This window comes from Embiotoca jacksoni, unplaced genomic scaffold (genome assembly GCF_022577435.1).
Source record: "Embiotoca jacksoni isolate LCO1_2020_lvr unplaced genomic scaffold, fEmbJac1.0.p SCAF_1, whole genome shotgun sequence".
Classification (NCBI taxonomy): domain Eukaryota; kingdom Metazoa; phylum Chordata; class Actinopteri; family Embiotocidae; genus Embiotoca; species Embiotoca jacksoni.
Genome location: NW_027185229.1, coordinates 2,624,600 through 2,687,500, shown reverse-complemented (window position 1 = coordinate 2,687,500; position 62,901 = coordinate 2,624,600). Strand labels below are relative to the sequence as shown.

The following is a 62,901-nucleotide window of genomic DNA, read 5'->3' as shown; positions in this document are numbered from 1 at the left end:
TTCCCTTTCAAGTGGCCTTGAATGGAGGTTTTTAATCCTCCAGTGTTTCACCAGCGAACTCGGGTCACGTGGAATTTGAAGCTTTTTTTTTTTTTGTTTAACAACAGTTCTTCTTCTCTGACAGCAATAGAAACGCTACATTCAATAATATGCAAAATAAGATTGAACTATTTTTGGGAAACTTTATTTACTTTTATATTTGAAAAATGACCACAAACACCTGTAAACAACCCTGAAGTGGACTCTTCCAAAGTTTCTTAATTATGTTATAAAAACCTACACAGTGTTTTGTTTTTGTTTTATCTTGAGGGCATGCGTTCGTAATCAGTTTGAGAATTCTTTGCAATCTCATATTGAGGTCCTTCTTGTTCTAGGGAAGTTCCGATAAGCAAAACCTTTGAGAAAAAATTGAAGCTTTCTGCCAAGATAAAGAATTTCTGACCCGTTAAAACCCTTTTCTGGAACTTTTATTTTGAGAAATGAACCACATGAACTCGCTGGAGCAAATCATGTGACTGCTTCACTCTGACGCCGGGTCCACGTTGTGTTCAGTAACACAAGGAAACAAACCTGCATCTCTAAACTGAAAGGACTTTGGGAGCAACGTTATATTAGCTTTATTATTATTATTTGATACGTCTGCACTGAGTTATTTAATCTTTCTTTAATCCATTTAGTTTTTTGTTTTTGGTTTGTAAAACACCCACAAGAAAATGTGTTTGTGTGTGTGTGTGTGTGTGTGTGTGTGTGTGTGTGTGTGTGTGTGTGAGAGAGAGAGAGAGAGAGAGATGTTATTTGGAGTGCTGCTTGACCAAACTAAATTTTCATACTAAATGATGGTTTGTGTCTGAACTGTACATTCCATTCTTGGAGTCTATTTAAATAAATAAGTGTGTAAAAATAATCTGTCGGTAAAAACAGTGTCTGCAGCTGCAAAGCAGTCGAGAGGAGGAGCAGAACGAATGTGACACTAATGGGGAGGAAGATTTGGTATTTCCCCTCGACGCGGCCATTAAGTTTACTTTAATACTTCAGTGTGTTTGAGAAAATGTCGTTTTTTTTTTATTCGGTGGTCGTTGTTCTGGCGTTCTGCAGACAGAGATGGACGAAGTTTGAGAATCACCAGCAGATAAATCTTATCTGTTGCCTTCTACAAATGAGGAAGTGCACTTATCTTGCATGAGGATATACGTTGTGTGTATACAAGTGTTGCATATTTTTATGCCTGCGTGTTCGACAAAAGCCACAGCCGGAGGTGTTATTTGTTCGGGTTGTTCATCGTGTTCTTTTAAATGCTAATATCTCCGAAACGCCATGTAGGAATTTCTTCCAACTTGGCAAGAATATTCACTTGATACCAAGGAGGAACTGATCTAATTTTGGGGGGCAAAGGTCAAAGTTGAAGGTAACTGAGGCCTCAATTAGCCACATTCACATGAACATGGTATCTCAGGAACGCCTGCATTGAATTTATTGAAATTGGACAAAATCGTTCAAAGATGAACTGATTAGAGTTTGGTGGTCAAAGGTCAAAGTTCAAGGTCGCCGTGGCCTCATGTACCTCTCAATCCGTCGTTCACGTGAACGCAAAATCTCAAGAAAACTTAGTACCAACGATGAACTGATAATATTTTGGTGGTCAGAGGTCAAAGGTCAAGGTCGCTGTCCCATCACATTGGACGATGCTGGTGAACGCGACATTTCAGGAACGTCTGGAGGGAATTTAGTAAATTTTGTTACAAATGTTCAACTGGTGGATTTTGGTGGTCAAAGGTCACCGTGAGTTCATATCCCACTACGAACAAGATATTTCAGGAACACCTTGAGCTAAATCTTAAATGTGGCACAAACATGCATGTACATTAACTGCATGTAAACTCCAACCTGCATTTCTTCAACTCTACCAATCCCGACCAACTTCTGAAGAGCAAAGAGAATATGTGAACGTACCGGATCGGCTCGGGCTACCGGTCAAAAACGTTGGAAAATATCGGGATGTCACTCGTTGCACAAAAAATCTAAAATCGTGAATGCAATATTTTTGAAACTTAAAAATACATAAAGTTATGCAAAATCAAGCCTTTTCTTTGTGACAACAGACACTTCTTGGCCTTTAACAGTAAAAGTCAAAAGGTACTTTCCCCAATGATCTACAAGAATGTAAAAACATTTAGCAGTGAACTGAAATAAAGGTGTCATTGTGAGGGCACTCCGAAACTAATGCACTATTTAATTGTGTTAGATGTGCACAGCTGTCTTCAAGGGACTTTCCATTATTGTTGTGGTGATTTCATTACAGCTAAATCACTGTGACCAGTGTCATGATCATTTTGTAATTACCGAGTCCCGTCTCGTTTCTGTTTTATTTACGTCACTCCAGGAATTTCCGGGAACAGACATTAGTTTAAGACGAGGATGCAGTCAAAAGATGTTGGACGTCATCAGCGGGAATGAAGACCCTCATCTATAATATTACTTCTTTAAAACAAGAAATAAATCATTTTCATCAGGTTTATCTAACAATAAGTGTCATGAAACACAAAGATATGAAAACAGCGGCTATTTTCTTTATTGTGTTGTCAAAATGACCTAAGACGTATGGAATTTGTTTTTATTAATATGACAACATATATTACAAAAAATAGCATTTATTAAGAACCTAAATCCAAAATGTGGTCTTCAAAACCATCCACGCATGAGTTAATGATTCAGTTACTGCAGGGATTATGTTTATATTGTATGTTGTTCTTGTAGAAAAAGAACTACTTCATATTTCAACTATAACAATATTTTTATAAGATAATTATAACACTGTGACAAAATATTCGAGGAATGATAACTGCAATGTAAATTTTAATAACAGGCCGTTTTTATATTGCTGTTTATAAATATAACGAATGGACTTGTTGTTTGCATGGTTTTTTTTTTTTGTTGAGTGGGGTGGGGTGGGGGAGTGGGGGGGGGGGGGTTGTTGTTGTCTGTTCAGCTCCGTGCTCTCAGCCTGCAGCAGACAGGTGCAGCCGCCGTGTGCTTGGATGTGTCGGATGATGTGCCCTCGCGCGCGCTCAGCAGGCTCCCCGGGCCATGAGGAGATCAACGTGACAGGCGGCACCGCCTCTCGACAACAAACAAGGACTCCGCACGGTCCTCACCGCACAGGTGCACGTGGTCCTCCCAGCGAGCCCAGGGCTTGATTCTGCACACATGTAGATCATTATTATTATTATTACTATCAACGTCATATTAATTGTATCCTCTTGATATTACGGCTCTGTGTGATGTAAGAAGCTGCTTTGCTCGTGCGCAATTATTGGCACGTTTCATTTGGATTGTGCAGAGCTCGTGATGTCTCTCAAATCTATCTTAACATGTGAAACTGTCTTCAAATCATGAATGTTATCTCTGCTGGATGACACTCCTGCGGGATATTATTTGTGCACGTGACCACGTTTGTCCTCCAGTTGTGTTATTGTACTCGTGTTTTTTTTTTTTCTGCTGGTAGTAGATACCCAGTCAGTCACCCGCCCGCCCGCGGTGCTGCGGGCCCGTTGAACTCCTGCACCGCCTCGCTGCCAGCACGTTCCCCGCGCAGCCTTGTTTCCATACACTTCAGCATGGTGGTACACGGGATCGGCCACGCGCCGCCTCCCGCGCTGACGTCCGCCGCCGTCCGCCCACTGAGGCTCCTTATCTGTAGAAAGTGGGCGGTCCTCCCGGCGAGCATACAGCGCCGTTTAACACGTGAGCCTCATGTGACAGTGGTAGGTCAGGCTGAGCGGAGTCAGAGGGTTTATTTAACTCGTCGTTCCGTCCTCCCCCACTTTCCCAACGCGCCACCAAGAGGGTTTGACTTCTTTCTGCGGCGTGGACATCGCAGGGACTAAAAACAATTTCCAAAATAACATCCACATTTATGAGAATAGGCTGAAAAAAGACAAATTGCTGAACGTTTTTGGCATCTTTTCAAGCATTTTTTTTTTTTTTTGGTGCATTTCACAAACTACTTCACCGCTTTTGCGCTTCATTTAATGCGTATTTGCGACTAAAGTGGAAAAGTACGTGGACTTTGTCAGCATAACTGGACTACAAAGAATGGAGCGGATCCCGAGCGCGCAGCCACCTCCTCTCTCCAAACACCAGGCGGATCTGTCAGACGTGCAGGGGTAAGTTACACTTTGAGAAAATGTGCCCTTCCCAGACTGACTTTTCCTCAAACGCACTGATTTATTATTTATTGTGAATTGTGCGCTGTTTCCAAGTATTACCTCACTCACGCGCTTCTCTTTAATGTCTCTTTAGGATGGAATTCCCCATGTATGTTTATAAACCGAGGCGGGGGATGAAGAGAGGAGAGGAGAGCAAGGTTGGTTGTTGTTGTTGTTGTTGTTTTTTTGCTTATTACCAATTTATTAAAGTAGAACAAAATGATTTGAAAACATGTGAAGTGCAGGTAGGACTGAGTCTTACTGACGGCAGTTCTGTAGTCCCATAAATGGTTGGCTTAATTTCTGCTATGACATAACTCCTGGATTCCTCCCTATCGCTGTAACTGCCGGTGATCGGGACGAGCTGCTCTCGGATCAGTTGGACTCACTCCTTCCTCTCTGTGTGTTCCTGCAGGAAACCTACAAGCTGCCTCACAGACTGATCGAGAAGAAGAGACGCGACCGGATCAACGAATGCATCGCGCAGCTGAAAGATTTATTACCCGAACACCTGAAACTCACGGTGAGTTCCTGCTGGAGCTGGGAGGGCTGACGGGACCCACTGTGTTTGAGGGGCGGGGAGGGGGAGGGGGAGGGGGAAAGGGAGGGGGATTGCACCACCGCGTGGCTGTTAGGTGGTACTGCACGAGTGCGTCAGCAGCTCCCGCTGAATGACACCTCACCCGACAGAGACGGTGTCCTCTGTCGGGTTTCAGTGTGAAAAATGGGGATTTTTGAAAGCTCAGTTCAGTCAAATTCAAACATATAATTGTGATTTTATTAATACATGACACTGGGTTTGATCTAATTTATATAATTGTATAGGTTATTCCGTATATTTCGGATTATTTTTGCCCTGTAGTTGCTTCCTCTTTGTTTCTGATCATAAAAATGTGCGACAGCCTGTGTACACACGTTGTAAAGCCTGGTTTAAATGTGTTATATAAGAGGGGAGTTTGTGCTGACTCGGTGTGTCTCCCTCAGACTCTGGGCCATCTGGAGAAGGCTGTGGTCTTAGAGCTGACGCTGAAGCATGTGAAAGCCCTCTCCTCTCTGCTGGAGCAGCAGCAGCAGAAGATCCTCGCTCTGCAGAACGGCATGCAAATCGGTGAGTTGCACATCCTTCATACGCAAATGGGATTAACATGAATTTGTCGGACAGAATGCAAATCACTCAAGTGACTGCATCATGTCGGGATTATACAGATCCGCATGCAAATAGGTGACCTCAAGTGTAGCTGTTGGAAGTAGATTTAATTCAGCAGCGACTCCGTCTGAAGTGGGTCAAACTGACGCCGCGGTTTGTGTTTGTGTTCACAGAGCAGCTGCCGGTCAGCCAGGAGAAGTCGGAGGAGATGTTCCGCTCCGGCTTCCACATGTGTGCCAAGGAGATCCTTCAGTATTTGGCCAATCACGAGACCGACGGTGACTTGGCGCCATCCCACGTCATCAATCACCTTCACAAAGTAGCAGCGGAGGTGCTGCAGGGTCCCGTCCGACCCGCCAGCCCTCGACCCGAGCAGATCCCCGCCTACCACCAGCACCAAGCTCGCAAGGAGACGCCCGCCAGTTTACCCCCCAAACCCAGCGAGGGCTACGGGAGGAACTGCGTGCCCGTCATCCAGCGGGTGTACGCCTCGGCGAGCAGCGAGCAGAGCGGCAGCGACACAGACACAGACAGCGGCTACGGAGGAGAGCTGGAGAAAACCGAATCGGCGGCGCCGCAGGGACGGGCAGATTATTACGGTCAGGAGAGTCAGGCCAAGCGGCCGCACGGCGACCGGCAGAGCTCCGGCATCAAGCAGGAGAACGACGAGCCGCGCCACAAACGAGTCCGGGCGGAGTCGTCCGAGGACGAGCTGCTGTCGGGCGGAGAGTCGTCGACTTCCTCCTCCTCCAGCGGCTACAGCAGCTACATGAGTGTCTCCCCGAACCACCCGCCTCCTCCGCCGCACCCCCTCTGCATGCCTTTCTACCTCATCCCACCCTCCGCCGCAGCCTACCTGCCAATGCTGGACAAGTGCTGGTACCCCGGCGCCGTGCCCATGATCTACCCCGGCATGGGCGGCTCCTCTCCCGCCATGGCCGGCGAGAGGCCGCCTCCACCTCAGCTCATGTTGTCTCCCCGCGGAGGCTCTCCGGCCCCGGCCGCGTCTCAGACCCCCATGGACTCCCCCGCCCTCCTTCAGGCGCTAAAGCAGGTACCGCCCCTCAACCTGGAAACCAAAGACTGAGAGGAGGAAGAGCAGGTGAAGAGAGACGATCCTGTTCTCCAGAACGAGACTGAGCTGTTCCATGATCCATAATCACTCATCGAACTGATGACGGAGAGAGAGGCGGGAGCAGCGACGCTCTGCTTGAATGTCTAACACTCAGTGGTATCCCTCAGTACACATGTATCATATAAACTGGACCTGTCCTTCTCACACACACACACACACACACACACACACACACACACACACACACACACACACACACACACACACGGTTGAATGTAAAGAAAGAAATGTAGACGCTGCTGTTAAAAAGTGAAAACGACACTGATGCATCTCGGGATGTAGACACGCCATCTTGTACTCTAGAAAACTGTTGCACCAAATCGTAGCGGTAATATTTCACCCAAAGTTCGTCGCCTCTTTCCTTTTTTTTTTTTTTTTTCTCACCATTAAGATGATTGAAAAACGCCCTTTCAGCCAGACACCATGATGACTGGCACCATTAAAATATGAGGATTTCCTCCAGTGTGTACAGATGAGAGGAAGGTTACAGCCGTGCTGGATGAAGGAGCGAGAGGTCTCGTGTTTCATCGACAGACAGACAGTCTAGGTGGAATTTTCTGTAATTATTGTTCATAGACTTCTTGTACATTTCTATTTTTGATACCTGTTCCTGCACTCCGTCCGCCCGGCGAGGCGGACGGAGGGCGGAGTGTTTGTGTACTCAGATACTGTGTACATACTGTAGCACTGTGCTGGACCTGGTCTGTATACATCTGTTTTCTGCTCAAGTCAAACCCGGTGTTTGTTCTTGATGTTGCCTTTTACTTGTGAAAAGCTGATAAATCTCAGATGTTTTATTCTCTGTGTGAATACTGGAGTCGGAGGAGCGACGCGGGGAGATGTGAATGTACAAGTTTTACCAGAAGACTAGTTTTCTATAGAAAGAGGTACTTGAGATTTTATATTTTGGGACCTACTTGGAAGATGTTTGATGTACATATTTTGTCTATAAATGTTGATATACATCACATAAGTGTATTAAATAAAGTATTTTTTTTCCTGTGGACATTTGCTTTTCGACTGTGTTTGAACGTGCAGCTTCACACGTCATGTCACCGAGGGCACTTGCGCAACAGCAGATCTGGAGCCGGGCTTCTCCTGCTGGTGAACCGTCTGCGCCCTCCAACACAGAAACAAGCGAGCGCACTGGAGCGTTGCGGTAAATATCCCCGAGGCGCCTGCGTCTTCCTCCTGCATCCTGACAGGACGGCGTTTCTCATGTTTCTTATTGAACGGACTGCATCCAGCAGCCGCACATCAAAACGTGTTGCAGAATAAATCGCAAGAAATACCACTTGTGTGTTGTGCAGTCACGTTTTTCGAAGTCTCAGGCCCAGTTGTTGTCTGTTGCTATCGGAGCCGAGCTGCTGGAGTTTTGTTTCATTTGCTATCTGCTGTGTTTGTTTCCAATCGGTAGTCTGAGGCCGTGACCTGCCGCCTGAATCTCATTGGTTTCTCTTTGACTCGCATCCCTTGAAGTTAATTTCCATTCATTTGTTTGGGAGGGAAGAGGCATCGTGTTTTATCACAGTCATGTGAATAACATTTGCAAGATGATTTTTAGTTTTAAATTTCACATTTAAAGTTATTTTTTTCCTGTAGTTAAACGATTCCTTTAACATTTATTTTTAGTAGTGCTGGAGGCCCGGTGGTTCAGGCGAACACCATTTAACCACTTTATCTCTGGTTTGTTGCACATCATACTCATCCCCCTCTTTTTTCTCATTATTCCCTGTCTGTTACTATTTCTGTCAATTTATCTCATTTAAGAGCAAAATGCCACCGGACAAGTGTCTTTTAATTTTTTTAGGCATTTAGTTCTAAGTAGTTGTAACACAAAATAGTTCTGAATAATTAAATGTATTTAATCAAATGTGTCAGTTTAGTTTGTATTGTTTTTCTAAATCAAGTTAAAGTTCTCTGAATCAAGCAATAATGAACCTTTTTCATGAACCTTTGCAACTCTGATCCAGCACTTTTAAAAATGAGAAAGTTTTCAGCCTCTTTTTACATTTTTGTATTTTTATAAAGCGGCAAAAATATGTAATGAAGCAGATGTTCTTTGATTTGTACCAGTCTGGATCAGGACTGCCAAGTCTTTTTCTGTGCTTCTACTTCCTTTGGTAGCTTCAGCTTAAACGCGCTGTTTGATCACCGAGCCTTTACTGCCACCTGCTGGGGAGCTTAAAACCTGCATTCATTTTCGACAGAGACACACGGGTGTTAACAGTGTGAGAAGATAACATGCTCTTTACTGGGCTCCAACTTTTTAAATTTTTATTGATGCCAACTAAACATTTCTTCCTGCTTTCCACCTTCCTAACATCAGCAGCCCTGTTTGTGTTCCCCGGTAATCTTTTCTTTATGTCTGCCTGTGCTTTGCCTCCCAGGGAGGAGGAACACCGGCTGCCTGTGGATAAGATGAAAACACTGAATCACGACAGACAGTTGTTCCCGCCACAATATTCGGTCGCAAGCGAAAGACCTCCAGTCTCGGAAGAGGACCCTGCAACGAGGGAAAGACTCGGGTGGAAGTCCTGTGTTGGGTTTCAAAGTGAGTCTGGGGCAGGAAGGAGCTGGAGATGTCAGATCCAGGACCGGTCCTGGACCGAGGTTTCCCCTCTGACCTGCTGTGAGGAGTGCTGAAGGAGAAAGACAGACTCCTCGGCACCACGGTTTCCCTGCTGGCACGAAGAGTCAAACCCAACCGCCGGGCTTTCCTCTGAGGTTCCTTGTGCGCCATTAAAGGTCGTTCACATGCATGACTGTGGCAGGACCTGCGGACGCAGGAGGCGTTCTGGACCTCTGCTCTCATATCACGCTCCCTCTTCGGAGATAAAGACGTCAGCCGCCTCTTACTCTCCTGGTTCTCCTCGTCTGTGTACTGCTTCTGACCAAAGGGTTTATGTCTCATTCTGACCTGCTCTGGAGGTGAGGGCTGTGAGGTGAACCGGAAAGTGAGAGGTGTGGCGGGAATAAGAGTTTGTCTGTTCGGCAGAGGTCTGCCTCTCTTTATGGGAGCTCCTTCCACCAGCAGGTTCACCCCCACATACTGAGGAACTTCAACTGCAGCCTGGAGGGAGGACGGAGTAAAACCATAGATCAGTGGAGCTTCTATTAGTCAGTGGAATTACCAGGGCTCGTGCAGCCTTTGACTCTACAGGTGGTCCAACCTGTTTGTAGATGAGCTGGAAGCCTCCAGTGTAAGCAGTAGGATCGACGCGTCGGTCCAGCACCACCCGCAGCGTGTCCGCCTGCACGGCCGGGCAGAGCCGCGCGGTCACCGAGGTGGAGCAGGCCATCGTGGGACTGGCGTTGACCTCCAGCAGCCACGGCCTCAGATCTCTGCCCAGCATGAAGTCGGCTCCGTAGAGCTCGAAGCTGGCCTTGCGGGGCTCCACCAGGTCCTGGGCCGTCTGCAGGACATGGATCACCGCCTGCTGCATACCCGGGACCACCACCGAGTCCCACTCCGCATCGTGGCCCTGACACCGCAGGAAGTCCCGAAACTGAGAGCAGGACCACATGTTGTCCTCGGGCACTCCGGGGTGGCGGTGAGAAGACGGCCGAAAGTGCTTCTGGATGGAGTTGTTGCAGAGGTGGACCGAGCTGAGAAACAAAGGAGGAATATAAGAGACTGTAGAGATCAAGTCCATGTACAGAATTAGATTTTGTCCTTCATCTGACCTGTCCAGAGTTTTGGTGGAGTAGGGCTGAGTGGAGAACCGCAGGTAGCACTCTTTGTAGAACCAGATAGTCAGAGGGTTCCAGTCGGTGACAAGGAACCACTGACGGAGGTCGAACTTTGTGCCGTGGACCAGCAGGGGGCGCTCCAAGTATTTCTGAACCACCCACTTGCTCTCCTTGGACAGGGATCTGTCGGTGTTCACCAGCGCCAGAATATCATCCAGCCGGTTCATACACATGATGCCTGATGGTGGTGGTGATGGGGGGGTTTGAAAAGAGAGATGACACCAGAAAAAACATTGCAACGGCAGCAAAAATGTCAGTGTATCAAGAAGACCTTTTTTTTTTTTTTTAGCTTTTATTATCAAAAATACAAGATGTGAACTAAAAACTAACGTATTTACTTATTAACGAAATAAATAATACAAACTATTCAATATACGAGACACAAGCAAACACGAGAGCAGGGCATGCAAAAGGTCGTTCATAGCAAATTCCTAAAAACAGAATCATATATTCAATAAATACCATTACAAAAGAAGAGTGAACGGAAATTCAAAAAATAAACAAAGAAAACAAAACCTGTTCAACCAAAAAGTGACCTGATATAAAAGAAAATCAAAGCGTCCACCCCGAAAAACACCCAACCAACTCAAACCCAGCGCCTTTCAACAACATAAAGACAAATCACTCCAAAATAAAAAACAAAACCAGCACCAACAAAAATCCTTCATAATAATACTGAAGCTGTTGACTCAAAGAAATAATTTAGATTTCATCTGCTGCAATCAAGAAATGAAAGAAATGGCAACATAAACGGATTTAGTTTATTTCTGTGAAGCTGAGAGAAAACAAGAAAGACTAAAAAGTTCTCACCTCTCCCTCTTGATTTGGCCCCCGGTTTGATGATCCAGATGTTATTCAGTCCGTCGGTGTCCAGCTGTGGACAAGCCTCCTGCAGTCTGGCCAACATCTTCTGGCAGCTCTCCACAAACACACTGCTGCCGCGGATCAGAGCTCCTTCACTGCACACAAACATCTCATCATTACAATTATGGCTATTTTCTATATATTTTATGAAACTGGGACACTTTAACTTTCCAATGTCTCCTGTTTTAACAAACTTACTGTTAATGTCTTCGTCCTATTTGGCCATTAGATTGTGTTAAAGAGATCTGCAAGTGTTCTGTATATTTGCACTATGTTTTATGCTTTTTTTCACTGCTCTCTGCACTAATAATAACTTTTTATGCCTCCGCAGCAGCAACTAGTGACAGGAGGTAATGTTTGTTCTGGTTGTCCGTCCATGCTCGTGCACGAGATATTTCATAAATGTCTTGTGGGAATATTTTCACATTTAACAAAGCATGAACTGATTAGATTTTGTAGGTTACAGGTGAAGATCACCGTGTCCACAACATGTCTGCAGCCAGAGCCTCTTTGATGTGGCGTCACGCGTTACGCTTTTGCATCAAGTGCCGAAGGAGGAACCAAAATAACCTAAATGATCCAAATAATGATCATAATGAGGACTGAAAATGTTAAATGAAGCATCATTAAAACCATTGAAACAATGTAAAAGAAGAAACCGCAGGATGACGCTCGTGCAACGCTTGCAGGTTTGTATAAATAAGTTCATTCTTATAAAACTATAAATTCATAACATTACTAGTGGGGCACGTGCTAATGTTAGCAAGCTGGTGTTTTCATAATCCATTACAATCGTGTAAAGTTGTGTAGTGAGCAGAAGGAATACTGTAAACACAGCAAAACGTTGTGGGTAATACAAATCCTTCCAGCTAACAGGGAACTACGTTTGAATTTATTGTAAAGTCGACATCTGCTGGTGAAATACAGTCATAACTGCCATTTATTAATACGTTAGAAGACTATTTAAATGTTGTCTTTTCATAACAATTATTATATATGCATTTTAATTGGATCTGTCATATATTATAGTGTTTTATTTAGATCGAGAATTATAAGGTCTAGATTAAGTTTTAGCCTATTGATTGTGTTTTTATTGTTGTTATGTGAATTGTGACGCATATCTGGTCTGAATAAAAAAACATTTTATTATTATTAATGAGATTTGCTCTTTTTTTTCCAAAAGACCAGTTTTAATTCCTGAAGTTTGAGTATCTTGAAAACATTTTAAATTCTGTATGTACAGTATTTGCTAATTCATCCCCTTCTGTCTCTAAATCAATGCAGAATCAATAGTAAAATCTGAGCGAAGAGGATCCCGGGACCAGAAAGAAGAAACCAACCATCCAGCTTCAGTTCAGGTACACGAAGAAGATACACAGCAAACAGTCATTATTTCTGAAGGCAGAATTGCATCAGCACTTATTATTATTCAGAGTCCATCAGCAGGGGAGGCCGTCGAGACCACACGTGCTCTTGAACATCTCATATTTTAGACTCTGCTGTTGTAGAAATATAGTTCTTTGGGTTATTTTATCAATCACACGCTAATCATGTCAAAATGTCTCTCAAATGTCTAAAATAATCAGGATTCCTTCCGATTTTTCTCGACGTGTTTGAGTCAGTACAAACATGGATAAACCGCAAATGGACACGATAATTCCAGTTTTAATTAGAGGTGCACTTTAGTGTTTTTAATGGCCAATATTTGATTTGATAAACTCACTTGAACTGTCAGTTCTGTCAGCAGAAAAATGAGTGTGAAACTCGAAGGGTCACTTTAACAAACCCTGACAACATACTCACTGCACAACCATGTAGTAGTCCTTCAGAAACTCCAGCCACTGCCGCTCCTCCACGGCGGCGGGTGTTTCTGTAGGTGCGTCGATGTCGCCGTGATTTAAAACACTGAGGAACTCCTGACACACGTGTAAAGCTTTCTGAATGACGTCTGGAGCGACAGACTGATGTTCATCCAGGTCTGTTGACAGAAACGGGATTTATGTTATGGAGGTGTGTTCTTCTTCTTCTTCTTCTTCTTCATTTCAGGGGATATCTTGTATTTTCATTTCAGAAACAACTTTTACCTTCAGAGAAGCAGTTATTGAATCTTAGTTCTTCGCCCTCTACGTCATCCCTTCTCCATCCAGTTGTCTCCACCACATGCTGCAGCAGGCTGGTACACGCCGTCCTCCTGAAATCCTCTTCAGTGTCGTCCGAAACAGAAAAAAGCTCAAAGGTCAACTTAACAAAACTTTCATTGACACTTGAAGTTTCATTCATTTCTTATCTGAACGGGGTTTCCTTTATTTCTTCCTTTATAGAAAGTCTTTTTGGCCGTGTGTAAATGGGGCTATAATTCAGTCAACCTATGAATGCATGCTTCTCATCCTCCGCTCCGAGCCTGTAGCATCTTGGGAAGAAGGTGTCGGGGTCCGCTGTATCAAACCACCGGAGATTGCGCAGATTCACACAGAGGCCCACCTGAAACAAACCGTTATATGTAGACGACAAGGAGCCGTTTTCACCCGTCAGTCATCAGAAACTCTGGTGACACTTTACTTTAAGGGTACATGAATTAATGCATGAAAACCTGCATTACTTCATTAATACTTCATGAAGTCAAATGTAATATTCATAATCTCGTGCCTGAACAGCACATGAATTAAAGCATTAACTAAGGTGATTACATCATCAATAATTATGATTTTTATGAAACATGATCCTGATGAGTTCTCTGAGAACTTTTGCACCACTGAACCAAACTCTCATGTTTGTGGCCTCCGTAGTGAAGTGGTGAACATTTGATTGTGTGTAAGTATTTGCTAGAACAATGTTTTTTAATTATTATGATGTCTGAGTGATTATATTTGTGTGTTTTTCATAGTCACAAACGTTAACCAATCACAGCTCATGAATGCTGTTGAAATCCAAATGATGATTTTAGAAGCTCTCTGCTGCAGTTTGGTTCAGTGGTCCAGAACGTTTTGCAAAATATTCATCATGATCATGTCTAATGAATCATAATCTTTCACGATGTTCTCACCTGTTGTTCACACATGAGATCATGAAGGAAAGAATTTGAACTTATGTTGCTTCCTGATGACTTTATGATGCATTAATGATTCACCCTTTTAGGAAAGTGTTACCAAAACTTTTTGCAGACCTTGGTGGTAAAGGTTCCAGCGTTTCCATAGTGATTGGTCATTTGGTCGTTCCGTATGCAGCGACAGTCAATGTCATCCCTTCGTGTCGTCCAGTAGAAATATACGGTTTCGTTTCGGGCCAGTCGAGACTAGAAAGAGTTCAGAAGGATATACAAAAAAAACAAAAAACACAGATGAGGAAATGGTCGGTTTGTTTTCCCACTGTGGAGGACATCAGTGTCAAACTGGTCGATGTTATCTTACCACGAGGTCGTACATGTCATCGGGGTTCTCCTCTTTCTCACCTTCATTCACTCTCTCTGTAAAGAGATAAGAGGTGTGTGTTTGACTGCGTGTGTGTGTGTGTGTGTGTGTGTGTGTGTGTGTGTGTGTGTGTGTGTGTGTGTGTGTGTGTGTGCTTACAGGTGTGTGTATAAAGGGTAGGGGTCTCTGGTACTTGATGTATCATTGATCAAGTGGAGGTGTATCCATCCACAGCTCCAGTTACATAAACGCTAACCACACCTTCACTGTTTCAGCAGCTACACGGCTGATCAGTCAGACAACATTTAAACACAAAATGTGTTCTGAGTTCAAAGAAATCTGCGGCTCTCAAGAGGGTGTTCATTTAAAAAAAACTTGTAACAACTATTTAATCAAAGTAAAAAAAAAAACAGGCCTGTTTCTTATACCTGTTGGTCAGTAGTCACATGAGCAGAAAGGACCAATTAGCTGTCACCTTATACATGAGAGCAGGAAAACACTCTCCCTACTTTAATTAGATAGACGTGAGTTATTAAAGGCTTTTTAAATTATCACCCTCCTGAGCATCTCAGGTTTCATTAACTCAAACTTGGTTATTTTTGAAAACGAGAAGCAGCACCTGCATTGTCTCCAGCCTCCTCCTCGTCGCCACGGTAACGATGTGCCCTATGGGCCGGACGGGGAAAACGCCGTTCCACCCACCCTCTGGCCAATAAGGTGGCACGGATCACAGGGTAAGGTCCCTGCACCGAAAACACTCTCCTCAACTGGGTGGAAGAGAGATTAAAAACCATCAAATAAAATGGCGCACAGCACATAAAGTTCAGGTATTAACGATGAAATCTGTCTTTTACGCAGCGTCACCTTCACGGCCTTCACCACCAGCGCTTTAGCTGCTTTCAGCCTGTCTAGTTTGATTGTCGGCAGACTGGGCAGATAGCGCCGGAGCCTCCCCTCCACTGGAGCGACTGTGGACTGCAACACTGGGACAAAGAGCTTCGTCAGATTTAAATCTACAGTGTAACTGTGTGCACACACTCATGCAGAGGTCTGTGGACTTTACATGGCATTTGTCGCTGATGTTTCTGTCATGTAGTTGTCTCTTCAGGTGATCGATGTGCAGAGTGGAGGAGAGAGCAGAAACATCATCAGGATATTCAACAACACAGATTTATTAGTCACAAGATAATATTGGAAAATATTTTCTCCTGCAGCAGGAAAATAAAGAGAGAAAGAGCTTCATGCTATAAATAGTATGGCACCTACTTTTGTCTCTGCAGCTACAGAAGAAGGATGTAAATTGGGTCAATCAGGCATCTTAATCTGGACAGACTGTAGTAGCTGACATATTGCAGGCGTGCACACGGACAGACATATAGGCTATATGCACGCACGCACGCACACACACACACACACACACACACACAAATATGCAGTGTTTGAATTCTAGATTTGTGTGACAGCTTTAAGACACGCACAACAACTATTACAAAAAATGCATCTTCAGTAAACACAGGTGAGATTTTAAAGTGAATATTATCGTTCAAACCTTCTGCAGAGATCCGTCCATGAACCCGCTCCGTCCGGCTTCCCTTCATGCTGCCGCGGACCGTTCCCATGACAACCGTGCATGCTCCCGCAGAATGTTTACGGTTGCCATGCCAACCGTGCCCAGGAGAAACAGGACGCCATGCCGGGCCATGAAACCCCCCCCCCCCCCCCCCCCCCCACTTTCTTCAGCCATGCGTTGAAGAAAGTGGATCACTTTTCTGACGCTATCAGGTGCAGCGTGTCTCGACACGTGCAGGCGACGTGCACGAGAACAATGGGAGCGTCGTCGTTGCGGACGTGTCCGATCGCAATCTGAGGTCGGTAAACACAGGGCTTGGTTGAGGAGGGTCAACCTGATGAACCAAATCCAATTATGTGTTCGACAACGTGGCACGTGGAGACTCTCGTGTCTGTTAAGTTCTCGCTGGGGGCCAAATGAGGAGAAAAGCACGTGATCTACAGGTGCTCAGTTGGATATCATTTTTTACTCTGCAGTCCCTCTGAGACACGAGATGTGAGCGCGTGGCTTATGACAAATATTACAATACTTCATCTTCCCACAAGGGGGCGCCCGATGCCCACCTGTGTGTTTGAGAGCGAGCTGCTGGATCGATCAGATCCATGATGCTGCTGACTTTGTTGCTCACTGCAAGTTTAACAGTTGATTCTCCATTTCACTTCCATTTTGATAACTAAAAATGATAGAAAAATAAAGCCTTGTATTTGAAAGCGGGGTTGCTGAAGTGCAGACAGGCTACACTTTACTAGTTGTGAAAGTAGGTTTACTTTGCTTTAATATTTCCATTTTTGTCCAACTTTATATGCCCAGACATTTCAACGGGTAATAGCTTATTTTTTTTATTCTATAGGACGAATTCGATTTCTAGTTGCTTCACAGATTCTTTTTTAATACAAAACATAATTTCTTAAAATGGACTGCGTTAGATGGAAATGCCAAAACACACACACACACGCACAAAAAGTCCAAATGTGCCCCAGAGATGCAAAACACATCTATAATAATAGGCAAATAGACACAATATAGTATATATAGCCCTATGATAATATTAAACCCTGACAGCTATCAATACTTCCAAATACAATCCATAATTTCCTTTGTTTACTGCAGTTAAATCTGACATGCAGGACTTGTATTTGTAATGGAGTAGTTTTGAGTTATTGCATGATGTAGCTACTGTATCACTCATGCACAGAATATATCAGTACTTTTGTAACCAGTGGAGTTTTTAAAGAAAATAAATCAGTGGGTAAGTTTTCTCTGCACTGCGATGATTGTCTGCACAGGAACCGGAAGTGGAGCGGCTGAGACGCGATACTTTGTCAGACTGGACCCTGCACAGGGTGAAGTAGCTCTCCAAAGGCTTCTAATGGTCTTGGCTTTATTGAGTTGGTTAGCAGCAGTGCGTCGCAGCCCATTGTGCACCTCTGCGCTCTGATTGGCTCCGGCTGCGGTGATGCTCTCCGCATCCTGCTCCTACCGCCAGGACAGGAGGGAGGGGAGCTGGGAAATCATGAAAACACGGTGGGGGGGTAAACTAAATAATCCCTTTTACACCGTCATCTGAAAGAGATGTCAACACTCAACATGTCTGCAGACACGGAAGGAGCCGCTGTCGCCAGCTCGTGACCGCGTCTTCCCTGAAAACGTCCTGAGACGGTGCCGACCCGACGAGGCTCCGCCGAAAGTCTCACCTGAACCCTCCGTGAACGCTCGGCAGGTTAACCCAGAGGCCATGAGCATGCCCGTCAGCGACCCCGAGAGTATACTGAGCTACCAGGTACAGTGGCCTTTACATGTGTGCTGTATGGCGCGCTGCTTTAACACGGAGCGGGCTGGAGGCTGCACGAGCTCCCAACAACTGGTTCCACATCCTCTGCAGAAACTCAAAGATGGACTGATGTCATATTTCAGGAAGTATTTAATGAGAGAGATGCTCACTTAGAATTCCTGTTTTACCATGCTGAAATATTTCCTTGACCATTTATGGCACATGTAGGGGACTTTCTTCTCCCAGGGTGTCTTTCCAAGTTGCGCTTCCTCCTCCTGCGCGATGCTGCGATGCTGCAGGACGTTGTTGATATTGTTATTCTGAGGTGCAAACACGTGCACTAATTCCGTGTCACATTACAATGCACTGACACGTCTGATTTGCTTTTTTGCACAAGCAGTTATGAATGAAGGTGGTCTGGAAGTGTCATGGTTGCAGTATTGTGAGAGTGCAGCAGATTATTGATTCTGTATCGATGCATTTTTTTTTTCCACACAGCCTGTATATCAGAGGCTCAGTAAAACCTCCAAGTGCTCGGCCTGAAGTCGGATGTGTGTGTGTGTGTGTGTGTGTGTGTGTGTGTGTGTGTGTGTGTGTGTGTGTGTGAACACAGATTGGTGGATTCTCAGCTGGCTCCTGATTAGACGCTGTGTTATTTATTTCAGTTACCCTCAAATGACCTTGACGCCATTCCTCCACGGTGCTCCATCAAACAGCTGAGTGTCTGTACTTCCATATACATGCTTCTCATTAGACAGTGCTGACTGCACGAGGAGGACAGCTTGTGCTTTATGAGGAGAAAACTGCCTCATCCAGTGTCCTGCTGATCATCCAGCAGACCCTCAGTCAGCTGATGGCACAGATGCAAGCAACCAATGAGCACCACTGGCATGTTTGCAGCTCTTTACCATGCAGACACCAATCATAGGTTAATGGACTCGATGCAGCCCACCTCAACAGAGTGATGGTGATTTATAATAACATCCTGTCTGAGGGCTGGAGACGGATGGAGAAGGACCAGAGGTGAGCTGGGAAGTCTCTGATGTTATTAGACAGGGAGCCTCACTCTTCAAACATTAAAGTTACAGCCTACCAGCTCGTGTCACCCTCTATAAGACGACTTCTCCGCGATATCTCTGGTGCTCTTGTTTCTCTGCTACCTGTTGAAATGTTTGCTAAAGTGTTGCTGATGTGTCCCTGCTTGAGTTAAAAAAAAAAAAAACAGCACCACAAAGATGGAAAAATGCTCAATTGGCTTGCATCAGCATGTAATATTTCATTTATAAGTGGTTTAATCATCTAAAGTGAAAGTAGTCAGACAGGAAGGTCTCATGCACGGTGCTAAATAACTGCTGTAAGCATCACTTTGCAGCATTTCTGTTGTAGGTGATCCAAGTGATCTTAAATACAGTAATAACAATAATAACAAACTGATAATTACTTTTATATCTTCATAACTAATCTGAAAATTAATTTCTCATGCTATCATCTCAGAAAATACTTTAAAAGGCTCATTACAAACTATTAAAGGTCTAATCAATATCTACAGATTTCTTATTTTGCTCGTGAATCAGATTAAAAAAAAAAACAAGTAAATATTCAGATTATACGATGTAAAACAGGTCTTCTTGAATCGTCTTTTCTAATGAATGAGAGATTATTTTCAGATGGACCTCCAGAAAACTAATAAGAAGGAGTGACTTTAGCTAACAACACCGAGATAACTGATGGACACATTTTATTCACTTTGGATTTGATGAGAGAAGTTGAATGGGAGTCTATGGAGCCGGAGGCTTTTTGGAGCCGACCTCTAGTGGCACTCGGTGGTATTGCCTTTCATGAGTTTTTTTTAAGATTCTGATGACCGAGAATCATCCAAATGTGTGTTTAGTCCCTTTAAATGCTTATTTTTGATTCTCGAACCTTTTTTTGTTTCATTTTGATGACATATTCTGCAGGATGAACATCTGCAGTTTTAATAATACTGCATGTTGCAATCTTTTTCCCACAAAGCTATCTGCGGCTGCAGTAATCTTTCTAGAAACAAAACAATTAGTTTGCCGTGGAGAGGTAGAGTTGTATGACTCATGCTGTCCGTGGGCTGAAGCAGTCAAAACAGCCGCCTCTGTCCTCCCGTCTCCTCCGGCTCTCACCTCTTCCTCTTCCTCTTCCCTCTCAGCCGTTCATGTGTCCCTCTTCCTCTGAGTGAAGCGCTGTCACGTAGCAGATTTGCGGCGCTGCGGTGGAGGGACGGCGGCGGCCCGAGGCCGCGGCACCGACCGTCAACTCTGGCTCTCAGACACGGAGCCCGGTCTGGAAGTGACAGGCCCAGTTGTCTGAGTCAGGATCTGTGTCCCTGCTGTCAGTTCAGGGTGCTTCTCCGAGGGAGGAGACGCTTCGGACGAGGAGGAGGGTGGGGGGGCGGATAGAAACGCAATCAGGAGGAGTAGCGGAGGTTTGTCTCCAGACAACTGGTCTGATCTGTCGCAGGGAGAGAGGTCGCTGTAACGGTCAGTGGAGTCAGAAATAACAGACGTCTCCAAAGACTTCGAGGCCTCGTCGTGCTGCTGGACCGCTGATGGACTTTTATGGATCCAGCGTTCAGTGTGTTTCAGGGCTGTTATCGACAGTGCCCCTGTTCATCTTACTTACAGGTCCCTCATTGGACACTTCTCTGGTGTTTTATTTGCCTTGAAATCCATAACACAATGTTTTTGTAGTTTTAAGTACCAAAAACTATCTTGACATATGTTTACAACTTTTTGTACGGTGGCCCTGAAGGTCAAAACGCAACATTTCACAGAACACAAGTCACGTTTGACTTGAATTTGTGACATCACAAACTTACGGAGGTCAGCCCAGTTGCTACAAAAAACAGGCCGTGTGCATTTCTCAGTGTTTGGACACTTTCACGGTATTTGTATTGCAACTAAACCACCTTTATAATCAAAAGTGAAATGTCGGAGTGAGTGGGGAAGCCCGGCTCGATCAGGAGAAGGAATCAGTTTAACGTTTGTAACTGTGGAAGAGACGAGCTCCCGTGTGTTCAGTTAAATTCATGAATATTTCATTGTAGCTTAACTTTAAATGTTGAGTTCAGAAATGTCCTATTTGTTAATGTAAGGGTGCAATGTAACGTTGAATATCAGGTCACATGACCAACATTACTGAGGCACAGTGGGTCATTGCTGGCACGAATGCAAAGGAGGACGAACGACTCCGAGCTAATATTATTCTGCATGTAGTTCAAGAGGTGCACACGGTAAATTGTGTTTTATTTGTTGATATATTTGTGTATATTGTTGTTGACGTGCATTTACAGTATTTGACCACCGTGTTGCATTTTTGTCGCCTGTATTGCATCGCTGACACGCCAGCACATGTTTAGCAACGAGCTTTAGAGACTTCAAAAAGGGCTCAGAAATGTATGTTTTATTTTGTAGTTTTCACATTATTTGTTGGACCAGTGTAGCTGCAATGTTTTTCACTTTGACACTATCTTGTGATTTCGAGTGACCACAGTCACGATGAGTTTCCTGGGCAGAAAAGCCTCAAACTTCGGCACATGAAGGAGGTTAAATTAAAGCTTTTAAGGCAGAAAAATAGTTAAAAAGTGTTTCGGTCATTAGAAGGAGATCTGAGAATTTCTCTGTAGGATATTGCAGATTAATATTTCAGTTAGAGTTTACACATCAAAACCCATGCATGAACTTGTGCTGTGTGATGTGTCTGCAGCGACTCTGCATCAAAGGGAGGTTTATCAGGATCCTAAGTAGGACACTGTGTGCAACTGTACCGTTTGATTCTGCTCTGGGAATCCAACGTCTTCCGGAGACGATCTGATCTGCCAGAAAATACATCTTGTATTTATTTTAGCTGTCAAACGTAGGCGAGTGATAGCATCTCTCTATTTTTGGCTTTTACATGCTGAGAGACCAGACACGGAAGTCCTCATCAGCAGGATGCTCTGAACAGAAGGATTATTTTGTTTTAGATGAGTTTATCCTCCAAGGCGAGAGTGTATTATTACAGAAAAAACATTTGCAGTCATATGAATCTGAAACAGCTTCTGCTTGTTGTCATCGTTCCTTCATGTCTTTAAAAGATGCATTTCTAAGATCCCTGCAATAGAACTGATGCTTATTTTTCTTTCTGTGCAACTGTGCATTTCAAAGTTTATCCATAACAAACATGAGGCTTTTTCAGTCTAAGTTGGACAAATCAAATTAATTTCTCACAAACTTACAAGCACAAGATGACAGCTCAGTATGAGTGGGTCTCATACTGAAAAGACCATTAACGACCGGATCTGCAGAATTCAGCCGCATGTCAGCTTCAGATAAAGTTACGAGAGACTTGAATCCGAAGGGCAGAATTAAATCTTTTGAGCTGCAAGTACTTGTGATGTGCCTCCAGAGGGAAACTTGACAAGAGTTGTTGAATATAAAGCTCTTAAAATTGCAGTATTGAACTTTTGTCTCCCCCTTCTGCCAGTGAGAGTAATTACAGAAACACGTGCGTCAGCGGAGGTCCCTACAGAGCATGCTCAGTGTGCCGTAATGGGCCAGAGCGGGAACGTCTCACCAGACACCAGATTTAAAAACTCGGTATACTCTGAAACTCACTTCTAGTTTTTCCCTCTTCGGCAGCATCCTCAGGTCATTTAATCTGGCAGCGTCATGTGCTTCTCTCCAGTTCTCTCCGGTTCTCTCCGGTGTGGGTTCGCCGCCGTTGGTTACCACTGATCCGCTTGTAAAGGACAGAACCTCAAGGACAGGCAGCCATTTTGGATCTAGCCGTAGATGCTGCTTCTTGCGATACGGTTGCGCTAATCTGTGTAGAGAATGATTGCGTCATAAACCGAGCCGAGCAGCGTGACTGGTACCGAGCCAGAGAAGAAGACTTGAAAAAAGGTTGCCAGGAGATAGAAACAGGCGGCGGCACACAAATTATTTGCCCGTCGGTGGAAAATCAAGCTCATGCACGTGCGTGCGTCGAGGGTCACGGATGTGTTCACCCAAGGGGAGAGCAAACACAACTTAAAAGTGCCACGTAAGCTTTTTAATTAGCTGACGCACTTAATGTGACACGAAGGAGGTGAGTTGTGAACGACGGAAAACCATTAACCTGTTAAGAAAAACACATACCTGCATGAATGTCCCGTTACAGAGGTGCAGTTAGTGACCTGTGAAGGAGACGACGGTGAGTCGGATCGTGTTGTTGTGAAGAGCACGGACTCAAGAGAAGGAGCGTTATAATCATGGAGAGGAAATATCTGAGGGGGTTTTCTCTAATGTTGTGCTTCCTGCTCTGTGAACTTTGTTCACTCTGCAGTTATAGAATGAACCTTATAGGAGAATGGGTTCCCTTCTTTTCTGTGTGTGTGTGTGTGTGTGTGTGTGTGTGTGTGTGTGTGTGTGTGTGTGTGTGTGTGTGTGTGTGTGTGTGTGTGTGTGTGTGTGTGTGTGTGTGCGCGCCAAATGGATCCAAGCTAATTGATCTGATCTGATAGTCTCCCATCCTTTCTAGGACAAAGAGCTTTTAGAGTCTCTCTGATCCATTCTCTCTCTGTGGTTGTGTCTCTGTGTGTTTGGTGGAGCTCCAGTTCTAATGGAGCCCGAGTCCAAACCCACACACTGCACACAGGCATTAATTCACCAGCACAGCTGCAGTCACTGATAACACATTGTGTGAGAGAGAGAGGGAGAATCAGGGCTACATGTGAGTGCACGGAGGAATTTGTCCAGTGGATGTGTGCATGATCGGATACGCAGTTAAAAATATAACTGAGGTCTGTTGTGGTGACTTGGACCCCGCGCTGCTACACTTTTCTGCTTTCCTACAGGTTCTGCTGCCTGCAGGCAGAATGACATCTTGTGGTACTTTTAACAATGGTGAGCTTGGCTGTACATATTTTAACAGATATTATTCTCATTGTACACAGATATCCACAGTTTCACTGCTGCAGTAAAGTTTTCATGACTGTAACTCAAACCCACAAATCAACCAACACAATAATTTCATTAGTCAGCCATACGTTTTTTCAGTCTGTGTGCCGGAGGCCATTTTTTTTTTATGACTAAAGACATAAATCTGTAAATACAGATTGTAAATATCTATTTTCATTTATTTATTTTTTTATGATTCATATTTTATTGAGTTTTTAGAAAATGAAAAATGATAGCAATAAGAACAAATATCCAACATGGAGCAAAAAGAAAAACGACAGCTATGTTTATATGTGAATCAGTAGTTATGTAAACTGCCACAGGAACATACAGGATTATTGCACAAACATACTAAATACAACAAATTAACCAGAAGTAACACTTAATACAGAAAATATATTTAGAAGCAAGAAACGATTTATTTTCTTTTAAATATGAAATAATGACCTAATACAGCTGCTTACTGTAGCTTTTTTTTTTTTTTTTTTTTTTTTTTTTTTTTTTTTTTTTTTTTTAGCAAACTTTACTCAAACAGAAGTAAACCGTGTATTTCATATGCAGATGTGTTGTTCCAGTAACTGTTTCCTTCAGCAGGAAGCGTGTGTGGAAAAATAAACTACAGTGTGCGTAGTGTGTTACATCTTAAAAAACACCTCTCTCCCATGTCTTGCATAAGCAATAATTATAAAACCCTGAGTCACACAGTGTTTGGCTCAAGCATGACTTCCTAATTAAGCAGCCTTGTTCTGTAAAAGGACAGAATTGTCTTGGGAAATGAAGTGTTCAGTCATGGAAAGAGACAAGAAATCCCAGAGCTGCGATACGGTGGAGAAGGTGTCAAAGCGCCGGGCCACTCACACCTTCGGATTAAGTGGACGTCTTATGACCTCAAAGCTGTTTCTCACAATGGTTTGAATTTTAAGATCATCTGTGAGGGCTTGGCGTAAAACATAAAAGAAGTCTTTTTTTGGGAGTCGGATTTGATGTTTTTGCTTATAATCAGGTAAGACGTTCAACTGTCTGAACTGCACGTTAATTCGTTTTTTTTTTTTTTTTTATAATCACAATGTTGTGCTTACACGCTTAGCTGCTCAGTTTTTAGCAGCATGGAGAGGCTCGAGGAATCAGACAAAAGATAAAGTACCACTGTGGGATTTCAATGGGAATATAAACACTGTCTGAAATAGAGGTTAGACACACACAGACGCACGTGTATTCACAGCACCGTCCCCGTTTATCACATTTCATAGCTGCAGGCGGAAGCTAGCGAGATTCAGAAGGATTTTCTGTCAATAAACTGTGTGTGTTGTTTTATCTGCCAAACCCCAGGAGAAGAATCGACACACACATCTTACAATCACACACACACGGGTGCACACTTTGGCAGCAAATGTAGTTTTGTGTCATGGAAAGCTTGAATAAATTGATGTTTGACCTCAACATAAATACACCCCACGGTTCAGAGCTACTTCAGAAGCTTTCCCTCCAAATTGGTGATTTTACATTGCCATGGCAACGACACCACCAATTGTACTAGAAATCGCAGCCTTACACGTCGTAAAGATTGATGTCTCTCGTTCCTGACGCAAACAAGACTTTATCACATCAATCTTCATAAAACAAATGACATGCAAACACATAAAAGACAACCTGATAAAAACTAGTGCGATTCAGCTGTTCAGATCATTTTTACGAAACTAAAGTGACTAAAGAGACGACTGTCTGCATTTTAAATTATGTATCCATCAAAGCAATCTCAAACTTTATAAGAAACATTGTGGATGCCTACGAGTCTGGCACCCTCTCCAAATTATTAATATTCATTATAATTGATCGTAAATGTTTTTTTTTTTTTTTTTTTTTAAATGAACCCCTCCACCTTCAGGAAAATGTGTTATTTCAATCGACCAAAGAACAGACTGTTTGATGCAGAAAGAAACTGTCACCACAGGATCTGCAGGTAACTCCTGCAGCTGTTTGTGTTGAAGTGCATGTGTCTAAAATCAGGAAGAAAATCCACAGATTCAACCTGCATGAGAGGCGCGACACGAAAAAGCAAAACCACAGTTTCCAATTGAAACCACAAGCAAAGACCAACGTGCTCTGGACAATGACGGATTGGAATAACGTGGTTTGGAGTTGCTTTACCTCTTCAGAGTCTGTGCAGTTTACAGTTCAACTATTCGACTCTAAATTCTGCATCATATCAGAGAGCTTGAAGATAAAGTGAGACCATCTGTCTGAAAGCTGAACCAGGAGTTGTCTTTTTAACAGGATCGTGATGCTGAGCACATCAACAAACCCACCAAGGATTGACTGGAAAAGAGGAAATGGAGGGTTGTGACTCATCAAAACCAAGAATCGAATCCCATTGAAATGTTGCGAGGGGATGTGAAACGGACGGTACATGCCTCAAACATTTTCATGAAAGGGTGGGCGGAAATTTTAGTAGCTTCGTATCAGTCGGATGCTCTTCCGGGCAACGATTCCCTCGTGAGGTATTTTCAAAGGCACCTCAGGGAGACAATTTGCAATAATTTTGTTCACCGCGGCCGCCCTGTAGCGGCACATACCACAGTCCGAGCAACACTCACAGCAGGCCGTCCAATTAAAGTGAAAGACTGCACGACAAAGACTCTTCAGTGTTTTCACCTCAGTTTTAATCCTGAAAAGGAGAAATTTTTAATGTTTCACATGCACAACCTGCTCTGCTGGAGATTATTAGATTGTTTAACAGGAGTGATTAAAGGTCTGCAGTGTCATGGCAGGTTGTGTTCCTCCTGCTAAATCAGATCTAGAAGGCTCCATAGAGACTTACTGACGAATTAACTAAATTACTACGGCTCTGTTTCACTGCTAAACAATAACTCTGCTATGTACTCTGCTTTTTCTCTGTTTCTGTTCATCATTAATATTTACTTTCCAAATTGGAACATTTCTGTAGAGACGAGATTTTTAAAGAGTGGGTGTCAGTTTCACTAAATATTGAATGTTTTATGTTCAGCCACTTGAGTCTCCACCTCCGCACAAGGAAACACATCCAGTATGTAAAGATCATGTGTGCATGGAGAGTGGGCAGAAGTGTGTCATTATGTAGAACGCTGCACTGATATACCAGTGTGTGTGTGTGTGTGTGTGTGTGTGTGTGTGTGTGTGTGTGTGTGTGTGTGTGTGTCAGTTAACAGTTCGAGGTTAATCAAAGAGCACTTTATGTTGCTGCTGCGGATGTATAGAATCGCGTGTCCCATCAACTATTTCCATTTATTTATAGATTTGAAGTATTGATTTCACCCACTCCTGCCGGCTTTCACTTACTATGTCAACGCGCCTTACATTCACAGAGAGAAGCAGAAGTTATCCAGTTTATTCTTATTTATTCACCCTGAAATCAAAGATCTAATGTTTGCTCAAGACAACCTGTGAACAGAGACGCTGCAGCAGCTCGCCGTAACTCCTGCAGCTCTCCGCCCTCGTTATCGCAGCACACATACACGACCGTGGACGACCGCAACCCCCCCCCCGCATGAGAGCGAACAGCCGTGTTTCTGAGAAAAGCTTTGGGATGGTAAAAGCAGCAACATCCTGCAGCAGCAGCAGCAGCACTGATGGATGTGGCACTCTGTTAATACCATTTGATTTCCCCTCGATAGTGGAGTCTCGCACGTTCTCCAACTGACTCATTATCTGTTTACCGCCGATATGTGTGTGTGTGTGTGTGTGTGTGTGTGTGTGTGTGTGTGTGTGTGTGTGTGTGTGTGTGTGTGTGTGTGAGGGCGCCTGTCCTTCTGTGTGTGACCATACCGGACGCTCTGAGAATAGATTCTGGTATTTGATGCTTATTATCAGACAGCTTTGGCCAATTAGTGGCTCCGTTACAATGACAGCGGTGTCTTCTTAGCAGGATACTTCTGGACGTGATTGACTCATCTTAAATGAACCTCTTCACACAGACACTATAGCTGCTGGAGGCAGAGCGCGTCGTAAAGAAACATGTTGTCTGCAGCCCAAATCACACCAATAAGAACAGTGCTGTCGTACTTACGTGTGTCTGTTGTGTGTTTGTGTCCATCAGAGGCCGGATGAGGAGGTGGTGGTCGACCAGGGAGGAACCAGCTCAGTGCTGAACATCCACTATGAGAAGGAGGAACTAGAAGGTGAGAAAGAGTTGGAGAACGTAGTCATAGATGATGAATGGATGGATGGATGATGGATAGATGATGGATGGATGGATGTATGATGGATAGATGGATGGATGGATGGATGGATGGATGATGGATAGATGATGGATGGATGATGGATGGATGGATGGATGGATGGATGGATGGATGGATGGATGGATGGATGGATGGATAGATGACGGATGGATGGATGATGGATAGATGATGGATGGATGATGGATGGATGGATGATGGATAGATGATGGATGGATGGATGATGGATGGATGGATGGATAGATGATGGATGGATGGATGATGGATGGATGGATGATGGATAGATGATGGATGGATGGATGATGGATGGATGGATGGATAGATGATGGATGGATGGATGGATGATGGATGGATGGATGGATGGATGGATGGATGGATGGATGGATGGATGGATGGATGGATGGATAGATGATGGATGGATGGATGATGGATGGAATGATGGATGATGGATGGATGGATGGATGATGGATAGATGGATGATTGATGGAATGATGGATGGATGGATGTTGGATAGATAGACAGATAGATAGATAGATAGATAGATAGATAGATAGATAGATAGATAGATAGATAGATAGATAGATAGATAGACAGACAGACAGACAGACAGACAGACAGACAGATAATAGATAGATAGATAGATAGATAGATAGATAGATAGATAGATAGATAGATAGATAAATAATAGATAGATAGATAGATAGATAGATAATAGATAGATAGATAGATAGATAGATAGATAGATAGATAATAGATAGATAGATAGATAGATAGATAGATAGATAGATAGATAGATAGATAGATAGATAGATAGATAGATAGATAGATAGATAGATAGATAATAGATAGATAGATAGATAGATAGATCGGCACCAAAATGTAAACAGCTTTCTTTCCTCCCACTGAATGATTTCTATTACCAACAACTGTCAACCTGCAGTTTGCATTCAACTGGAGAAAATTACATTCCACACAACAATGCTGCCGGCCTCGGTAACCATGAGTCATGTTTTATGTGCCAAACGGATGTTTACAATATTTAATTGCATCACCCACTCAAATTTCTGCCAGCTTTAGTCATTTTCTGGAAAAATTAACGTGTTTTCATTTCGCGCACACAATAAACATCCTAATGAGGCTGGTCGGTACACATATGAAGGAAGAGATTACTAGCAGCCTTTTTTTTTTCAGTTCAAGCACCGCTTTGAAATGTATAAAAGTACGTTTGGTTCAATGTAAACACTTAAAAATGTACCTTCACTTCAAAAGACAGTATCCTTAATTACCTCCCACCACAGGGGTCCACTCAGCGTGCAGCGGATCTCCAATGACCCCTTACTGTTCTTTATTTATATTTAATGACACCGAACAGTGTGATGGAGAAGCATGACGTTTTCTGCTTTGTTCTTCTACAGCTAATTTAAATGATCGAATCAAAAAATAAGTATAGGGTTCAAATAAAAAAAATGTATTCAAAAATGACAGGCAAGACCTTCATTAGATAACTTCCAAGAAATAAAAGACAAAACAGTCTCAGAAGAAATGAAAGCAGAAACTAAATATCTGTTCATTGAGACCATTTTCTTTCTAACTGGAGCTTTTTCTTCTTTAGGTGAATTAAATCAATAACCATAAAGACCTGAAGCTTTATTCTTTATTAGATCAGTGTTTATATACTTTATAGTTAAATACTATTTATTTTGTCCTCCTTTGTGTCTCTCGAAGTTACTGAATTGTCTTTATCTGAATCTTTACAGGCTTTTATATGTTCGTAATGATGTTTTGGGATTTGCTCTTCTGAAGTCTTTTGGTCAAATAAAATCAAGCTGCAGTCAAATGCAAACTAGTGCATGACTTTTTACTTTCAAGTGATAAAGTAGACTATAAGATATTTAAAATGTTTCCACGTATAAAAGCTCCACACAGAAGTAAGGATCCCTTCTTTGGGCTCTCCCTCCAGGCCACAGGACTCTGTTCGTGGGGGTTCGGATGCCCCGGCAGAGCCATCGTCACCACAAGACCCACGGCTCCCGCCACCGCAAGAGAGACCGGCGGGCGGGAAGCCTCGCGACGCAACAGAGCGAGGAAACGGAGACGACCGCCTCCAGTCATGGTAGCACACACACACACACACACACACACACACGCACGCACGCACGCGCGCACGCACACACACACACACACACACACACACACGCATGCACACAACCTCCTCTTTCGTTTTACTTTTGTTGTTTGAAGCTCATGCAGTCATTCATCAGTGAGAGATACAAAGACATGCAAACCCCCACCCACCTCCGCCCCCACCCCCACCCATCCACCACCACAGAGGAGGCAAAATAGCTTATCGATACTGCGGGCGCTGCACACACACATCCAGCACTGCAGGGTCAAAATTGACAAGGCTGCTAATTAGCCAACAAAGCGCAGCAAGTAGTCAGCGTGTTGCATGTGTGTAAAGATTTCTGTGAACTGGAATATCAAAGTGAGAAGTGCCGCGTGTGCATTTCGAGAATCAGAGTCATGTCCTCACGTCCTCTCTCTCTCTCTCTCCGTCAGACACGCCGTCCCAGCGGGTCCAGTTCATCCTGGGCACCGAGGAGGACGCCGAGCACGTGTCCCACGAGCTGTTCACCGAGCTGGACGAGATCTGCGTGAAGGAAGGGAAGGATGCCGAGTGGAAGGAAACAGCCAGGTCAGGGTTTCCTCCAGGAGCTGTTGGTAGTAAAGCTCCCGGCAGCTCTGCAGCTCTGCACCGTTATGAAGAGGAGACGTGTACGAGTAGTAGTTACAGTTAAAGCTTAGTGGATCATTTTGCTGCTCGAGGCCAAAAAGCTCCAAAGGGAGAAATCACGTAAACACGGCAACGATTTCATTCATGCTGCTGTAAGTGACGAATGTCACTTTAAAAAGGCTGATGTGACACCTCTGTTTCCTCAGAGGAAACGATGGAAGCCATAAAACTGATGTAAGTGCGGGTTTGGAAAACAGCTTTCTCTTTAAGGTTTAATGCTCCCCAGTTTCTGCACTGAGCCGATCTGGATTTACCAAACAGGGAAACTTAGAAGTAAAAAAAAGCTCCGCTGCCTCATATTTACTTCACAAACACCTTCACGGACAAACATTTCAGTTTTCAAGCCATCACATGAGTGATCACATGCAGAAAAACAAATCACAGACAAGGATTTATGCTGCAGGTAATTCTACTGAACTGGTGATTCTTTTCTCTTTTTGAGTGATTTATTATTATTCAATCATTTTGTTTTATTTTTGAAACCCTGAATACTTTTAATGAGAATTACAGGATAGATGTAAAAAAAAAAAGTAAGACCTTTTATGAAACAAAAGTCACATGAACATCGGAACAAGTATTTCCTGCTTGTTTTTGCGGCACAATCATATAATTGGTTGTTTTTCACTTGGTTGGAGTTCATAAAGTTTTCGGCATGTTTTTATAAATTGGTGAGGAAAGTGTTTTCCTAATTGGTTTGTGTTTTCCTACATTAGAAAAGAGTCTTTTAATGGGAGTATGAGGAAGAATCAAAGCAAGCAGAACCTGTTTCAGTTCTCACATGCTCTTCAGTCCTTTAACAAGTGAGACGACAATCTAAAATATTTATAAACAGGTAAATAGGAAGTAATTAATGTGGATTAAATGATTGAAAACAAAGAAAAAAGGCAGAATTTTTGTAACAAGTGGACAAAGAAGATGAGGCTTTTATTCTTGTTGCAGTCACCGCCTATGAATGCAAAGAAGAGAAACTAGTGAAACATCTCAAATGAATTTTTCAGAGGAAATACAAATACAAAGCTAACACTACCTTTTCCTTCAGTACACGTATTGCTTTATTTATCATGCCTACTGATATCTTTAGTTATTTATAAGGTGCCTCTGTACTTTAGTAAATCGGCTTCTAATTGTGACTTCAGAGACTGTTAATATATCCTTCGAAATTTGGTGAGTAGTCTTTATACTTGAGTCCAAAAGTCTGAATGAGGCCCTGATCTCTCTCGTCTGTCTTCGCCCTGCAGGTGGCTGAAGTTCGAGGAGGACGTGGAGGACGGGGGGGAGAGGTGGAGCAAGCCTTACGTCGCTACGCTCTCCCTCCACAGCTTGTTTGAGCTGCGCAGCTGCATCATCAACGGCAGCGTGTTACTTGACATGCATGCCGACTGCATCGAGGAGATCGCAGGTGAGACGTTTTCCAACAGACGTGTATTAATGTCTCAGTACCACAATAAAAAAGACAACTGTCTTTTATAAGGGCGCTGGACGACATCAGTTCTCATCATTGGTGCAAGTGACTGGTGTCTCTTCTATAAATGGATAAATAAATCCACCATTTATTTCCCTGTCTTCCTCTCCCCTGTCCTTAACAGTCACTTCCTGCTCCTCTCCTTGAATTAATATCACATTCATTGTTATGAAGCAGACTCCGTATCTCAGCTAAAATGCCCCCCTGGATTTCAAATCAATTCATCCTGCTCAGAGAGGAACCGCACAGACAGTCCGGAGCTGAGAGGAGAATCAGACATTTAAGCTGTCAGTCGTAGAAAAGTGAAAATATATTTTGAAATCATTTCTTGTGACGTTAACATTGTGTAACGAGCACATCACCAGTCCGCTGTCATGCAGCTCTCTCAGCACACTGTTCTTTCTACTGAAGGCTGCGCTGCGTGATGAGGCTGAACAGATGCAGCGGAGTGCTTCTGTTTTATTGGATGATAGCAGCCGAACCAGGAAGTGTTGACTGTGATTGCATAAAATACACAGTAAGAAAAAGATAGTCCAAATTTATACGCGTGCATATTTGCAGTTAACTGTGCACCTGTAATTTGCGGGCATGCACACGATTGGATGAGGACTGTCCATGTGCATCCATGAGTGAGAGAATGGCCTCAGTCACAGACATATAAATGATTTATAAACACACATATACTGTAACTAATAATTGGTTCAGCTCTCCTTACTGTCTGCATTTTTATCAGTAAACTAATTCAAAGAATTAGAATTTTCCTGTCCATCACTCTGACACACACACACACACACACACACACACACACACACACACACACATACACACACACACACACACACACACACACACGCGTGTTCGCACATACATGCGAATGACCATGAGGTTGAAAGCGCTGCGTCACGCCGGCGTCCTCACAGTCAGACTCTGACAGGTTTACAGCCTGAACAACCTTGCTGCCTGCAGTCCTTCCTCCTCTCCACCTCTCCACTGCTCGTCTCTCCTCCATGTGACTCCTGCCAGCAGCACCTGCACTTCAAACAGTCATCATCATGAAGGACGAACACAAAACCTTTTTCTTTTTAAAGACTTATTTACTTATTTATTTTTTAACAGGTGGCAAACGTATTATTGAGCTGTATAAGATAGTATTTGTAATGGACCTGTCATGTAAGAGAATACTTGAATCAAGAAGGTAAAATGATACAAACCAGTTTATAGATATTGAAATGAAATTGATGTGTTACAACCAATAGCAATGGTTGTCAATGAAATCACAGTCAGAACCAAACCATAAAAAAAGGTTCTTTATCCGAGGCTATTGGGTTAAAGGTCATTCTCACTGCTGACTCTTTTGCTTTTCAAACATGTCATGAAATCAATTTATTAGAATTCATTGTCATAAAGCTTCAAGTAATGTGATTAAATCAAGCGGCAACCATCAGTGACGTCGCTCGTTGGTTTGTGAACGTTATGAAGCCTTCAGTTCAGATTTTGTCCGTCGCCATTTTACAAGTTCGGAGCGGTTTGGAGCAGGAAGTGACCATATTTGGACGAGCTGGGGGAGGAGCTAGCGGTGGATCTGATTGATCTGATTGGAAACCAGACAATACTACGTCCCGCTCACCGATAGCTGTAACCTGACTGCACCACAGGCCTGTCAATCAAACAGACACGCCCCCCCCCAAAACACACCTTTTTTTTTTAATGAATGACAGGATTATTTTCAGATGGACCTCCAGAAAAATAAGAAGACCAGCGACTTTAGCTAACAACACCGAGATAACTTGTGGGAAAAATCTATGCAGTTGAATGCGAGTCTATGGAGCCGGAGGCTTTTTGGAGCCGACCTCTAGTGGCACTCGGTGGTATTGCAGCTTAAGGCACTTCTGTATTGGCCTCATTTTTCAGACCCGGAAGCTACGAACACTTTTATATCCAGTCAATGAATTGAATTCTGCACCTCTGATGGAAACAGGAAGTCAGATACTGGAAGTTTGTTCTGGTTATGACTCGCTGTTGATTACAGTAATATTAGGACAGCATGTTGGAAAAACAAAGCAGAGGGTTTCACATAAAGGAGGCTACAAACACCAGTATTTTGTACATAATAGATAGTATTACATGTATGCCATTGTTATGCTGGCTGTCAGGCTGTCAGACGATACGCCGGTGGAAGAGCTGTGCTGTTGCTATGGTCTCGAATTCGATGAAACTGGAGTCCTTTCAAACCTCTTGAACGTGAGCGGAGGAAATATTAGATGAACCATTTGTCAGTTTTTCTGGCTCCATTGTGTCGTTCTCTTGTCACTGTCCTTATTAACATGGCTGATTATACTGCTGCTGAGGTCAGTACATTAGCGCTGGCCTTGAAGTGTGCTCAGAATAAATCCAGGCACTGCAGTGTGTGAGTGTGCAGAACTATCTTAATGAAGGGCAGTTTAAATTTTACACCGTGAGAATGGGGAGATTTTGGGAAAGTGAAGACATGCTGGCCAGTGTGTGTGCATGTGTGTGCACATACAGTACGTGTGCGTCTCGCTGACTGACAGTTGAGGAAGGAGGACAGGAAGGAAGATTCAGCGCCGACTTGCTGAGTCAGCGCTGAATCTGGATCAGAAACGGGGCAAAAGGAGGAGAGTGCTGAGAGCGACGGAGGGATGCTGATTATTCGGCGGTCCCTCATGACCAGATATGTTGAGCACATATTGACCTGAAGCTTCCAACATACACCTTCTGTTCAGACCCGTGCCATCAACAGATGTCTGAGCAGACTGTTGCATATTCATTTAAAATCAGCAGTTGCAGCAAAAACAAGTATTTTCTCAGATCAAGGAAGGTCATATTGTTGAAAGTCATTTTGAATTAGTTTTTTTTTTCATGGACCTAATTGATTACAAATGGATGAAAGCTCTGGAGTGTAAATGCATGTATATATCGTGCAGATAAAAGCTGTCGGATACCACTGATGTGATTATGAGTTTTATCCCTGCCTTGCAGACATGGTGCTGGACCACCAGGAGGCGTCCCACGAGCTGGACGACAGCGTCCGGGTGAGGGTGCGCGAGGCTCTGCTGAAGAGACACCACCACCAAAACGAGAAGAAGAAGAACCTGATGCCCATCGTACGCTCCATCGCAGAGGGAACACGCAAACAGTCGGAGCCTCATCTCACAGGTGGGTTTCACACTTTCTATCACACCAACACACCTTAGATCTTGTGAGCATCAAAGGAGTTCACGCAGATCATGTTTTGTTGAAAGGCAATATCTTGACTTTAAGTTTTGTCTTCGATGTTGCACAATCAGTTTTTTTTTTTTTTCATCTGTGATGAAATTTTAGATGCGATTTTTCAATTTGAATTTAACTACAAAAAATAGACTGTAAGAAACTAAAAGCCCCAAAACTAGAATCAGTCCTACTACTTCAGTATGTGTGTGTTAACTATCAGTTTGTTATTGTTCACATAAAAGAAGCTGATTCAGCTGGCTTTGGTGGAGCTCAGCTATGTGAATAAATGTTGCTCAGCACGAGGAGCTCTCGAACACTTTTATTTTGTCAAAGTAGTTCTCAGAAGAAAAAAGGTTGGAGATCCCTGACATGGATTAATACACAAACAGATTAGCTGTCGAACGATTTCAGAACCAATGTGACAAAATGATTTGGACGTTTCTGAGCAAATGTCCCGAAAATTGCTGCTTTTCTAGATTTTTTTTTTTTACCCCTTTACATTTGGCAACACAATAAATACCACATGCTCTGTCTCTGATTCACTCTTGTTCTGCCTGAATCACACATACGCACCATCACCTTACCGCCCGTCCAGCAGGGTCGGCCACGTCTCCTCACCCTCCTCCGCCCGCCGATGCAGCCAAGAACGGCGCCGGACAGGACAGCACTCATGTGGACCTCAGTAAGGTAGACGAGCAAGCTGTCAAACTTGTGTTTTTATTTTTCCTCTCAAGAATACGCATGGCTGCTGTAAATGCCAAATAACTAATTTGTTAACACGTCTGACTGCAGCAGATCTATTTTGGTTGTAAAAGGCTGTCGGCTCTGCGCGGGTAGTGTCGACCTCTGCTAAGGTCAATAATCGATGTTTGGTTTGTGTCAACATTAATATTAACGAGTAGGTCACACAGTGTCCTCTAGTAAACAACAGTGGGAACTAAATTATACAAAGCACTTTGACTGCCAGACTGTAAACCACAGCTGCAAACAGAGGATTTAGAGGATTCTGCTACAGGATGCAGGTATATGTCTGGCACAAATAGCCACCACAAAAAGTTATATTTCTTTAATGTTAGCTGATAATAACTTTTTGGTTTTGTCCCAACAGGTGGACATGCACTTCATGAAAAAGATCCCAGAGGGTGCGGAGGCGTCCAACGTGCTGGTGGGAGAGCTGGACTTCCTGGAGAGGCCCATCGTGGCCTTTGTCCGCCTCTCCCCCGCCGTGCTGCTCACCGGACTCACCGAGGTCCCCATCCCCACCAGGTACATGGCCCGCCACCGCTACATGCAGACTACAATTCCGTTAGTCATAAAATCCAATTCTGTCAACTCAATAAACCAGAAGAGATTTATATACCATAATTCCTCTGCTGACAATTCTCAGGTTCCTCTTCATTCTCCTGGGCTCGGATGGAAAGGCTCAGCAGTACCACGAGATAGGACGCTCCATGGCGACCATCATGACGGACGAGGTTGGAGCTCCGTCAATTAAAATCAGGCTTCAGAAGAAATAAATATATCTCAGCAGACAACTAAGTTTCCTCCTTGTCCTTCTCTTCTCTCCGGACAAGATCTTCCACGATGTAGCGTACAAGGCGAAGGACAGAAGTGACCTGCTAGCGGGGATAGACGAGTTCCTGGACCAGGTGACCGTCCTGCCGCCGGGAGAGTGGGACCCGTCCATCCGCATCGAGCCCCCGAAGAACGTCCCCTCTCAGGTACAATGCTAATATCACATAATTGATGTATTTTTTGCAATTAAAGCAACAGCATTAAACTTTTTTTTACATTTTTGTCTGTTCTTGGGTGTCTGCAGGAGAAGAGGAAGATGCCAGGAGTCCCGAACGGCACAGTCTGCCCGGTAGAGGAAGAGCTGCATGCCGAACATCACGGGCCAGAGCTGCAGAGGACGGGAAGGTAGGCGCAGTCTTGTTGCTTCAGCAATGTGGGGAACATAAAAGTCAAATTTATATCCCAAAAAGCAAGATGTATGTTCCCCCAGAATATACAACCACAAAGACAGCCTGTGTAGAGACACGTCGCGCCGGTCAGGTCTCTGCAGGGATGCGTCGCAGCCTCCGGGCTGAGTTCACACTCTTCAACATGTTGTCAGTTGCCGTGGCCACAAAATCTAAATTTGGACTGGTGAGGAGCTGAGATGGGACAAGCAAGTGACAACAGGCATGGTCGAGTGTGACAGCCCGAAGGGAGTCACGCACCAAAACAGTCTTCACTTCATTTTTTTGAAGAGTAAAAGCGATCTTTCCAAACCAATAGTCCATGCTTCTTTGATGCACAAGAGATCAAAAAGATCCAAAATTCTTGATTTTACAGCAGATTTTCTCAAAAATTGTAATGATATGTGATCACTTTTGACAATAAGAAAGCAGCACAAGATTGTAATACAGTTTATAAATGTATGTTGTGAGCAGCATCTCTACATCTGAGTACCTTTTATTTACTGTAGAATTGCAGAATAAAATAATGCTGATATTGGATACACAAACCAACATGAGATTGAGGGCAGGCTTTTCCTTTTCTTTTCTTTTTTCAAATTCAAGTACTACACAAGTAAGAGTACTAACATGTAAGAGTGCATTCTTTCCTGGTGTGTCCTGGTCAGGCTGTTCGGTGGTCTGATACTGGACATCAAGAGGAAAGCTCCGTTCTATCTGAGTGACTTTAAGGACGGCCTGAGTCTGCAGTGCGTGGCCTCCTTCCTCTTCCTCTACTGCGCCTGCATGTCTCCGGTCATCACCTTCGGAGGGCTGCTGGGCGAGGCGACGGAAGGTCGCATTGTGAGAGCATGAACACACTCCAGGACACTGGCTGCAAAATGTTTTGATGATGCCCTTCGGTGTGTAACTGAATGCTCTCTGCATTTCTAGAGTGCCATCGAGTCCTTGCTTGGCGCGTCCATGACTGGAGTAGCTTACTCTCTGTTTGCCGGTCAGCCTCTCACCATTCTGGGCAGCACCGGTCCTGTGCTGGTTTTTGAGAAAATCCTCTTCAAATTCTGCCGGTACGTGCAGCTTTTCAACAACTTCTACGGGACATTTTTACCTTCACCATCCTGAGATTCTCTCCGTCTTCCGTTTCAGGGACTACGGCCTGTCCTACCTTTCGCTGCGGACGTGCATTGGCTTGTGGACCGCCCTGCTCTGCTTTATATTGGTGGCCACAGACGCCAGCTCTCTGGTGTGCTACATCACCCGCTTCACGGAGGAGGCCTTCGCTGCCCTCATCTGCCTCATCTTCATCTATGAGGCCCTGGAGAAACTCTTCCATCTAGGAGAACTCTACCCCTTCAACACGAACAGCGATCTGGACAAACTCACACTGGCATAGTGAGGAACACCGTGTTTACTCTGCTAGCTTTTATTGTTTCATTGTGAAAGCATTCAGTAGAGATCGGATGCTTGCAGGCTGTTCCTGTTATGTTTGGCTGATTTTAACTGATAAAAGCATCGTTTTGGAGTCACTGATCTTCCTGTGTGTCTCTGCAGCTGTAGGTGTGCCGAGCCCGACAACCCCAGTAATAAAACCTTGGAGCTGTGGAGCAGGAGAAACATCACAGCCTCTGATGTGCCGTGGACCAACCTGACTGTCAAGGTAACCTAACAACACACTCACACACTCCTAATGACGCCTAATGTTGGTATAACTTTCACATGATAGCACACGCCGCGTGCGCTCAGGCCTGTTTACTTTTGTTAACGTTCAACTAACCCCCTCACCTTCCCCCGAGCTGCTGACCTCTCTCAGGATCTTTGCAAACACTGACAAGGACAGGCGATCAATTAACCTTTCGCTTCTGTGTGTGGAACCGAGCTCGCCACCGGCCCGTCCTGTTCCAGCTGTACAAAGTGTTTTTCCTATTTTTTTTTTCATCTTTTCTGCTTTGATACTTGAGATAAAGTCTTCTAGTCTATTTTTACCGGAGTCGTTAGAGGTGATTTTGTCCTAATATATCCTCGGTTAATCTCTTCCAGGAGTGTATGAGTCTGCAGGGCCACTTTGTCGGGACGGCATGCGGCCACCACGGACCCTACACGCCAGATGTTCTCTTCTGGTCCTCTATCTTGTTCTTCTCCACGTTCTTCATGTCTGCCTTCCTCAAACAATTCAAGACGAGTCGTTATTTCCCCACCAAGGTAATCAACCAGTTAAACAGCCCACTCCAGGATAGATTATTATTATACTCTCCACTCGAGGCAGATGGCGGCCCACTTCTGAGCCCGGTTGTCGGAGGGTTGTTCCTGTTAAAAGGGAGTTTTTCCTTCCTTCTGTCGGAGGTTTGTTCCTGTTAAAAGGGAGTTTTTCCTTCCTTCTGTCGGAGGTTTGTTCCTGTTAAAAGGGAGTTTTTCCTTCCTTCTGTCGGAGGGTTGTTCCTGTTAAAAATGAGTTTTTCCTTCCTTCTGTCGGAGGTTTGTTCCTGTTAAAAATGAGTTTTTCCTTTTCACTGTCGGGAGGTTTTTCTAACTTAAAGGGTTTTCCTTCTAGCTTACGTGGAAATTGGTGAATTGTTGGGTTTCTCTGTATAATGTTGTTGAATTGAATTATTAGGACAGAAACCTGCTGCATTAGAAACCCCTCGTCTCTGGTGCTGTTATCTCTCGTGTGCAGGTGCGCTCCATGATCAGCGACTTTGCCGTGTTTATCACCATCGTTCTCATGGTCCTGCTCGACTTTGCCATCGGAGTTCCCTCTCAGAAGCTGAAGGTGCCGAGCAAGTTCCAGGTATGAAGGAATTATACAACGTATACAACCTCACCTGTATCGTTACGGCGTTATACGTCTACTCATTGTTCCTCCAGCCCACCAGAGATGATCGTGGTTGGTTGATCAATCCAATAGGACGCAACCCGTGGTGGACGATCCTGGCTGCCGCTATCCCTGCTCTTCTCTGCACCATCCTCATCTTCATGGACCAACAGATAACCGCGGTTATCATCAACCGCAAAGAGCACAAACTACTGGTGAGAAAAAAAAACACCTGAAAATTCAAACCGTATTTTACTGTCAGGTTTTCAAACGTGTATCTGAACGTCTCTTAATCATACAGAAGGGCTGTGGGTACCACCTGGACCTGCTGATGGTGGGGGTCATGCTGGCGGTGTGCTCCATCATGGGCTTGCCCTGGTTCGTGGCCGCCACAGTGCTGTCCATCTCTCATGTGAACAGTCTGAAGCTGGAGTCGGAGAGCTCGGCTCCCGGAGAGCAGCCTCGCTTCCTGGGCATCCGAGAGCAGAGGCTCACGGGCCTGCTCATCTTCCTGCTCATGGGCTGCTCTGTATTCATGACTGGAGCCCTGCAGGTCAGTCACACAAGCTGTGCAATGCTGCCCCCTTCTGGCTGAGACGTTTAAGTCAGGAGGATGAAAGCATGAAAAAGTAATAATAGACTTTTCTCACAGCAGACATTTTGAGGAGTCACCACAGGTGTAAAAGTCTTCAGTTAAATCTTCAACCTCCCTTCTCTGACAAGTCAAAATGTCTGTTCTGAAAAAGGTCTCAAAAATAATCAAAGTTTGCTGATATTAGAAGTTGAATGATATTTTCTTTTTCTTGCAGTTTATTCCTATGCCGGTGTTGTACGGTGTTTTCCTCTACATGGGAGCCTCTTCTTTAAAAGGCATCCAGGTAATGACTTTAAATATGACTCAGGAACAAAGTCTTACGCAGCAAAGATAATTTACGGGAGAGCTCCAATTGAACTGGATTTTTTGGGGGGCGATATATACAAATATCAGGAGGTAAAACTAATTCAAAATTAAAATAAGCCAAAAATAAATAAGACTAAATATATAATGGAGGCAGGATATTTTAATGTTCAAAAATAACATTTATCGTCCAAATTGACATCAGTGCACTGAAACAGTAAACTTCACTGTAAACGTGATAACTATAAATAATATATAATTTATATAAATAAAAACGCACACACACACACACACACACACACACACACAAAAAGAGAACAATTTCTAAATATTACCACGAGAATCTTTTTCTGCATTATGTTCTGTAAGTTCAATTGAGAGAAGACAGAAACTTGACAAAGGCAAAGTGCCAGAATTATTTGCCCACTTAATATGATTTTTGGGGCTTTTTGATAAAAAAAATTTCAGACAGTTTTGTCAAAACATTTGCATTGAAAGTTTGAAATGAACAACTCTGTCACATATTTATCTTCCTCTGTTGCACTTTGATGGTTATCACATGTAATTTCATGGACTCCACATAGCAATACACGAGTTTCACATCGGTGAATATAAGTGTTTCACATGTTTGATATTTGCAGCACATGTATATATTTCGGTTGGAACTTCAAAATGTTTTCACATTTCAAGTACTCGTGTTTACGCCCTCTCCTGATCTAATTAATGCTGTTGCATTTCATGAAGGCCTGTCTGAACTATGCAACAGAATTTGTCCGTCATAATCACTGCTATTATTTTGCCATCTGTTCCTCGGCTCCGCTCCGCATTGAATTCGCTCTCCACCACCTGCGTCTGCGCCGCAGTTCTTCGACCGTCTGAAGCTGTTCGGCATGCCAGCGAAGCACCAGCCGGACTTCATCTATCTGCGCCACGTCCCCCTGAGGAAGGTGCACCTGTTCACTGTCACCCAGCTCACCTGCCTGGTGCTGCTCTGGGTGATCAAGCATTCACCGGCTGCTATCGTCTTCCCCATGATGGTGAGCTGACCGCCGCCTGCGTCCGCTGTCTTCGCTCGTCTCCTCGTGTTCTTCCGTTTAAATCTGTCTTTGTTTTTTTTTATTTCCTGTGCCCGCAGGTTCTGGCTCTGGTTTTCATCCGTAAGGTGCTGGACTTGTGCTTCTCTAAGCGAGAGCTGAGCTACCTCGATGACTTGATGCCTGAGTGGAAGAAGAAAAATCTTGACGACGCTTCCAAAAATATAGAAGAGGTAGTCTAAATCTTTAAATGCACAGTTCATCTTTGAGATTCAGAAAACATGCAGATATTGAGGTGATATTTTTATGGCATGTTCGTTTCTGGCAGGAATCGGAGGTAATGCTCATTGCAAAAACAGAAGACACGATGACAGTTCAGATTCCCATGGAGAGCAGCAAGCCCGATGCCACTCTGAAAGCACACGATCCAAGGTGAGAACACACACTCAGACTTACATGGACGGGAGGGACAGCAGCTGATCGGTAAGACCATCAGTTCACTGTGTCACTCTCCCTCTTGTATGGCCGTCTTTTAGTATATGGGTGTGTGGTGCTCTGTTTCTAAGTGTCCCCCGTGAATAGCGACACTCTTCGACGCCTCCCTGAGCCCCTCCTCATCCTCTGTCTGCTTTCTGCTCTTCCCCTCCTGTTTACTCTCCGTGCTCCTCAGGTCTGACCCCTCTGATATTAATATATCCGATGAAATGTCTAAAACCACCATGTGGAAATCCCTCAACTCCAATCAGAAGGACGCTCGTCCTGTGGCTGCTAAAAAGGCAAGACCGTACCCTCTTTTTGGCTTCACGCTTTGTCTTCTGGAAATATCCCCGCTGGTCACCTCCTTCTTCAGGTGTTTTGCGCTTGAACTTGTCATTCAAAACTCGTTCTCTCATAACTCTGTTTCAGGACTGAAGAGATGGCATTCATCGATGAGTAAAGGACGTCTGCACTCCTGACAGACTGAGCTGCATCACCCGACCGCGGCTCACAGGATGCTTTTAAAACATCCGCAACTTCGAGAAAATTAAGTCTCAACAGTTTGTACCAGCTACCCATAATGCATAGCACCGTCCACACGCAAAGACACAAGTGCAGCACACTCACACACTTCTGCTTCTGTCTTTACGAGGTTTATAAACAGATTCCGCATTTCAAATCTTATTTCCCCCGAACCAAAGCTCGGAAATGAAAACCAATGCAAACATATAACGTCATCACCAGAACAGCATCAGCCTCTCAAACCATCTGAACACCTCTGCCTCCAGCTCCTAAACCAGACAGGGAAACAGGCCTGGAGATAAAAGATGATATTGAAGATGAAACCGTATTCATCTGTGAGGATCCGATACCATCAAACACCTCACTTTAAATTTATTTTCTGGAGAGCAGTGACACACGACTCGGCAAATTTAATCTGGAGACAAAATCCTGGAGCTGCTCCGCAATAAAACAAGTGCACAAGGACGCTCTGACGATCTCCTGGCAGCCGATGCAAAAGGTGTTTTTTTCTGTCTGACAGCTGGAAACTGGACATTCATGTTAAACTGATTTGGATCAAATCGCCTCACGATTCAGAAGCACTGATTCAGTATCCGCCAAAAAAGCCGGGATGGTTTCTTCTCACCTCTGAGGTGTGCAGCTTTAACTCGTCTTTAAATAGCACCTAAAAACCAGGAGGTGAAATCAGCTGCAGATTTTAGGAGAACTTAACTGCACTTCACCCCTTATACAAGTATAATCAACTGTTAATAAGATATTGATTAACGCAGCTTTAAAGCCATGTGGTCCTCACAAAGATAGAAAGGCAAACACACAACCACAGCTTCTTCTCTCCTCCTTCATCACCTGTCTACTGTTCACTCAGCTGGGCGACGTAACGGCGTCTAAACGCTCCTTTAAAAACCAACCAGGTTCTTTTTATTCATCCGTCATCTCTCCTTCAGTCTCTTTTTATTCAATGTGCCATGAGTGCATTCCTTCTTTTTTAAATTGTGATGATTATTTTGTAGGTTTTTAAAATGACATCGCAGCTTCAGTAACACTTTTTTCTCTCTTTCAGAGGACATAAAACTCAGTGTGTCCATTTCTGTGTGACGATGTAAAACTGTGAGTGTTAGAAGACCCACTTCAGTGGCATCAATAACCTGCTTTTTGAGGTGTAATCTTTTTCCCTTTATGGATGTTCGTCTTTGAATTGTGTCGGACGGAGGTTTGTTCTGTGAAATGTTTGTCGCCTGTTTCGTACGGTTTCTTAATTTCTTTACCTCAGACGAGATCACGAACGCTCCTGCGAGACACTTTGGACGACGTCAGGTCAGGAAAAACCTGAGTGGACAAATTATGTGTGTTTGAATGCGAGAGAGAGAGAGAGAGAGAGTGTGTGTGTGTGTGTGTGTGTGTGTGTGTGTGTGTGTGTGTGTGTGTGTGTGTGTGTGTGTGTGTGTGTGTGTGTGGGGTTTTTTTTTGGGGGGGGGGGATCAGGATTTTCTTTTAAGCAATAATTTACCCACAATCCAACCAAACTTGCCCGTTCCACAGCTTTTTATTGATCAGTACGACCTTGTTGATTCATCTTCAGGTGGAATTTAAAGCCATTTTTATTACATGTGCCAAAAACAAAATTGCAACAATTAAACTTCACAGAAGTTGTTTTGACATTCATCGTGCTGATTCCCGTCTCCGTCGGGATAAACAAGGTTCTGCTGAGATGTTCTCCCCCCGTTGTTTTCTTATTTAGAGTCACATCTGGTGGTTGAATTTTATTTATACAGGATAATACTCACTTTTCTGAGTGTCACACACCGGAGTCGCCTCCAAGCAAAACGGGATCAGAAAGACGACGGTTCGAAGGAATGATCTTTAAAACAATATTTTATTTGTAGTTGCACTTTTCTGTAGATAAACGAGTTGTGATATATTTTATTTTCCACAGCTCTATTAAGCAATTAAATTATTTTACAAAAATGTATTCTTTATTTTTAGATATAAAATGTTCTCCTAATTTCCTGTACATACTGTAATAAGAGAGATTAGCTGGGAGAAGACTGCAGCTTGCAACGAATGCTTCGACGAATGAATGAAAATCAGTCACGACTTATTAAATGCAGAGCGAAGCTGTCCGCTGTGAAACATCGGAGTTTGTCTAATAAACTGCAGCTGTCACATCCTTTCATCCCTGTGGAGGGATCATAAAACAATAATGAGTTGATTTTTAATTAAACCACTAAAAATACTAATCAACACTTTATTTTTAATGTGATTTCAGGGGAAATATTTGCATTTAAAAGGAGAAAACTGCTGAAAAGTCCTCGGTTGGACTCTGATTGAAGATATTTAAATTACACATCGACATCTTAAAGTGAGAATATGAAAGTTTAGTTTACAAAAATAAATGGATTACAAAATAGATCACAAAAATATGACGTTTGCTAACAAGAGCCACCAAAAGCTACCAATCATACGTTAGTGGGAATGAAATAATATAATTTAATTAATTAAAATATTTCATGCATTGAAAAATTAAAATGTACAACAATAACATCTAGTTAAATTACAATTAATGAATTGTTTCACAACCATTTTCATGGGTTCGTCCTCCATAGTCTTCATCTCTTCTGTTTAAAGTGCACAAGTGATGTGATTTATTTATTCTGTCAGACTTTGAATGTGTTTGTGCATCTGAGAACCCTTGACTAAATTAACAAATGGCATGACTAAGATATTATTCATTGTGTAAATATGTATTCGAAATCACACGAGTGAGTAAATAATGGTGTGAATTGAGATTCAATGATAAAATCACTGCGTTTAAAGACTGTAAATGTGCTGTAACAAAAATAATTGAATTATTAGCAGTTTTAATGAGCATTATGTGTCTTAAGCTTGACTTTCAACTCATTAATGTATATGTGAATGTATGGTAAATATACCTTCAGTGTACTGTGGGTTGGCTGCATATACATGTGACCTGGAGAGGTCGTAATTTTAGATGGATGTGAGTATAAATATATATGTGCAGTACATGTGTGCCTCTCATAGGAAACAACCATTTAATGTTGTCCCGTGGTTTATTTACCGTTGACCTTACATCCAGCTAAAAACAGACCTTTTCACATTGACTGTAAAAAAAAATGTAAAAGAAATGATTGTTTCTGGGTCTCATTTTCAGATGATTGTACTGATTCCATATTTTTTTTTTAATTTCCAGTTCATTTCTATTTGTAGATAAAAAGTGAAATCTGTGCACTGTGCGAGGCTTCGTCCCTCTGATGAATATAAAAACTGTCTGTTTCGGGGACGGGTTAACAGTAAGAGGGCGGGGGGGGGGCTCTTGTACTGCAGTAACCTTAACCCCCGTAGTCTCTGAGCCATAGACAGAACCAAGCCTCATCTCTTCAACCACACTCAATGATTACTAAAATAACTCTACATGTTTTATATGTTTATGTAATTTAATTTTTGACAATGAAAAATGTAACATAAATAATTACAGTTTAAATGGAATAAAAAAACAACAACTGTGTTTTGAGTTATTGCATTGTTGCTTTGGGCTTGAGATTAACTGCACTAAAATGTTTGTTTACATTGTTTTCAATGTATTTTAATTGTCCCCACTAGGAGGCAGCAGAGTCACAATCATTCCCAGCAGACCTTTGCCATTAAAATATTTATTTGTACTAAAAAGTAATTCATTCATTATAAAGAGATATAAACACTATAGTCCCACCCTGAGATGTTGAGGTGTTTTACCTTCCTCCTGACCTCCGTGTCCATCACACCGTCCTCTCCCTCCTTGTGCTGCGCCCCTCCCCCAGCTTTTATGCCTGTAGGTGAGAACGCAGTGAGCACATCTGGAGGTGATCCTGGCTGCAGAGGAGTAGCCTGGGGAAGGGCTGTGAGGTTAAAGATGCACTGTGCTCTGTACATCTGCGTGTGCACGTGTGCCTCCAGGGTGTCATGTGATCCCGACTCCCCAAATGCTGCTGATTACAAGCAGCTGGCGGGCTGCGGCCTCAGCCAATGAGAGGAGCCTCTGGCTGTGACATCAGGGCAGGCGAGAGGAGGGGAGAGCAGGGGAGGGGAGGTGAAGGGAGGTGAGGTGGACGAGACATTTAGGATCTCATGCACTGAATCAGAGATCATCAGGCCGATCCGTTGAACTGTGTTGGATTCCCTACATGTTCTTTCATAAACTCAAGGTCAGCTCGGAGCCAATCAGCTTCAGCCATAACGCCTCCACTTCAAGACTTGAAGCCCTCAATGAAGTCCTTTGTGCCCGTGTGAAGGTTCCTGCTGTTTGTAAAGGACGGTTGAAGACTGGGGCTCGAATGCACTGTTTTTATCTGCAGGACTGACCCACATGATGAGTCACTGGGAGCATTAGTGATGTTTTCAATACATTTATTATCCTGTGGGAGATTTTCAAAGCAGATGGAACCAGAATAGATTTTTCACAACAGACATTTTGTCTTGTTATTGTACAGAAAGCTGTAATGAAGGTTCGGTTCCCTGAAGTGTCCCTGGAGGCCGTGTCAGCTACTGCGTTCAAACGGGGTCGTATTCACCGCGTGTACGAGAAGCGTCCATGTGAACGGCGCCCTCTTGTGGAACTCTATATTCTCTATAAGCCTCGAGTTCACGAGCTGTGACGTGTATGCTGACGTTTACAGAAAGGTCAGAGGTCACGGAGGTTCATGTTCTCATTGGATGTTCAGCTAATATATTTCAATTTTAGCCATGTAGAGTTTGTCTTCATAACGTAGATAATACGTCTGAAGAAAACGTTGATCTTCTTTTCCTGCTGTGTCTTTGCATTTCCTGCGTTATGTCACCCCCTCCCCCCTCCTCACCCTCCCTCCCATCCTGTTAGCATGCTAAATTGTTAGCCTCTGTGGCTTCTAGATGCCGTCCACGTTGCCGTTGACTATAACGGTGTTTCCAAGACTTGAACTTCAGGAATACGGCGCACACGGCTTCTTATGTTGTAATTTAAATGCAACAAACCCTAAAGCTCACTGACGAACACTTTTTTTCTTTAGAAAATGTTATGTTTTATTTTTTATGTTTATTATGTATATTTCCTGGAAAAACATTTTCTGCAAAGCTGATTTTATTGAACTCTTCTGGTTAGAGTTGCATTAAATATAAGAGCATACGCCAACAACAAAGCTGCTGGTCACGTTTCAGATCCGACCAACACAATCCTTTTTGTCTTTTTTCCTCCCGTCTCTCTCTTTGACTCACTGAGCCGTTGTCTTCTTTTCTCTGAAGCGAACAGAGACGGCCCTCAGCTCGTCCCTCCTCTCCATCAATCTCTGTCATAAATCTGTCAGGCCGAGAGAAAGGGAACTGCTGAATACAGATTTGTCAGCAATTAATCTAACCTCTATTACCAGACTTGGATATTGTGTCCTCTATACCGGAGAACAATAAGCCACTCAAACATGGAGCGCCACACACTGCATGTGTGTGTGGGGGTGCAGTCATGTGTGTGCTGCCCTGGGTGGTATTTTATTTGTTTTATAGATTACATCTACATATGTTTGAATTAAAAATCATCTTTTGTCCTTATTCTAGTTTTTTTGTTTTTACTTTTGAGAAAATTACATCACAATTAGGGCACGTGGAAGACAGTTACTGACTTTGCCGTAGTGTTGTAATTGGAAATCATTAGGACAGAAACGCCATTTAACCTCGAGGAGACGTGCTGTACTCTGAACGTGAGGCCGGCTAATTGACATTTGGCACTTGAAGAGAAGAGAGGACACATGAGGAGTTGATGTAAGCATACATGTGTGTGTGTGTGTGTGTGTGTGTGTGTGTGTGTGTGTGTGTGTGTGTGTGCGTGTGCGTGTGCGTGCACTTTTCTGCTCCTTGTTATCGATCTTCTTGAGGAACTAGATTACATTCGATATTATATTCTCAGACAAGACAACCATTAAAAGACAAACAGGAGCTGTAGGAGTATTTATAGCTCCTTGCGTGTGATTAAACGTGCGCTTGTGTGCAGATTCTGTGAAAAAGTCCTGATGATTTGAAGATTTGTCCTTGAACTCACATGTGAAGCAAGTCTCCAGGACTGCTCTCCTTAATCTACGTAATATTAATAAAACCAGGAACATGGTGCCTCATGTGATGCAGAAAAGCTGACCCATGCATTTGTTACTTCCAGACTAGATTACTGTAACTCTTTGTTGTCAGGATGTCCAAATTACTCATTAACAAACCTGCAGTTGATCAGAAATGCTGCGGCAAGAGTACTGACAGGATTCAACAAGAGAGATCAGATTTCTCCTGTTTTAGCTCCTCTTCATCGGCTTCCTGTAAAATCAACAATAAAACTTTGAAATCTCCTGCTGAAGCTCTGCATGACCGAACTCCATCGTATCTCAAAGAGCTTATTCAACCATATCATCCCAACAGAGCTTCTCTCTCAGAGAGCTGGCCGTCTTTATGTTCCCAGAGTTTCCAAAAGTAGAATGGGGGACGAGCCTTCATCTTTCAGGCTCCTGCATGTGGAACCAGCTCCCAGTTTGGTTTGGAGGGGGCAGACACCCTCTCTAGCTTTAAGGTTAACTTTCCTTTTTGATGAAACCGAACCATCCCTTAATCCTGCTGCTGCAGACTCAGGTTGCCACATTTTTAAAGCATAGATTTTTTTTCAAAGTGTTTTTTTTTGTTTTTGTTATGTTGCTTTCTTGCTGTGTGTTGTTTTGTGATTGTAAAGTGTTGATTTTACATTTTAAATCAAACTGAATTGAAACTGAATAATAAAAAAAGAAGACCAAAACCAACAATACCCTGACGTGTCAGTGGACTCGAGCTCATTAAAACCTGAAGAGGTTTTAAAATGGTTCACAGACGTAAAGCTGTAGCTTTAAGCAAACAAGGAACAACAGATCATTTGTTGAAGATGTTGATTTTAGTCCTCTTTTAGTGTTTCTGGCAGCAGGACGGTGTTTATGACATTATGATAAATCAATGTGGATAATTGACGTGTTTTTTTTAATATTTATATCAGGCTTTGGCTACAGAGGTAAAAACCTGTGAACCAGTGAATCAGTTCATTGTTGGGTTTGTTTCAGGGGATTTGTTGACATCAAGAAAAATGTTTAGAGAGAAATGAGCAGCCTTCAAATATAATCACTGTAACTCCACTGACGTCGCCTGTGGGAGACAATACACACATTTCCTGTTGTTTTTCCATAGATTTCCTCTTCCTGTTTTGCCTCCCACCTATCTTTTCTCTTTCTGCTGCTGTCTCTGCTTCATAATCCCCCCCCCCCTCTCTCCCCACCCCCTCCCACACACAGAAACACATCATCAGTGAACACGCTCGGGATTGTGGGAATTAAATTTGCTTTCCAGATACACAGTTAGTTCTGAAGATACAACAGCAGTCAAATTTAATCTCTTCCGACACACACACACACACACACACACACACACACACACACACACACACACACACACACACACACACACACACACACAATTATCATTACGAGGACAGTTCAGTGGAGCAGTGGGTCAGTGCTCAGCTGCTTGAGACAGAATTAGAGTGGCAAACAGCTGAGCTTCTCTGGGGTGCTATCATGTGACCTATCCCACCCACAGGACCAAAGCAGCCCACGGTTAGAGTTACAATGTCCAATTTCCAGCATGGCCTGTAATGTGTGTGTGTGTGTGTGTGTGTGTGTGTGTGTGTGTGTGTGTGTGTGTGTGTGTGTGTGTGTGTGTGTGTGTGTGTGTGTGTGTGTGTAAATCTGTCTTCCTGCCTGCGTTTTTGTGTCATATCAGTTTCAGGGTTGTAAAGAGGAAATTTTCTCTCCGCCGGTGAACTTCTCCTCCAACCTGCTGATAACCGCACCTTTCTGTCTCGCTGTCATTAGCCCACGCTTTGCCCTTTGTCCTCACCCCCCCCCCCCCCCCCCCACCCACTCCCACCCACCCACCCACCCCGTGACCTGCTCAGGGCCTCACAGCTGCACGTGGAGGTATTCCTAAACGTAATGAGATGAGCACATCTGGAGGCTTCGACTCAGCCGGGGAGAAAGTATCAAAGCCTACCGTATCTGCGGTGAAAAGAACCACCTCCGCAGCACATTTGTGATTGTTTAGATGTATTGTTTCTCTGTAGCCTGCAAAATAACAGCGTGGCTTTTTTTTCAGTGTCTGTCAGCAAAGCAGGTGAGGGGAGAAAGAGCTGAGCGCTGCAGTAGCCATTACTCCTCTGAAAAGTCTTATAGCAAGCCTCTACCTCCGCTGCTATTATTACTGGGAACATTTTACCTCTCAGGTTAGAGACTGCTGGAGGCATCTGTGCTGCCGTGACCTCATGTTGTACGGCTGGTGTCGGGAGGAGCGAAACTCTGCTCTGTAATTATGATTGGACTTTGAAAATAAAGTTCATACGTGTCTGTCAAACATGTGCCCCTGAGTGTGTGCAACCCAGTGTCCCGGCAAAGCGTGAAATAGACACGCCGGGCCACTACATCGAAACGTGAGATAGGCACACTTTGGGCCGTCCAGGCGTGAAACTTAAGCACACGTAAATGTGATGTGGATCAGGTGACCAAAGGTCCTGCGACGGAGGATTTGAGACCAAGTACAAAGAACATTTTCTGGCCGTATTAGGAGGGCAAGCAGAATGATGAGGTTGAAAATCCAGGAGGTGTTTTTCTTTGAGTTGTTTTTGGTCAGTAACCTTAACCATGTGTTTGTGCACAGTTTCATTTTCCTGTAAAACACACGGCTTAAAACGTGCAGTAAGTTTCATTTTCGTCCACTACAGGAAAACGTGTAACTTTCACGCCTAGATAGCTCAAAACGCGGCTATCTCACGTTTTGCTGTAGTGGACTTTAATCACGCTTTGCCGTGATACTGGGTTAGTATGTGTTTGTATGTGTTTGTATGTGTTAGTATGTGTTAGTATGTGTTTGTATGTGTTTGTGTGTGTGTTTGTGTGTGTTTGTGTGTGTGTTTGTGTGTCCTGCCGGAGTCTTGAGTGTTTACAGCAGAGTAACATGAGGAGCGGACCGGCTTGTCCCGCCTATAACCATAACTCTAAATGCAGAAGCACAGCTGTGTTTCTATGTATGAGTGGTGGGGGGTCAGAGCAAAACACGGACTCAAGGAAAAGACTTAAACAACACCAAAAAAAAAAAAATCACAGTTTGCATATATATTATAATGATATTGATAAATTACAGGTGAAGAAATTAACCCACTTCATAGTCAAAGGTTTGAGGCCAATGTGGAGGTCATTTGCTGCTGCCCGTGCATGTGTGCAGGCGAGTGTGTATATATGTGTGTGTGTGTGTGTGTGTGTGTGTGTGTGTGTGTGGTGGGGGGATGGGGCACCACAGGAATTAGGTAATATTGACATGGTTGTTTCAACCCCACCCTCCCTACAACACTAGGATCAATGTACCAGATCAATAGAAGTCATTGACAATAACTGAACTTCTCATGTGAGCAGTGAAGGAGAAAATTTCCCCCCAAAAATAAAAAATCTCTTGCATGTGTCCCAACGTGCCTTGTTCACCAGACTGAAGGTGTGTATTCAAAAACAACAACAACAACAACAACAAAAACATGCGTGCACACATGCAAATCCTGCAGAAATGCATGTACACACACACACACACACACACACACACACACACTGCGGGAAACAGGCTCTTCTCTGACACTGCATGATTGGTCACTTTTTCCCTCTCTCTCTCTCCCCCTTCCTGTTGAAATAGTTTTAACAAAAGAGGGGGAGACGTGTGAGAGAGAGGGAGGTGGGGAGGGTGGCGTGGTTGGGGGAGGGGATGTGTGTGTGTGTGTGTGTGTGTGTGTGTGTGTGTGTGTGTGTGTGTGTGTGTGTGTAGCTCTGTTGTCACTATAGGCGAGAGAGAGAGAGAGAGAGAGAGAGAGAGAGAGGGGAGGGGAGGGAGGAGGGAGGGAGAAGCGAGCTGGAGGGCGAGCGAGGGAGTGTAGGAGAAAAGGATAGGGTCCCAGAAGAGAGCACGAGCCTCTCTCTCTCTCTCTCTCTCTCTCTCTCCCTGACACACAACACACAACACACACGCACGCACACACACACACACACACACACACACGCGCGCGCGCGTTTACGTCGGCTCTCGCACTTCCAGCGGATTTGTGGATTACTGATCAAATCGAAGCAGTCATCGAGTCCCACCGAGGCATGGTCAGGTCAGTAAGCATCTCCTCACTCCTAAAAGATCCTGTTTCCTCTCGGCTGCAGTGACAATGTTTCCGCTGCTGTTTTACACGTACTTTCCTGTCCTCTTTCTTTTCTTTTTTTTGCGTTTCTGTCTCCTGTTTTTTTTTTTGCGTCCTCTTGTGCGCGTTTTTCTCTGCTGCTTTCTTCATTGTACGTCATGCACACTGTTTAACTGGCGTTTTCCTAAATCTGTGCGCTCATTCTTCTTTTTAATTCCGCGTCGGACAGCAGATGTGTCGAGAGAGGACAAAGTTCTCCGGTTTACAGCTTTCCTCCTGAAACAGTGAAGAAGTGTTGAACTTTGACGTGCTGTGGTCACAGGCTAAAGCCCTCTCTGTCAAATAGTGTTCAGGCTCTCTTGATTAGTGGCTTGCGCATATATGTATTTATGTGCACACATATTAACTCATGGAAACACTAGAAAAGCACGAAAATGCATGAGAAACTCAATATAAATGACGATACTGCAAATATTTACCAATTTTTCCCACTTTAGTCTCTTTTTAAATATTGAACTTTACAAATAATAAATGCAAGCTATCTCCTCATGTGGTGTGTTGCCTCTGACCGGCCTGTATGCGCTCCTCAGGTGTCCGTGTGGTGTCAGAGTGGTGTTGAAGTGTGAGATGAGCCATGGAGCCGTGCAGGAGGCCGGCCACTAGCCCAGCCACTAGCCCAGCCGCCCACAGCCACACCGCCGCAGGACGTCCCCTCAGCATGCAGCTGGGCCATCACTAGCACCAAGTGGACCCGTGCTCTCCCCTCTTCACCTAGGGCCCGCCCGGGGCTGCAGGATGCTCAGTCCTGTCACCCCATACAGTCAGTCTCTTTTAAGTCTCTACGTGTGCCTGGTGCTTCGGATGAATGCAGCAGATTGTGTGTGCGAGTCTGTTTTCCTGTACACATTCTTCTGCTGGCTCCTCTTTTGTCCAGGACTCATCTCCTGTGGCTGTGGAGGGGTGCTGCAGGAGGGGTGGTGGTGGTGGTGGGGTGTCTCTCTGAGAAGTCATGTAGAGAAGGCATATATGCCAATGACTTTAACAGCTGAGTCTCTGGGCTTTGCATTGAGGAATTTGGACAGAAAGTGTTCGGTCACTGTTGTTTCAGCCCCTTCATGTGACTGTAGTTCAGCAGAAGTCTGTTTGAACAGACAGCAGACAAAGTCTGTCTCTGTGGAACGACTTAAACATCTTGACATGTTTGGTAGATGTCTTCTTCTATTCTTTTTTTTATTGCAGGTGGTGACACATTTATGCAAAAGCATCTTCACCAAACTCTTCAAATCTAGAGGATTTCTCTATTTGCAACAAAATCAGATTAAATCACGTGAAATCTCGCCGACTTATCACGAAGCAGTCGCCTGCTTGTGTGTGCGTACTAATCATGAGATGTTATCCAGGCTGTAGAATATGCTCATATTGACTGACTGCTGTATTGATCAGACCAGGCTTTAACAGGATTACATCTCTAACCTGATTGGAATAATGCAACAGGGATTTACATCTACGTGTTTTTTTTTTGTATTCTTAAAGCAGCAACAGAAACGTTGTGTTTTTTTCCCTGAACTCTTGCAGGGAGAACGAGGGAGTTGTCCGAGCAGACTGAAGTTTCGGTAACGTGCATCTGTCACATTCCTTCTTAAAGAGACTCACGACGTCGTGTTAGTTCTTCTTCCCGCAGGAGCGCCGACTTAAAACACACTCTGTATTTTGTTCTTGCAAATCACAGCTCTAAACGCAAACAAGTAAATAAACAGCAAGTAAATAAACAGCCACCCGCGCCTCATTAAGGGCTCTGTCCCAGATGATAATGGTGTGACGTGAGCAGGAGGGATTTTAGCACCTTTTTTAGCTGCCAGTTACCGCGGTGACGCGATTCTGTGAATGAAAGCCAGATCGTTAGTAACCTGGTGTCAACAGCCTCTCATTAGTACTGCATTGTGGGACACATAAACATCACCCTCCGCCTCCACACACACACACACACACACACACACACACACACACACACACACACACACACACACACACACACACAAACACATCAGTCTTCCATTGTAATTGTGAATGCTGGTTAAACAAATTGCAGCACACCTCAGATCCTCGTTAGAGCTCAGATTTGCGGTGAAACGACCAGAGAGGGAGAGCGAGCGAAGTGAAGGACAGATGGAGAAGACGTGAGGAGGGACTGGTCAGCTGCAGCCTGATATATGAGTGGACACAATAAGCAAAGAGAGAGGGTGGGGGGTGGGGAGTGGGGGGGGTCGGGGTGGAGGGGGGGGAGGGGGGGGCAGGCCGGCCTCTGCCACATGTGAATGGGGGAAGGGAGGACTGACCACACAGGCTGGGACACACAGGCTCGTCTTTACTGGTGCACGGAGAGAGACAGGAGGCTCAGGGCAGGAAGAGTGAAAGGAAAGACAATATCAAAAACATTATTTCAACTTTCACCGTGTTTACAGATAAAACTGGAATTTCTCTGCAGGTTTAAAGTCACAATCTGTCATTTTGGTTTCAGAGCATGCAGGTTAAGAGATGCACAAAAAAAATCTGCATCAGATAGCGTTTGATTGGCTGACAGCCGTGTGGCCCGGTGGACTGTGCAGGCCCCTGGAGAAGAAAGAGGAGGGGGGTGGGGGTGGGAGGGCGTCCCATCCCGTCCCATCCTCAGCAGATCCTCCTTCACACTGACTTTGTGCTCGCTGTTTCAGACTACGCTCACTGCTTACGTAACAACCTAACCTTCATTTACCCTGCGAGCAAAGACGACACATATCTGGGTGACGTTTGTGTGTTCAGTTCATCGTCTCCCGCAGAAGGAATCCTCACATAACCTCACATATATTCATATCTCGTTTCTCAATCCGATGTGCATTCATCTCGGCAGCGGTTGCCAGTGAACTTCTGGCCGATACAAATCGCCCAATGACGCGCAAAAACAGCCCAAAGGCTCATTTCTCAGCGCTGTAAGTAAGCTCGTTCTCTCGTCTCTCTCCGTCCTCTGCCTCCCCTGCTTTTTGTTTTTTCCGCCTTGGGAATCGGTGCCGTGTGCTGCCGAGTGTACGGAGAGGATATGTGCTTTGTAAATAGATCTCAGGTTAGATTCCTGGCATTCCTGCTGCTTGACTCATCCGATAGATGAGCAGGAGTCCCTCTGCCTGTCGGCCAGCTGAAGCTAACCAGCGCTTGAAGAACCAACACTATGAAGAGAGAGTGCTTTGCTGCAGCCTGGTTGTGTGTGTGTGTGTGTGTGTATTTCTGATTGTCTGTCCGTCTTCAGGGCATGTGTCTTTGTTTATTGTGAGTGGATCAACAGAGACCCTTCAGCTCAAGAAGGGTGATTTTGGTTTTCCACTCCCCGTCCAATCAGGCGGACATCTCTGATGCTCCACATCCCCCATATCCCATTCCAGTGAGCCCCTTCCCCCACGTGTACTTCCATCTAATTAACCCCTAATTACTCATACTGACCGTGCAGCCGGACTCGGAGCAGAACACACAGAATCCATCAATGAGATGCATAATTGTGTGTCCTTGAAAGAGAAAATCGTGTGGTTTGGTATCATGAAATATCAGTTTTGTTGATGATAAGAGAGAGCTGGGAGGTGAGGTAGCTGTTTACAAGCAGTCCTACTCCCTGCTTTACACCGTGATGCACAAATTGCTTTTGGTAAACTCTTAGGCCATTTTGCATGCATGCAAAGGTGCAGCTAAGGACAGAAATATTTTTAATTTGACTCCACTTCCTGCTCCGAGTCGGTTGCAGGAGACCAGCTTTTGTTTGGGAAATTCATTACAAGAACAAAGCACACTCAGATTCATCCTTCTCAGAGTAGCGCCGTGCTAGCTGCACCGTAGATGACCGCAATGTTTCTTTCTGAGGTTTTACTCTTTGCTTGCCTCTTCAAACCTGCAGGATTCGGTTGCTTGGGGTGTCAGCATTTCCTTCTAAGCCCGCTCGGCGTGATTCCCTCTTGCCTCAACACGTTCAGCGCTCTCACAGGCCATCTCCTCCTCTGATGTAATCTTGTTCCTCTCAATCAGAAGCGTAAACATTTTCTTTAGCGCTCTTGTTACCCGTCTGTACGGGGAAATACATGTAAGATCGTGCACACGTGTTTAGTTTTGGCTTTTGCACTCTTACTCTGTAAATGTTTGGGAACTAAAGAGACCAGTTTCTGGCGTTTTGAAAGTGAAATGTTGTCCCATTCTTCCCTGATATAGAATTTCAGCTGCTCAGTTTGGGGTGTCCTTTGTCATATCTATGCGCCAAATATTTTCAATGTGTGACAGGTCTGGACTGCAGGAGGCCGGTTTAGCACCCGGACTCTAGTACAGCAGAGCCATGCTGTTGTTATATGTGCAGAATGAGGTTTGGCATTGTTTTACTGAAATAAACAAGGTCCTCCCATGAAAAGATGTTGATGAACTGTGTTCACAAATGAGAGTTTTCAGAAGTGTTCCTGAGCCCATGCAGTGATTTCCACGACAGAATTGTGTTTTTAATGCAGTGCTGCCCCAAGGCCTGAAGATCACAGCCATCCAATATTGGTTTTCCGCCTTGTCCCTTGTGTAGAGATTTTTCCTGATTCTTTGGATCTTTTAATGATATTATTTGCTGTTGATGATGAAATCCCCAAATTCTCTGCAAAAATGTACATTGAGGAACATTATTTTTCAAATTGTTGCACTATTTGCCCACGCAGTCTTTTACAGAGTGGTGAACCAATCTTCACTGCTGAAAGACTCTGTGATACTAACATTATTTTCTTCTTTAAACTAATGATGCAAGATCACTAAAAGTAAGTAACGCCATTTTAGAAGCCTTCTACATCGATGAAGTGTTAAAGGCGATGGAGATTTAAAGTCAGCCCACATGGGAGCTGCACAGCAACAGTATGGCATAGATAACACCGTATTTTTGTGCATACCAGCTGATATAAACTGACATCTCTAAAGCCTTGACCTCCTTTGGTGTTATTGTTTCTATGTTTTTCTCTGTGCCTTGTATTCATCTGCGTCCAGTAGCCAAATGGCTACAGGAAAAAGAGGAAGCACTGGCCAACAAAGTGGTAATCACAATGATTAAGGGAGGCCTTCATAGTACCAATCCGGCTTAGTACTCATCCTTGTCTGTTGGTAAGCCGAGCACGGCCGAGAACGGAGAGGTGTTGCCAAGCCCCGAGATGACATGAAGCGCTAGATTAGGGTTACGGTTCCCTCATTCATCCCTCCTAACACCTAAACCCTGCTCCCTAAAATCCTCCCTCCAACACAATGTTCAGGAGTGCAGTCGGATCAAACATCTCAGAGCTTTTAATCAGTTAAAGAAATTCATGGTTCTCAGACAATAGTTAAACTAGTGAGTGTTAAAATTCATTTTTATCTCAAAAAAAATCTCTCATGAATTAGCAGTTCAAGTAATCTGTACAAAGCGTAAAGAATATGAAAGAAATTCTGCCATTGAAATAATGTGATCTTTGACAACGGCATGTATAATATACTGTAGGTCACCTGACAAAGAGAGCATCAGTGTCGATACAACGTTAACTGTAGTTCCCCAGTATATTCCCAGTACTTTTATTACTTTTGATATGTATTAAGTTTACATATCATTAAGTAGTTTTACTGTGTGTATTTGTCTACAAAGTATCTGCCAATATGTAAAAAATAAAGAGCAAATAAGTGCAAATTTGATTGTAGAATGAGTATCACCAATAATACACGTTACATTTACCTTTAAACAGTCTTATCTTTTAAGAAATATGTCTACAGTGTGTCTGTTTGTCTTAGAAGACGATTATCATCCATCATCAATAAGGTTTTAATGTTTGTTACATAATTGTGGAATGAAGTCCTGTTATCTGAGCTGCAGGCTTACTGCCAGGATAAGGACTAAATTTACTAGTGATGCTTCTTTAATTCTTGTCGCTTACTGTCAGATTGTCACCGAGCTCCGACACTCCCATAAGCCTCATGTGCTCTAATCCATCATTAGTCTGGTTTCTTGCCTCCGTCTGGTCCTTCACCCGCCGGACCCTCCAGCTCACTCTTCCGCTCCTCCGATCGCCGAGTGATTCCCTCCGTTTGTCCGCTTTTCACATTCCCCTGCTGAATTTTTGATGAGGATTCCAGACGCAGTAGATTACACCGCTCGGATATGTCTTAGCTAGATTACAGACCATCTGCTGAAGACTGGGTGAGAGGAATAGATTGGAGACGGAGCAGCAAATGATTGGCTCATGGCTGCAATCAGCATGACCAGTGAGTACCAGCCTGATGACCCTCATTGTGTGTCTCTGTCCCCGGGTTTGAATGCATCATTTAGACTTTCATTATGTAAATTACTTGCACAATATCTTTAACTTTTCACGTTTTAGATTACTGATAATATTTTTTTTAGCTTAAAATGTAAATCTGCAAACATTTTGCCTCACATTCACACCCACACTCCCGCTTTCCATCTGGAGCAACTTCCTGTTGTACGACACACTAATTCTCAGCAGGTAACATTGAAAATTGACCTATTGAAGTCTCCAAAATCGACAGAATGGATAGTTAGTGAAGTTTGATTGATTTTTGTTTTTTGCTGTTTGGTGAATATATGACAGTTAGTATGTGAACGGGACACAACTAGAGGCTGGTCATTTAAAGAAACTGGAGGCTGGTCATTTAAAGAAACTAGAGGCTGGTCATTTAAAGAAACTAGAGGCTGGTCATTTAAAGAAACTGGAGGCTGGTTATTTAAAGAAACTGGAGGCTGGTCATTCAAAGAAACTGGAGGTTGGTCATTTAAAGAAACTGGAGGCTGGTCATTTAAAGAAACTGGAGGCTGGTCATTTAAAGAAACTGGAGGCTGGTCATTTAAAGAAACTAGAGGCTGGTCATTTAAAGAAACTGGAGGCTGGTCATTTAAAGAAACTGGAGGCTGGTCATTTAAAGAAACTGGAGGCTGGTCATTTAAAGAAACTAGAAGCTGGTCATTTAAAGAAACTGGAGGCTGGTCATTTAAAGAAACTAGAGGCTGGTCATTTAAAGAAACTGGAGGCTGGTCATTTAAAGAAACTAGAGGCTGGTCATTTAAAGAAACTGGAGGCTGGTCATTTAAAGAAACTAGAGGCTGGTTATTTAAAGAAACTGGAGGCTGGTCATTTAAAGAAACTGGAGGCTGGTCATTTAAAGAAACTGGAGGTTGGTCATTTAAAGAAACTGGAGGTTGGTCATTTAAAGAAACTGGAGGCTGGTCATTTAAAGAAACTGGAGGCTGGTCATTTAAAGAAACTGGAGGCTGGTCATTTAAAGAAACTGGAGGCTGGTCATTTAAAGAAACTGGAGGCTGGTTATTTAAAGAAACTGGAGGCTGGTCATTTAAAGAAACTGGAGGCTGGTCATTTAAAGAAACTGGAGGCTGGTCATTTAAAGAAACTGGAGGCTGGTCATTTAAAGAAACTGGAGGCTGGTCATTTAAAGAAACTGGAGGCTGGTCATTTAAAGAAACTGGAGGCTGGTCATTTAAAGAAACTGGAAGCTGGTCATTTAAAGAAACTGGAGGCTGGTCATTTAAAGAAACTGGAGGCTGGTCATTTAAAGAAACTGGAGGCTGGTCATTTAAAGAAACTAGAGGCTGGTCATTTAAAGAAACTGGAGGCTGGTCATTTAAAGAAACTAGAGGCTGGTCATTTAAAGAAACTGGAGGCTGGTCATTTAAAGAAACTGGAGGTTGGTCATTTAAAGAAACTGGAGGTTGGTCATTTAAAGAAACTGGAGGTTGGTCATTTAAAGAAACTGGAGGCTGGTCATTTAAAGAAACTGGAGGCTGGTCATTTAAAGAAACTGGAGGCTGGTCATTTAAAGAAACTGGAGGCTGGTCATTTAAAGAAACTGGAGGCTGGTCATTTAAAGAAACTGGAGGCTGGTCATTTAAAGAAACTGGAGGCTGGTCATTCAAAGAAACTGGAGGTTGGTCATTCAAAGAAACTGGAGGCTGGTCATTTAAAGAAACTGGAGGCTGGTCATTTAAAGAAACTGGAGGCTGGTCATTTAAAGAAACTGGAGGCTGGTCATTTAAAGAAACTGGAGGCTGGTCATTTAAAGAAACTGGAGGCTGGTCATTTAAAGAAACTGGAGGCTGGTCATTTAAAGAAACTGGAGGTTGGTCATTTAAAGAAACTGGAGGTTGGTCATTTAAAGAAACTGGAGGCTGGTCATTTAAAGAAACTGGAGGCTGGTCATTTAAAGAAACTGGAGGCTGGTCATTTAAAGAAACTGGAGGCTGGTCATTTAAAGAAACTGGAGGCTGGTCATTTAAAGAAACTGGAGGCTGGTCATTTAAAGAAACTGGAGGCTGGTCATTTAAAGAAACTGGAGGCTGGTCATTTAAAGAAACTGGAGGCTGGTCATTTAAAGAAACTGGAGGCTGGTCATTTAAAGAAACTGGAGGCTGGTCATTTAAAGAAACTGGAGGCTGGTCATTTAAAGAAACTGGAGGCTGGTCATTTAAAGAAACTGGAGGCTGGTCATTTAAAGAAACTGGAGGCTGGTCATTTAAAGAAACTAGAGGCTGGTCATTTAAAGAAACTGGAGGCTGGTCATTTAAAGAAACTGGAGGCTGGTCATTTAAAGAAACTGGAGGCTGGTCATTTAAAGAAACTGGAGGCTGGTCATTTAAAGAAACTGGAGGCTGGTCATTTAAAGAAACTAGAAGCTGGTCATTTAAAGAAACTGGAGGCTGGTCATTTAAAGAAACTAGAGGCTGGTTATTTAAAGAAACTGGAGGCTGGTCATTTAAAGAAACTAGAGGCTGGTCATTTAAAGAAACTGGAGGCTGGTCATTTAAAGAAACTAGAGGCTGGTTATTTAAAGAAACTGGAGGCTGGTCATTTAAAGAAACTGGAGGTTGGTCATTTAAAGAAACTGGAGGTTGGTCATTTAAAGAAACTGGAGGTTGGTCATTTAAAGAAACTGGAGGCTGGTCATTTAAAGAAACTGGAGGCTGGTCATTTAAAGAAACTGGAGGCTGGTCATTTAAAGAAACTGGAGGCTGGTCATTTAAAGAAACTGGAGGCTGGTCATTTAAAGAAACTGGAGGCTGGTCATTTAAAGAAACTGGAGGCTGGTCATTTAAAGAGGCAACCTGCCAAAAGAGCAGTGATGACAGTCGACCACTGACTCACCCTGCATCATACTGCACCTGTGAGGGTATCCATAGCAACCAGTTTAACCAAGATGATTTAGTGTATACTGCTGTATGTGACAGAAGAGGCTGCAATCAGACAGACTTTGGGGAGTAATATTGGATTTATAAATGAAAAGTTTAATTTAAATGGGAAACAGTAGATGGCACAAGACTGCTCCTCTTTAACATTTTCACTGCTTGTGATTTTTCGGAGATTCACAGGGAGATTTTGCTCTGTAAGGTTGAGGTAACAGAGCATCGTGATTTGCTTGTGAATTCAGAGAGTACATCCA

At 43.7% G+C, this 62,901-nt stretch overlaps 5 protein-coding genes across 13 annotated transcripts in view; 4 read left to right on the top strand and 1 right to left on the bottom strand.

Annotated features, from left to right (window-relative positions):
- The window catches only part of LOC138201725 (inositol 1,4,5-trisphosphate-gated calcium channel ITPR1-like), a 70,906-nt gene extending 70,620 nt beyond the window's left edge, over positions 1 to 286 (top strand). Inside the window, exon 60 of the mRNA XM_069155315.1 lies at positions 1 to 286. This exon is cut by the window's left edge and continues 360 nt beyond it. The gene's annotated coding sequence lies outside the window, so the exon portion shown is untranslated.
- A 3,472-nt stretch (positions 287 to 3,758) lies between these two features.
- LOC138201709 (class E basic helix-loop-helix protein 40-like) lies at positions 3,759 to 7,491 on the top strand. Its single transcript, XM_069155314.1, has 5 exons — positions 3,759 to 4,163; positions 4,300 to 4,363; positions 4,621 to 4,728; positions 5,190 to 5,313; positions 5,526 to 7,491. The coding sequence occupies exons 1-5, from the start codon at positions 4,093 to 4,095 to the stop codon at positions 6,437 to 6,439; spliced, it is 1,281 nt and encodes a 426-aa protein (XP_069011415.1). The 5' UTR covers positions 3,759 to 4,092; the 3' UTR covers positions 6,440 to 7,491.
- A 1,264-nt stretch (positions 7,492 to 8,755) lies between these two features.
- ttll3 (tubulin tyrosine ligase-like family, member 3) lies at positions 8,756 to 16,133 on the bottom strand. Of its 4 annotated transcripts, XM_069155299.1 has the most exons (14): positions 16,061 to 16,133; positions 15,778 to 15,891; positions 15,575 to 15,613; positions 15,376 to 15,494; positions 15,131 to 15,278; positions 14,512 to 14,567; positions 14,268 to 14,396; positions 13,471 to 13,585; positions 13,189 to 13,305; positions 12,908 to 13,082; positions 11,051 to 11,199; positions 10,175 to 10,418; positions 9,661 to 10,096; positions 8,756 to 9,560 (listed from the first exon to the last, which is right to left on the bottom strand). In XM_069155299.1, exons 3-14 carry the CDS (start codon positions 15,579 to 15,581, stop codon positions 8,850 to 8,852), a joined length of 2,406 nt encoding a protein of 801 aa, XP_069011400.1. In that variant the 5' UTR covers positions 15,582 to 15,613; positions 15,778 to 15,891; positions 16,061 to 16,133; the 3' UTR covers positions 8,756 to 8,849. The 4 variants fall into 4 exon arrangements, with proteins under 4 accessions (XP_069011400.1, XP_069011393.1, XP_069011409.1 ...); XM_069155292.1 differs by having other exon boundaries at positions 15,575 to 15,891; XM_069155308.1 differs by lacking the exon at positions 16,061 to 16,133 and having other exon boundaries at positions 15,575 to 16,024.
- A 1,425-nt stretch (positions 16,134 to 17,558) lies between these two features.
- Positions 17,559 to 46,719, top strand: slc4a8 (solute carrier family 4 member 8). 3 transcript variants are annotated; one of them, XM_069155269.1, is made up of 25 exons: positions 17,559 to 17,861; positions 27,873 to 27,954; positions 29,972 to 30,124; positions 30,571 to 30,706; positions 32,044 to 32,204; positions 35,268 to 35,444; positions 36,094 to 36,185; positions 36,607 to 36,764; positions 36,886 to 36,973; positions 37,073 to 37,219; positions 37,318 to 37,418; positions 38,125 to 38,299; positions 38,390 to 38,523; positions 38,603 to 38,848; positions 39,008 to 39,113; positions 39,494 to 39,655; positions 40,128 to 40,241; positions 40,319 to 40,480; positions 40,567 to 40,818; positions 41,075 to 41,143; positions 42,027 to 42,200; positions 42,299 to 42,430; positions 42,526 to 42,629; positions 42,868 to 42,973; positions 43,104 to 46,719. In XM_069155269.1, the coding sequence occupies exons 1-25, from the start codon at positions 17,817 to 17,819 to the stop codon at positions 43,107 to 43,109; spliced, it is 3,282 nt and encodes a 1,093-aa protein (XP_069011370.1). In that variant the 5' UTR covers positions 17,559 to 17,816; the 3' UTR covers positions 43,110 to 46,719. The 3 variants fall into 3 exon arrangements, with proteins under 3 accessions (XP_069011370.1, XP_069011376.1, XP_069011383.1); XM_069155275.1 differs by having other exon boundaries at positions 17,560 to 17,861; positions 36,097 to 36,185; XM_069155282.1 differs by lacking the exon at positions 17,559 to 17,861 and adding an exon at positions 24,548 to 24,803.
- Positions 46,720 to 53,210: 6,491 nt separating this feature from the next.
- The window catches only part of LOC138201622 (fidgetin-like protein 2), a 15,957-nt gene continuing 6,266 nt past the window's right edge, over positions 53,211 to 62,901 (top strand). The window contains exons 1-2 of one of the 4 annotated variants that reach the window (XM_069155241.1): positions 53,211 to 53,403; positions 54,024 to 54,253. In XM_069155241.1, the coding sequence (XP_069011342.1) occupies positions 54,229 to 54,253 (25 nt within the window). In that variant the 5' untranslated portion in view covers positions 53,211 to 53,403; positions 54,024 to 54,228. Of the gene's footprint in view, positions 53,404 to 54,023; positions 54,254 to 56,177; positions 56,400 to 57,349; positions 58,446 to 59,325; positions 59,698 to 62,901 lie in introns of those variants that run through there. The other 3 variants (XR_011178497.1, XM_069155256.1, XM_069155248.1) reach the window with 3 other exon arrangements.

What these genes read in the sequence shown, in the direction of transcription:
- LOC138201709 (XM_069155314.1), top strand. Translation starts at nt 4,093, where the DNA reads ATGGAGCGGATCCCGAGCGCGCAGCCACCTCCTCTCTCCAAACACCAG. An exon ending in AGAGAGGAGAGGAGAGCAAG is followed by an intron (nt 4,364 to 4,620) that starts GTTGGTTGTTGT and finishes GTGTTCCTGCAG; the next exon opens with GAAACCTACAAGCTGCCTCA. An exon ending in GCAGAACGGCATGCAAATCG is followed by an intron (nt 5,314 to 5,525) that starts GTGAGTTGCACA and finishes TTGTGTTCACAG; the next exon opens with AGCAGCTGCCGGTCAGCCAG.
- ttll3 (XM_069155292.1), bottom strand. An exon ending in CAATAACTGCTTCTCTGAAG is followed by an intron (nt 13,083 to 13,188) that starts GTAAAAGTTGTT and finishes TTCTGTCAACAG; the next exon opens with ACCTGGATGAACATCAGTCT. An exon ending in TCCACCAAAACTCTGGACAG is followed by an intron (nt 10,097 to 10,174) that starts GTCAGATGAAGG and finishes TTTGTTTCTCAG; the next exon opens with CTCGGTCCACCTCTGCAACA.
- slc4a8 (XM_069155269.1), top strand. Translation starts at nt 17,817, where the DNA reads ATGAGCATGCCCGTCAGCGACCCCGAGAGTATACTGAGCTACCAG. An exon ending in TCATGACTGGAGCCCTGCAG is followed by an intron (nt 40,819 to 41,074) that starts GTCAGTCACACA and finishes TTTTTCTTGCAG; the next exon opens with TTTATTCCTATGCCGGTGTT. An exon ending in CTTCTTTAAAAGGCATCCAG is followed by an intron (nt 41,144 to 42,026) that starts GTAATGACTTTA and finishes TCTGCGCCGCAG; the next exon opens with TTCTTCGACCGTCTGAAGCT.